This window comes from Carcharhinus amblyrhynchos, chromosome 1, assembly GCF_965287045.1.
Source record: "Carcharhinus amblyrhynchos chromosome 1, sCarAmb.v2.hapA, whole genome shotgun sequence".
In the NCBI taxonomy this organism is placed as follows: Eukaryota; Metazoa; Chordata; class Chondrichthyes; order Carcharhiniformes; family Carcharhinidae; genus Carcharhinus; species Carcharhinus amblyrhynchos.
In genome coordinates, this window is record NC_137324.1 from 10848544 (window position 1) to 10920632 (window position 72089).

Genomic DNA, 72089 nt, shown 5'->3' on the forward strand with positions numbered 1-72089 from the left:
TCTGGGATGGTGGACAAACAAGGGACAGAAGCAGGATATTTTGAGAATGCAGTAGATGAGTCACGAAGATCAGAAATGAAGAAGACCATTACAATCGAGGAAACTTTCCTCAGTTTCCTTGATAAACACACTTAACTCAGACAATGATTCTTGGTGGCAGATTTTGCTAATTGGTTTAAATTAATTTACTTCTGGCAAAGTGTAATACAAAGTGCTGCCTTCCTTTAAATAAGTGATGAACAAAAGTACCTGTATTAGCTTTGACTTTTTAATCATTTAACAAGGCAATCTGTTAATTAGCTGAGAATAGTACGCGAGCTTTCGCCTGTAATTAAGGTCGGACTGATGGAATTCTTCTGCCACCATATTCACTTATTCATCACTTCAATCTGCTGTGGGGAACGGAACTCTTCACCACTCTGGCCTCTATGGGTAGACACAGGGTGCTGTCACTTCTACAGGCTTTTGGCCACTTCAATATTTAGCCACCTAGTTACAGTTAAGGATGCAAATGTGTTTGCTTTTGATTTGACTTGCACGATGGCACAGTGGTTAGCAATGCTGCCTCAAAGCGCCAGGGTCCGGGTTCGATTCCTGGCTTGGTTCACTGTCTGTGCAGAGTCTACATGTTCTCCCTGTGTCTGCTTGGGTTTCCCCCTGGTGCTCCGGTTTCCTCCCAAGGTGGTGGAGGCAAACACGCTAGAGTCATTTAAAAGTAACTTAGACAGGCACATGACAGGGTTGGAGATGGGTGGATGTAGGAGATTGTTTTAAATCCATGTGCAGACTCATGGATTTGGGCTGGTGTCTGTGGGAGTTTGTGCATTCTCCCCGTGCTTGCATGGGTTTTCTCCGGGTGCTCTGGTTTCCTCCCACACCCCAAAGATGTGCTGTTAGGCTGATTGGCAGGAATAAATTGTCCCTAAATCAGTTCCCCTCAATCTGGATGGCCATAAAACATTAGACAGGGGTCGTGGGTGGAGAGGGGGACTGGTGGTGTTGAGATGGTGGCGCGGGCTCGTTGGGCCGAAGGGCCTGTTTCCCGGGCTGATTTTGTTCTTTGTTCTTTGTTCCTTCCATAGTCTAAAAGAACATAAGAACATAAGAACATAAGAAATAGGAGCAGGAGTAGGCCATCTAGCCCTTCGAGCCTGCCCCGCCATTCAATAAGATCATGGCTGATCTGTTGTGGCTCAGTTCCACTTTCCCGCCCTCTCCCCATAACCCTTAATCCCCTCTCTTATCAAGAACCCATCAACCCGCTTCTTAAAAATATTTAGCGAGGCAGCCTCCACCACTTCAACGGGCAGAGAATTCCAGAGATTCACCACCCTTTGAGTGAAGAAGTTCCTCCTCAACTCCGTTCTAAACCGCCTCCCCTTTATCTTGAGGCTGTGCCCCCTAGTTCTACTGTCTTTTTTGAGCGGGAAGAGTCTCTCCACCTCTATCCTATCCATCCCATTCATCATCTTATACGTCTCAATGAGATCTCCCCTCATTCTTCTAAACTCTAACGAGTACAAGCCTAGTTTATTCAGCCTCTCCTCATAGCTCAATCCCCTCAACTCCGGTATCAGCCTAGTAAACCTCCTCTGCACTCCCTCCAGGGCCAAAATATCCTTGCGCAGGTGCGGTGCCCAAAACTGCACACAGTACTCCAGCTGCGGCCTCACCAATGCCCTATACAGCTGCAGCAAGACCTCCCTACTTTTATATTCAATCCCCCTCGCTATGAAGGCCAGCATCCCATTCGCCTTCCTGACCACCTGCTGCACCTGCAAGCTGGGTTTTTGCGACTCATGCACAAGGACCCCGAGGTCCCTCTGCACCGTAGCCTGCTGCAGTTTTTCGCCACGTAAGTACTGGTTAGGTGAACTGGTCACGCTAAATTGTCTCTCAGTGTTCCTGAACAGGCAGTAGAGTGTGGCAACTAGAGGATTTTCACAGTAACTTCATTACAGTGTTAATGTAAGCCTATTTGTGACGATAAATGAATAAACTTTAAACTATTATTGTCACATGTATTAGTATGCAGTGAAAAGTATTGTTTCTTATGCACTATACAGACATAAAGAAGGAAAAGAGAGATTGCAGAATGTAATATTACGGTTGTAGCTAGGGTGTAGAGAAAGATCAACTTAATGCTTGGTAGGTCCAGTCTAATTGCAGCAGGGAAGAAACTGTCCTGAGTTGGTTTTGGTACTTGATCTCAGGCTTTTGTATTTTTTTCCCAATGGAAGAATGTAGAAGAGAGAATATCCGGAGGGATCTAATTAACACTTATGAAATACTGAGAGGCCTGAAAGAGTAGATGTGGCGAGGATGTTTCCATTAGTGGGAGAGACTAGAACTCGAGGGCGCAACTTCAGAGTGAAAAGGACACTTCTTTAAAGCTGAGATGAGAAGGAATTTCTTCAGCCAGAGGGTGGTGAATCTGTGGAACTCATTGCCACAGAGGGCTGTGGAGGCCAGGTCATTGAGTGTCTTTAAGACTGAGATAGATAGGTTTTTGATCAATAAGGGGATCAAGGGTTAGGGGGAGAAGGCAGGAGAACGGGGATGATATCAGCCATGATTGAAGGTGGAGCAGACTTGGTGGGCCGAATGGCCTAATTCTGCCCCTACATCTTATGGTCTTATGGTGAGTGGGACCCTTGATTATGCTGGCTGCTTTACCGAGACACTAGGAAGTGTAGAAAGAGTCAATGGATGGGAGGCAGGTTTGCGTGATGGACTGGGCTACATTCATGACCTTTTGTAGTTTCTTGCAAAGTGTCTTAAAAAAATCAAAATTTGTCAAATTTGTACCATCACTTCCCCAAGGGAAACCAGGGATGGGCAATAAATGCTGGCCAGCCAGGACACCCATAGAAACATAGAAACCTCGAAGATAGGAGCAGGACATGGCCATTTGGCCCTTCAAGCCTGCTCCGACATTCATTATGATCATGTCCAACTCAATAGCCTAATCCTACTTTGCCCTGATAACGTTTGATCCCATTCACTCCAATTGCTATGTCCAACTGCCTCTTGAATATATTCAGTGTTTTGGCATCAGCTACTTCTTGTGGTAATGAATTCCGCAGGCTCACCATTCTTTCAGTGAAGAAATGTCTCCTCACCTCTGTCCTGAATGGTCTACCCGAATCCTTAGACTCTGACCTCTGGTTCTGGTCTCCCCTACCATCGGGAGTATCCTCCCTGCATCTACCTTGTCTGGTCCTGTTAGAATTTTATAAGTCTCTACGAGATCCTCCCTCATTCATCTGAACTCTTATAAAAACAATCCTAACCTAGTCAATCTCTCCTCAATCAGTCCAGCCATCCCCAGAATCAGCCTGGTAAACCTTTGCTGCACTCCCTCGAGAGCAAGAACATCCTTTCTCAGCAAAGCAGACCAAAATTGCACACAATACTCTAGGTGTGGCCTCACCAAGGCCCTGTACAATTGCAACAACACCTCCCTGGTCCTGTACTCGAAACCTCTCGCAATGAAGACCAACATGCCATTTACCTTCTTTACCGCCTGCTGTACCTGTATGCTTACCTTCAGTGTCTGGTGGACAAGGACACCCAGGTTCCGCTGTATACTCCCCTCTCCCAATTTACAGCTATTCGGGTAGTAATCTACTTTCTTGTTTTTTTTGTTTTTGGGACCCATGTCCCACAAATGAATAAAAAATTGCAGATTGCTTGTCAGTTGCTTGGCCATCATCAATCTGAAGATCGCTACTCTTGGAATGAGAATAAGCAGCATATTTACTGGGTCAATTAACTCATGAGTGATGAACAGGCTTGCATTTATTAATTTCTTTTGCACCTATTCGCTAGATTTTAGTGTTTCCTGCACACGGACGCGCAAAGTCTCTCTCTGCTTCTCCACACAGTCATTTCCAATTTAAAATGTACTTTGACCTGTCTTTCAGGTGGATGACCTCAGGCTTCTCCATTTTGGAAATCCGCCTGCCAAAGTTTACCCTGCTCATTCTGAATCGATAAATGCCCCATTGCAACATTCTGCTCCCAACTCCACTACTTCCTGTGTGTTGTAAGCAAATGTTCCCATATCATTGAAACCAAGGTCCCGTCAGGAGTCAGAATCTACCCAAGCAAGGGGGAGAAAGAGAAAAGAATCCACTGAATCAGAGATATCTTTAAGAGAAAGTAAAATGTCAAGTACAAATAGAACTTTACAGGAGATTAAGCTTTTTTTTTGGCAAATTCTCTCCTCTTTGGCCTCTAACTCAATACCCCATTCACTTTTTGCCTTCTAACCGTGTCTAATGTTAGGTCATTTGGCTTCACTTTTTCATTTGCTTCGCCTCGTCTCTAATAGACTGGTTAATGTTGCGAAGAAGTGGTTCTTTCCCCTTGATCGGTGGCACTTGTGAAGCAATGCAAAAGGCTTCACAGGGGAGATATTAGTCAGAGCACACAGTTAGCAGAGGAAGGTCTGTTCCATTATCTGATGTGAAAAAGCATGGACCAAGTATTTGGTGACTAAGGACTCTTGGTTGATTGTCTCTGCACCTGGAATCCATTTGTTGGTGCATAACCGCAAGGAGTGAGCAAGAGAGAGAGAGCGAGATTGATTCTGTCTGCATCATTAAACACTGACAAAACAAGGGAGTTAGACCAAAGAGCCAAATGAAGTGGAATCAGTAATATTTCAATGGCAAAGAGAATCTAAAGCATTTAATGATGGTGCACAGAAAAGTTAAACCATTAACGGAGCGCAGAGGCACCTTGGTCAGTAGCAGATTCTAGTGAGTCAATCTTAAAATCTGTCTGATTTTCGTTCCCAATATAAAAGGGAGTCACACAATCACAGAATTGTTATGGTGTAGAAAGAGGCCATGTGGCCCATCGTGTCTGCACTGTCCCCACTGGTGAACGGAAAGATAGAAACCATGTATCGGTGCAGATTTGGTGAGTCAAAGGGCCTGTTCTTCGTCCTTTGAATACAAACCTAGTCTATACAACATGCCTTTGTCATTTAATCCCATTATCCATAACTGGAGCTATCTCTTTTGCCTGATGGATCAGCTGTTAGTCATGCTCAGTATAAAGAAACACTTGCCACGTTTTTGTGCGAAATATTCCCTTCACAATTAAAGGGAAGTCCTCTTTCACATTGGATGAATGCAGATTTCAGGGAAGTATAATGGGAAAATATTTAAAGGAAGGGATAGGAACGGTTTGATTTTATTCACTCTGTCATGGGGTGTGGGCATCACATTTTACTCCATTGCTGAGGATTTGGAGTCACATATAGGCCAAGCTAGGTGAGGGAAGCATCAGGTTCCCATGCTCCAGATGGGTTTTTACAGCAATAGACAACAGTTTCATGGTCATCATTACTGCTTTTAGTTCCAAATTTTTACCTAATTGAATTCAAACACCACAGGCTGCCGCAGTGGGATTTGAACCCATGTCTGGGGGCTCCTGGTTTACTTAGCCAGTGGCATTACCAACATGCCACGGCCTAGTTGCTTGTGTGTAAGTGACAGAAAATTAGAAGTAAGAGATTGAACCAAAAGGAAGAGGAACTTCTTTATACAGAGCGCTCTGAGAATATAGAATTCACTTTCAGCTTACCGTTTAATGTAAAAACTGGGTTACCATCAAAAGTTAGGTTGGAGAAAAGGATAAAGAAAAAAGCATAAAATAATTTAACTGGATAGTCAGAAGGTTTTTCCCAGGGTGGAAGAGTCAGTTACCAGGGGGCACAGGTTTAAGGTGCTACGGGAAGGTTTCAAGGAGATGTACAAGGCAAGTTTTTTACACATGGGGTCGTGGGTGCCTGGGACTCGCTGCTGTGGGAGGTAGTGGAAGCAGATACATAGTGATTTTCAAGGGGCATCTGGACAAATGCATGAACAGGATGGGAATGGAGGGAATTGGTCTCTGGAAGGGGAGGGGGTTTTAGTTGAGACGAGCGGTATGGTTGGTGCAAGCTTGGAGGGCTGAAGGGCCTATTTCTGTGCTGCAATTTTCTTTGTTCTTTGTTGTTCTTTGAGAATGGAGTGGATAAATGTGACCAATTCACATTTCTGGATGTATCACAGCTCGGTATGGCATCTGCACTGACCAAGACCACAATAAACTACAAAGGGTTCTGAACATAGCCCAGTCCATCATGCAAACCAATCTCCCATTCACTGACTCTGTCTACACTTCTTGCTGCCCCATTAAAGCAGCCAACGTAATCAAGAACTCCATGCACCCCAGGCATACGCTCTTCCACCTTCTTCCACTGGGGAAAAGAAGAATGGCTTCTTCTCTGTTGCCACCAGACTTTTGAATGGACCGACCATATATTAAGCTGATCTTGCACCACAACCTATCTGAAACGCTAATGTTCTGCACTTTCTCCTTTCCTTCTCCCCTATGTACTCTATGAATGGTGTGTAGAGTGCTCAATAACAATACTTTTCACAGTATCCAAACACATTTGACACTAATAAATCAAAACCAACATTCAGATATAAGGCAAATGCCAAGATGGGGTGCCTGTTTCTGCATTCTAACTAGCATGGATTTCTTCCTTACCGCCTTATCATACCTGAAAGTTTTATTCAGGATTGACTCCCTCTCCATTATGTCACTTCACATAAGGTCCTCTTTTGCCAACCCTGACAGGAATCATCATCCAAGCTGATTGGTTTAGTCAACCTTTCATAACTTCTACTCTTCAATCTGCGTAGCAATGGACCAGACGTATCACAAAGCCCGAACATAAGCACATCACTGCATTAAGCAGCATTGCCCCTGAAGACCACTATATCTAATGAATCTGTAATTTGAAGGCACTCATCATTATAAATTAATCCAGGAAAAATAATAGCATTTTATTCCACAGGGCTGTGTAGACATTATTATCTAATGTCTGCTTAATTGACTGGACCCAGTTTGGAACAGAACTTTTTTGGTGATCAGACGAAACTTTCATCCACTGTCGATTCCGGCCTCTTGCACATGGCAAGTTTTCATCACTTCGCCATATCTTCAGCATCTAGGCCCTAAGCCCTAGAATTCTCTCCCTAAAAAAATTCCTCAGGTATTTGAATGGAGCAAAAAAAATCTGTTACAAATCCACAAAAGGAGAAATCAGGATTGGTGACCAAAAGCTTTCACCGGGATGTTGCCTGGTCTTGAGGGTGTTGACTATGAGGAGAGGTTGTATGAACTGGGATTGTTTTCACTGGAAAGAGGGAGGCTGAGGTGAGACCCGATAGAGGTTTGCAAAATTATGAGGGGCATAGACAGGATGGATAGTCAGAGGCTTTTTCCCGGGGTGAAAGTATCAATTACAAAGGGGCTTGGATCAAGGTGAGAGAGGGGAAAGTTTAAGGGAGACTTCTGGATGAGTACATGGAACTTAATAGTATTGAGGGTTATAGATAAGCCTAGTAGGTAGAGATATGATCGGCGCAACTTGTGGGCCAAACGGCCTGTTTGTGCTGTAGTGTTCTATGATTGTATGATTCTACGTGCGAGGAAAGTTTTCACAGAGAGAATGGTGGGTACTGGAACGCACTGCCAGAGGAGGTGGCGGAAGCAGGCATTGAAGAGGGACCTGGAAGGATACATGAATAGGGAGGGAGTAGAGGGATACGGTCTGAGTAAGGGCAGAAGGTTTTTTTGTGGTTCATAGTTTTTATAGCATCATGATTGCTATGGGCTTGGAGGGCTGAAGGGCCTGTTCCTGTGATGTACTTTTCCTTGATCTTTGTTCTTTGTTTGGTCAACAGTGTAGTTTTTAATGAGCATCTTAACAAAGGTGAGGAAAAAAAGAGTGGAGAGGTTTAGGAAACAAATTTCGGACCTTGAGGATCTAGCAGCTGAAAGCCCAACCGCCAATAGTGGTGCAATTAAAATCAGGGATATGCAAGAGACTAGAACTGGAGGACAGCGGAGATCATTGTAGGGAGATCGTCCTAAAGAAATTGTACTGGAGAAGACAGAGGTAGCAGTGGAAGGGTACGTTTCTGAATGGAGGGCTGTGACAAGTGGCGTTCGTCAGGGATCAGTGCTGGGACCTTTACTGTTTGTAAAATATATAAATGATTTGGAGAAAAATGTAACTGGATTGATTAGTAAGTTTGCAGGTGACACAAAGGTTGGTGGATTTGCCGATAGTGATGAGGACCATCAGAGGATACAGCAGGATATAGATCAGTTGGAGAGTTGGGCGGAGAGATGGCAGATGGAGTTTAATCTGGACAAAATGCATTTTGGAAGGTACTTCACAGATAGGAAATATACAGTAAATGGCAGAAGCCTTAAGAGTATTGATAGACAAAGAAATCTGGATGTACAGGTACGCAGGCCACTGAAAGTGGCAATGCAGGTGGAGAAGATAGTCAAGAAGGCATACATATGCTAGCCTTCATTGGCCAGTGTATTGAGTTTAAAAATTGGCAAGTCATGTTGCAGCTTTATAGAACCTTAGTTAGGACAACTTGGAATAGTGTTCAATTCTGGTTGCCACACTACCAAAAGGATGTGAAGGCTTTGGAGAGGGTACAGAAAAGATTTACCTGGTATGGAGGGCATTAGCTATGAGGAGAGGTTGGAGAAACTTGGTCTGTTCTCACTGGAACGATGGAGGTTGAGGGATGACCGGATAGAAGCCTACAAGATTATGAGAAGCATGGACAGAGTGGATAGTCAGAAGATAGATGGAAGAGCCAATTAGTAGGACCATCAGAGGATACAGCAGGATATAGATCGGTTGGAGACTTGGGTGGAGAGATGGCAGATGGAGTTTAATCTGGACAAAATGCATTTTGGAAGGTATTTTACAGATAGGAAATATACAGTAAATGGCAGAAGCCTTAAGAGTATTGATAGACAAAGGTGCGAGAGGCAAGGTTTAAAGGAGATGTACGAGGCAGATTTTTTACATAGAGGGTGATGGGTGTCTAGAACTTGTTGCTGGGGGAGGTAGTGGAAGCAGATATGGTACTGACTTTTAAGGTGCGTCTTGACAAGTACATGAATAGGATGGGAATTGAAGGATATGGTCCCCAGGATGGTAGGAAGTTTTAGTTAAGTCAGAAAGCATGGTTGGTGTAGGCTTGGAGGGCTGAAGGGCCTGTTTGTGTGTTGTAATTTTCTTTGTTCTTTGTTCTAGAAGAAAGCTCTAATCCTCAAGGATTAGCTAGCACGAGGGGGCATGGCTTTAAATTAAGGGGGGGTAGTTATAGGACGGATGTCAGGGGCAGGTTCTTTACCCAGAGGGTGGTGAGGGACTGGAATGCCCTGCCTGCTGCAGTTGTAAATGCGCCTAGTTTGGGGGTGTTTAAGAGATCCGTGGATAGGTTTATGGACGAAAAGGGATTGGTTTAGATTAGTGGGTCAATGTTTTTTAATTAAAAATAAGACTGGTCGGCGCAACATTGTGGGCCGAAGGGCCTGTTCCGCGCTGTAATGTTCTATGTTCTATGTTCTATGTTCAAGCTGATAGAGACGTGATGGCCTGAATGAAAAATGTCCTGGGATGTTTTGCTGTCTTACAAATATTATGTAAATGCATGTTATTGGTCTCCTTCTGGCTGGAGACTGGTGTGGGACCAGCCAGGAGACTAATTCTTGATTGTTACCCAATGACTATTGTGTATACTTAAGGGATTGGATATAAGATGCAGCCTGGCTATGATACTGTAGCATAATTAAATATCTCACTGACAGTTTGATTTCAGTTTCACACGCGCAGTTTTTATACATTAAATTTAACCCTGATGCATGTTTGGTAGCAAAATGAATAATTGGGTGGGAGACACAACAGTATACTTAGCTCTCAGGTACTTCAGTGGCAGAAGGCTGAAAGCTTTGTGCACTGTGAAAGCATGTTGTTTATAATTGATGGTTTCAATAGTGATTAACTCCTAGAGGAAGCCCAAGTAGGTCCAAAGGTGCCAACTTTGCCCAAAGAGTTATTGCATTTCAAACATGCGAGCCTCAATTAATAATCCATGGTTCTAATGTGACAAATAACTTCTTATTACCCAACTTTTCCTTTGAAACTTGGTCTAGCTTTAACTCCACCCGCACCACTGAGAAATTGGACTACCACAACACACACCCCTCTCCCCCCAGTTGGTGGGAAAAGCATAGCTTATTGGATATTTAGATGCACATTTTATGCCTGATTCAATTTCTAGGACCAATTGTCACTCTGTCACTGTCTCTTTCTCATCTCTCTCTCTCATCCTATCTCTCAGTTGAGGTTGCTACCTGAGGATAAACTAGGCTTGTACTCGTTGGAGTTTAGAAGAATGAGGGGAGAGCTCATTGAGACATATAAGATGATGAATGGGATGGATAGGATAGAGGTGGAGAGACTCTTCCCGCTCAGAAAGGATAATAGGACTAGGGGGCACAGCCTCAAGATAAAGGGGGGGCGGTTTAGAACGGAGTTGAGGAGGAACTTCTTCACTCAAATGGTGGTGAATCTCTGGAATTCTCTGCCCATTGAAGTGGTGGAGGCTACCTCGCTAAATATTTTTAAGACGCGGGTTGATGGGTTTTTGATAAGCGAGGGGATTAAGAGTTATGGGGAGAGGGCGGGAATGTGGAACTGAGCCACGACAGATCAGCCATGATCTTATTGAATGGCGAGGCAGGCTTGAAGGGCTAGATGGCCTACTCCTGCTCCTATTTCTTATGTTCTTATGTTCTTATGTCACTCCTCCTGCGAAATTTCCTTTTCCATTTCGTACAATCTCCAAATACACAATCATTCGCCTGCTCCTCCTTCTTCTCTACTACATTGAAATGAATGCTCCTCACACTGTCTCCTGTCGTAACGTTAGCTTGCATTGGTTTGATTTGATTTATTATTGTTAACATACAGTGAAAAGTATTGTTTCTTGCGTGCTATACAGATAAAACATAACGTTCATAGAGAAGGAAAGGAGAGAGTGCAGAATGTAATATTACAGTCATAGCTAGGGTGTAGAGAAAGATCAGCTCAATGCAAGGTAGGTCCTTCCAAAAAGCCTGACAACAGCAGGGAAGAAGCTGCTCTTGTATCGGTTGGTATGCGATGTCAGACTTTTGTATCTTTTTCCTGATAGAAGAAGGAGAATTTCTGGGGTGCTTAATTATGCTGGCTGTTTTTCCGAGGCAGCAGGAAGTGTAGGCAGAGTCAATGGATGGGAGGCTGTTTTGTGTGATGGATTGGGCTACATTCATGACCTTTTGTAGTTTCTTGCGGTCTTGAGCAGAGCAGGAGCCATACCAAGCTGCGATATGAAAGAAAGCTTTCTATGGTGCATCTGTAAAAGTTGATGAGAATTGTGGCTGACATGCCAAATTTCCTTTGTCTTCTGAGAAAGTAGAGGCATTGATGGGCTTTCTTAACTATAGTGTTGGCATGGGGGGGACCAGGACAGGTTGTTGGTGATCTGGTCACCTAAAACTTTGAAGCTCTCGACCCTTTCTACTCCATCCCCATTGATGTAGACCGGGGCATGTTCTCCTTTACACTTCCTGAAGTCGATGACAATCTCCTTCGTTTTGTTGACATTGAGGGGGAGGTTATTGTTGCCGTATCGTATTGCACCTTTAATGCAAAAAAAACTCTAAGGGGGAAGATGGATGGCAAGCTAAGGAAAAAGGTTGGATGACCTCACCAACGACTTAACAACTGTAACATAACGTCCCAACCCCTAATACTCAGTGCCCTGACTGATGAATACCAGTGTGCTCAATGCCTTCTTCACCACCCTGTCTACCTGTGATGATGCTCACAACAGATTATGTGTGAGACTAGAGAGTGTGGGTCTGAGCGGCCAGAGAAAGAAAGCATTTGGCCCATCACATCTGTGCCTAAACTGGATGCTAAACTGTGGAATCTCCTCCCCAAGCCTCTCCGCCTCTCCCTTTTCCTTTAGACATTCCCTAAAACCTAACTCTTCGGGAAAGCATTTTGTCACCAGTCTTGTTAACCTGTTCATGGACTGATTGTCATTTCCTGTTTGATTTCCCTTGGGGAAAGCAGCTCGGGGCATTTCACTGCAATAAAGGGTCTTCATCACTTTTTTTTAAATTCATTCATGGTTAGCCAGCATTTATTGCCCATCTCCAGTTGCCCGAGGGCAGTTGAGAGTCAGCCACATTGCTGTGGTTCTGGAGTCACATGTAGGCCAGACCAGGTAAGGACGGCCGATTTCCTTCCCTAAAGAACATTAGTGAACATTAGTAAATGCTAATTGCTCTTGTTTGAAGTAATGACTATTGAGACATTGTTTAAAAGTTTAGGAAATGAGTTCCAGTGTACATGGGCTTCTATTGGATGAGAGATCCACTCCTAACAGTGGGATGGATAGAGCCAGGTTGCCCAAGGCAGAGGAATAACGAATAATAATTTATTAACTTTAATTTAATTTAATCTAATTTAGTAACTTTCATCACTGCATTATAGCAAGGATGTGATCACACTGGAGAGGGTACAGAGGTCATAGAATCTGTACACTGCAGAAGGAGGCCATTTGGTCCATCGAGTCTGCATTGACTCTTCGACAGAACACCAAATCCAGGCCCTTTCCCCAACCCCACACATTTACTCTGCAAATCCCCCAAACCTGCACATCTTTGGATTGTGGGAGGAAACCGGAGCACCTGGATGAAGCCCACACAGACGCAGGGGGAACGTGCAAACTCCTCACAGACAATGACCCAAGGCTACAGTTGAACCCGGGTCCTTGGTGCTGTGAGGCAGCAGTGCAAACCATTGTGCCATCGTGCTGGTCCAACTCTTGCAAAGCATCAAGAATTTTAACTATGAGGAGAGATTAGGGCCTTCTTTTGAGAAGTGGAGGTTGCGGGGTGATTTAATTGGAGCAGATAAAATTATGAGTGGCCTTGATAGAGTGGATAGGGAGGAACTATTTATGTTAACAGATGGGGTCAATAAACATGAACACAACTAGCGGAAGGATTAGTGGCAGTTTGAGGGGTTAATTTTTCACCCAGAGGATGGTGAGAGTCTGGAACTCAGCGTCTGACAGGTGTAGTGGCAGAAACCTTCACTGCAAACCCTCTCCGCCAATCCATCTATTCTTTCCTTCCTAGAAGTCCAGTCATACTACATCCACAGGACCCCCCCCATTATCCACTTTGCTTGTTACATCTTCAAAGAACTCTGAAGTTTGAAGTTTATTTAATAGTGTCACAGGTAGGCTTATATTAACAGTGCAATGAAGTTACTGTGAAAATCCCCTAGTCGCCACACTCTGCTACCTGTTCAGGAACACTGAGGGAGAATTTAGCATGGTCAATGCACCTAACCAACATGTCTTTCAGACTGTGAGAGGAAACTGGAGCAGCTGGAGGAAACTCACACAGACACAGGGCGAACATGCAGATTCCGCACATACAGTTACCCGAGCCAGATCCCTAGCCCTATGAGGCAGTACGTAGAAAATGGAACATAGAACACTATAGCACAAACAGGCCCTTTGGCCCACAAGTTGCGCCGATCACATCCATACCTACCAGGCCTATCTATAACTCTTTATCCCATTTAATCCCATGTACTCATCCAGAAGTCTCTTCAAAGACCCCAGAGAGTTCGCCTGTACCACCATCGATGGCAGCTGATTCCACTCACTCACCCATCACCCTCTGAGTGAAAAACTTACCCCTAACATCTCCTCTGTACCTGCTCCCCAGCACCTGAAATCTGTGTCCTCTCGTAGCGACCATTTCAGCCCTGGGAAATAGCCTCTGAGAATCCACCCTATCTATACCTCTCAATATTTTATAAACGTCTATCAGGTCACCTCTCAACCTTCGTCTCTCCAGGGAGAAGAGACCTAGCTCCCTCAACCTATCTTCATAAGGCATGCCTCCCAATCCAGGCAACATCCTTGTAAACCTCCTCTGCACCCTGTCAATAGCTTCCACATCCTTCTTGTAGTGAGGCGACCAGTAGTACTAACCACTGTGCCACCGTACCGCCTCAATTGGTAGACATGAAGAGTCGAGGAACTGTGGGTCCCCATCGTGTAGCAGCGTGTGTCAGTACATTGAGCAGAGGGGTAGGGAAAGCTGGAGTATCTTAAGGGTTAAAATATCATACTGAAACGAAACTGGGTCAGATCATAAAACTCGGTCCTTCCATTGCGATTGGCAGCGTTCACTCTCCTGGGAAAGTTGGCTAACTATCAGCAAAATTGTCAAAGAAGTCTTGGAGCAGTGCTGCTGCAGGAACTCTGGCAATGGGAATGTTCAAGATCAGGGCTGTAATGGGGATAACCCTCCAGCTCAATGTTGTAGACAGCCCCAAGGTATTTTAATGTTTCTGCCTGACTGGTTAAGGGAATCAAGCAATACAAATCCCAGGGGATCACTTATTGTTTGCTGTTTACATAATTGAATCCCAGCTGTTAGCCATTCCACCAATGTGGGAATCATCCTGTTTTTGCAGTGTGTTCAAACATTTCCACATGTCCGTGCTTGGACTGAGCTCGGAGAAGCCCGCTTGCAACAAGTAAGCTTTATCTGAAAAGAAGTCAAGGTAAAGTGGGCAGAACGGTGGCAGTGAGTGACACGGTGGCACCGTGGTTAGGGCTGCTGCCTCACAGTGCCAGGGACCCGGTTTCGATCCCTGGCTTGGATCACTGCCTGCAGAGCCCTCCCTGTGTCTGTGTGGGTTTTCACCGGGTGCTGCGGTTTCCTCCCGCGCTCGAAAGATGTGCAGGTTATGTGGATTGACCAAGCTAAATTGCCCCTTAGTATCCCAAGATGTGTAGGTTGGGCGGATTAGCTGGGTAAATGCATGGGACGTGGGTGGGCCTGGGTAAGATGCTCTATCAGAGAGTCAGTACAGACTTGAAGCAGGCCGAATGGCCTCCTTCTGTACACTAGGGACTCTAAAGTCACCTTCGCCCGAGGGGACCACAGTCTGCTCTCTCCTTTGATGGGGGGGGCTCACTGGAGGCAATTTAACCTGAGGATCACCTTACTCCAGGTGAGGTTGGGAAAGTAGGGCTTTTATGAATAACCTCAGCTGGTACAGGAATTGAACCCATGCTGTTGGCTTCGTTCTGCATCATGAACCAGCCATCCAGCCAACTGAGCTGAACCTGGCTTGGAATGAGCTTTCATTTATTTCGGGACTTTTGTTACCTCAGGACAGCTATGTCTGTGGAAGTGCCTCACCATTGAGAGAGCTGCCTTTTTGATGAGGCAATGAACTGTGGTCTCACTTATCTCCCCTTTTATATTGACTTCAGCAGAAAAACAGGAGAGATGAGTAATGTGCACTCAAAATTGCCCCCTCAGTTTTGGTTGCCTTGTGGCTAAGCCATTTTCCTGATGCCCCCTCCCCCCCACTTGAAAGCTACCAATCAAAGCTGCAGACTGGATGTTTGGGTATTCATTACTTTTTTTTATTCATTTGTGGGACATGAGCGTCGCTGGCTGGCCAGCATTTATTGCTCATCCCTAGTTGCCTTTGAGAAGGTGGTGGTGAGCTGCCTTCTTGAATCACTGCAGTCCACATGACCCACAGAGAGATCGGGGTGTGGATTTGTGTCAGGCCAATATTGCCGTGGAAATCCATATTTGCCCGACATGTCTCTGGTTATTGGGTGTCAGCAGATTGGGTAACAATTTCCTTCAGAGTTAGAGGGTTATGGGCTCAAGTCATGCACTGATACAGACTCTAAACTGACTGCAGTACTGAGGGGGTGCTGCACTGTTCGTCAGTGCTCTCCATCCACTGGGGCCTTATCTACCCATGAGAATAGATGTAGAATCATTGAATTATACAGTATTTACAGAAAGAGGCCACTCGGCCCATTGCGTTTGTGCTGGCCAGTAGGTGAGTCACCCAGCCAAACCTCAGATTGCCCTTTTGGGCGCATGGTGACACAATGGTTAGCACTGCTGCCTCACAGCACCTGGGACCTGGGTTCAATTCCCGGCTCAGGTCACTGTGTATGTGGAGTTTGCACATTCTCCCTGTGTCTGCATGGATTTTCTTCGGGTATTCTGGTTTCATCCCACAGTCCAAAGATGTGCAGGTTAGGTGGATTGAACAAAGAACAAAGAACAAAAACAGCCCGGGAAACAGGCCCTTCGGCCCAACGAGCCCGCGCCGCCATTTTTACATTACCAGTCCCCGCCTCCACCCATGACCCTTATCTACGGCCATGCTAAATTGCCCTTTAGTGTCAGGGGGACTAGCTTGGGTAATTGCATGGACTTAAGGGGATACGGCTTGGGTGGGATTGTGGTCAGTGCAGACTCGATGGGCCAAATGGCCTCCTTCTGTACGGTAGGGATTCTATAATTCTAGCATTTGGTCAGCAGCTCTGCAGGATTAGGCATTGAGGTGCAAATTCAGACACTTTTTAAATAATTTGGGCATTTCTCAACTGGAACTCATATCTCTCCAAACTTTCCCTTTTCATATATCTATTCAAATGTCTTTTAAATGTTGTCAATGTCCCTCCCTCAACCACTTCCTCCGGCAGCTCATTCCACAAACGTACGACCCTCTGTATAAAAAAGTTCCTCCTCAGTTTCCCATTAATCCTTTCCCCTCTTAACTTAACCTTCTGCCCTCTAGTTCTCGATTCCCCAGCCCTGGGGAAAAGGCTGAGTGCATTCACCCTGTTTCTTCCAGGATTTATCAGGGTGGTACAATTAACGCTTTCTGGTTTGACATCCTTCATCAGCCTTCGAATTTATAATGGCAAAAATCATTTTGTTGGCCTCCTATTCACGCATCGGAATGTTCTCATCCACGGGAATGTCTCAAAAATATTCCTCACACAACACAGCAATGGTTCAGAGTTGCTGCTACAAAACGTTAGTTTCATTAGCACCATCCAGCTGCAATCAGATAAACCAGCACAAAGGATCAGGGAATTTTCAATGCAAGTTCAGATTTCTGCAAATTTGCAATCCCAGTTTTTTGATTTGATTTATTATTATCACATGTATCAGTACACAGTGAAAAGTATTGTCTCTTGCACGCTATATAGACAAAGCAAACTAGACTACAGAGGGGAGAAGAGTGCAGAATGTACTGTTGCAGTCTTCAGTGAAAGATTAACTTAATATAAGGTAGATCCATCCAAAAGTCTGATGGTGGCAGGGAAGAAGTTCTTGGGTCAGTTGGTACGTGATCTTAGAGAGACAGATCATCATCATAGAAAGCAGTCTTTCTGATTGTATCACAGTTTGGCATGGCTCCTGCTCTGACCAAGACCGCAAGAAACTACCAAAGGTCATGAACGTGCATCACCCAAACCAACATCCCGTCCATTGTATCTTTTTCCCAATAGAAGAAAGTGGAAGAGAGTATGTTGGGTGACACAGTGGCACAGTGGTTAGTACTGCTGCCACATAATGCCAGGGACCTGGGTTTGATTCCCAGCTTGGATCACTGTCTGTGTGGAGTTTGCGCATTCTCCCCTTGTCTGCATGGATTTCCTCCGGGTGCTCTGGTTTCCTCCCACAGTCCAAAGATGTGTGGGTTAGGTGGATTGGCCATGCTGAATCGTCCCTTACTGTCAGGGGACCAGCCAGAGCAAATTCATGGGGTTAAGGGGATAGGGTGGGATTGCGGTCAGTGCAGACTCGATGGGCTGAATGGCTTCCTTCTGCACTGTATGGTTCCATATGCGTAGGGTCCTTGATTATGCTGACTGCTTTTCTGAGGCAGCTGGAAGTGTACACGGAATCAATGGATGGGAGGCTAATTTGGGTAATGCACATTCACGACCTTTTGTAGTTCCTTGCAGTCTTGGGCAAGGAGGAGATTTACCAGGATGCTGCCTGGTTTGGCGAGTAGGTCTTATGACTAAAGGTTGAGGGAGCTGGGGCTTTTCTGTTTAGAGCAGAGGAGAACGAGAGGCGACTTAACAGAGGCTTATAAGGTGATGAGGGGGGGTATAGATAGAGTGGATGTGCAGAGACTATTTCCTCGGGTGGATGTAGCTCTTACTAGGGGGCATAACTATAAGGTTCATGGTGGGAGATATAGGAGGGATGTCCGAGGTAGGTTCTTTACTCAGAGAGTGGTTGGGGTGTGGATGCACTGCCTGCTGTGATAGTGGAGTCGGACACTTTAGGAACTTTCATGCGGTTATTGGATAGGCACATGGAGCACACCAGAATGATAGGGAGTGGGATAGCTTGATCTTGAGTTTGGACATAGCTTGGCACAACATCAGGGGCCGAAGGGCCTGTACTGTGCTGTACTGTTCTATGTTCTATGAGCCATACCAAGCTGTGATACAGCCAGAAAGGCTGCTTTCTATAGTGATGATGTGTATGTCACTGGCAAGGCCAGCATTTGTTCCCACCTCTAATTGCCCTTGAACTGAATGGCTTACGAGGCCGTTTCAGAGGACAGTTAAAAGTCAAGCACATTGCTCTGGCTCTGGAGTCACATGTCGGCCAGACCAGGTAAGAACAGCAGATTTCCTTCCCTAAGGAACATTAGTGAACCAGATGGGTTTTTACTGCAACCAACAATGCTTTCGTGGTCATCATTGCTCAGGCCAGCTTGATGTTCAAAATTACTTTTTAATAATTTAATAATTGAATTTAAATTCCACCAGCTGCAGGGCTGGGAATTGAACTCATATCTGAATGTCTGGGCATCTGAATCACTGGTGCAATGATATTATCACGACATTTCAAGCCAGGTGAGCTGTACCTCTTTATGGCCTTTTGAGAAAGCTCTTCACGATGAGCCCAACTCCTTATGTTCACAGGTTTTGAGGACACATTTTGAGTGGCAGGCGGCACAGTGGTTAGCATTGATGCTGCACAGCACCAGGGACCCGGGTTCGAATCCCGGCTTGGTCACTCTCTGTGTGGAGTTTACACATTCTCCTCGTGTCTGTATGGGTTTCCTCCCACAATCCAAAAGACGTGTTGGTTAGGTGCGTTGGCCATGTTAAATTCTCCCTCAGTGTACCCAAACAGGAGCCAGAGTGCAGCGACTAGGGGATTTTCACAGTAACTTCATTGCAGCGTTAATGCAGGCCTATGTGTGATGATAATAATAATAAATAAATAAACTTGCATCCCTTTTATTTGCTTGTGCTCAAAGCTGAACTCTCCAACCCAGATTGGCGCATCCACAGTTTCACTGTGTGAATTTTTTCTGAGAAAGATTGCCTGCTGGAATCTGCAAACAAGCGAGGCATTTTGAAGTGAAGAACGGGCGCATGTAGGTTAATGTGAGCATGAAAATCTCATGACAGGCGCAGTGTTACATGTGGGTTTGAGGGATCTCTCAGTGTTAGATGATGCAGTTTGGGAAGTGAGCAAATGTTCGAGGGACCATCCAGAGTAGCGTGCTGCCCAGGACAAGTTATTAGCTTCACTGAGGAGTACAACAATGTTATACAGTAAGACGCCAAATGATTACTTTAAAATGTAGTCAAATAGTCATGACTCCCTCTGTAATAATTCATTAATAAAAAATGAGTTTCTGCCAAATCTCAGATGTAGATGTCTCCTGTTCGACAAGCTGCTTGTAACTGCCTTAAGACATTTAAGATGGATCTGAACATTAGAGTTACTCCTTTAGAGCTGGAAGTGCCAATTCTTGGTGTATTGTGACTAACCTCTCATGTCTTTTCTTTATTTTTTTTCAACACTGAACGTGATTTCGTTTTAAGTTGTTCATTTTTGGATGGGGCGTTACACAATGGTTGTTACGCAGCCACTGTTTGAGAGAAGATTGATAGAATTTTCCCCCATCCACCACCCCAACATTCTGATCATTAATTGTACATCAACTATCTTGTCTACAAACAGATAGCCTGGATATAATTGTATGGCTATTTGCAAGAGCTTGCTTTGGGGAAATTGGCTGCCATGTTCCCTACATAAGAACATAAGAAATAGGAGCAGGAGTAGGCCATCCAGCCCTTCGAGCCTGCCCCACCATTCAATAAGATCATGGCTGATCTGTCGCTGCTCAGTTCCACTTTCCTGCCCTCTCCCCATAACCCTTAATCCCCTCTCCTATCAAAAACCCATCAACCCGCGTCTTAAAAATATTTAGCGAGGCAGCCTCCACCACTTCAACGGGCAGAGAATTCCAGAGATTCACCACCCTTTGAGTGAAGAAGTTCCTCCTCAACTCCGTTCTAAACCTACATTATGACAGTGACTCCAATTTAAGAACAGACATTTCATTGGCTCTGTTTTTTCCCGATTTAGTTTTGCACCAGACAGGAATGTAAAATGTCCTGTTTAAGTGCAAGCATCCTTTTTTTAAAAAGCTGTCCACTCTCCATTCATCTGCAGAAACCCAGGCAGAGAAATGAATCTCACCGTGCGCGACACCATGACGTTAAGGTTTTCTTCTTCATTCATTCATGGGGCATGAATGTCACTGGCTGTCCAGCATTTATTGCCCATCCCTACTTGCCTGAGGGCAGTTGAGAGTGAACCACATTGCTGTGGCTCTGGAATCACATATAGGCCAGACCAGGTAAAGGTGGCTGATTTCCTTCCCTAAAGGACATTAGTGGAACAAATGGGGTTTTCCAACCATGGATAAGATAGTTGAGGCCAGCAACCTTACAACCTTTAAAAAGTATTTAGTAACAATATTCAAGGATTTGGGACAAGCAAAGGAAAATGGGATTAGCATGTCTTTCATGGTCGATATGGCTGGTGCAGACTCGATGGGCTGAAGGGCCTTTTCAGCACTCTATGACTCTATAATTAATTGCACAAGGAGATGTGAATGGATATGATATACTTGGGATTACAAATACCTGGCTGCAGGATGACCAGGGATGGGAACTGAACATCCAGGGGTATTCAGTATTCAGGAAGGAAAAGGTGATGGTGTTGCATTCCTGGTTAAAGAGGAAATTAATACAAATGTGAAGAAGAATATTAGCTCCAATAATGTGGAAGATGTATGGGTAGAGCAGAGAAACAGCAAGGGGCAAAAAACATTATTGGGATTGATTATAGACCCTAAAACTGTAGTGGTGACGTTGGGTATTGTATTAAACAGGAAATTAAAGACACGCAAACAAAGAACAAAGAACAAACAAAGAACAACCCAGCACGGGAAACAGGCCCTTCGGCCCAACAAGCCTGAGCCGCCATTTTAAAGCATTTTCCTACACCTACCTTGCCCCGTGTGTATGTGAATGGTATCCTTACTGTAGCCAGATTCAGGGGAGAGTAGTGTAGGGTCAATTTGGTACACCAATCAGCCTAAGAGCACATCTTTGGGGCGTGGGAGGAAACCGGAGCACCCGGAGGAAACCCGCTCAACCACAGGGAGAATGCACAAACTCCCACAGACACAGGCCCAAATCCATGTATCTGCACAGCTAGCAGTGATAGTCACTGAGCTGTTGTGGTGCCCATCTGCTGGTCCAGGTTTAAGCACACACAACGACATGAAGTACTAGGCCACTCTCGAAACATCCAAGAGCAGCCCACGCACGACCCACCGTGTGCATGCCCCTCGTTAGACAACAAGGTGGACCGACACCTGTGGATTAAAAGAGACAAAACATTAACATAGGCTATTATATTTTCAGTACTGACCCGAGGCTCTGTCCCTTTTTAATATCGTTTACTATAACCCTCCATCCCTGTTTCACTCATGTGCCTATCTAAGTAAACCTTAAACAAGTCCAGAGTGCCTGCCTCCACCACCTTACTTGGTAGTGCGTTCCATACCCCCACGACCCTCTGTGTGAAAAACCTTCCTCTCGTATCCAAATTATACTTCTCCCCCCTCACCCTTAGCTCGTGACCTCTCATGATAGTTGTCCCCAGTCTAGGGAAAAGCCTGCCACAGTTGACTCTATCTAAACCCTTCATTATTTTATACACCTCTATCAGATCCCCTCTTAATCTCTGTCTTTCTAAGGAAAAGAGCCCCAGTTTTCCCAACCTTTCCTCCTTTAACACGCGTTAAAGGAACATTTGCAATTATGGGTGTCTTTAATCTGCACATACACTGGGCAAATCAAATTAGTCACAATAGAGGTATGACAAAGGAGAAACACTCTGAAAGCTTGTGATACCAAGTAAATCTGTTGGACTTTAATCTGGTACTGTGAGACTTCTTACTATAGAGGAAGCAATGCTGAAGGGTAAATAGAATGGTTTTCTAGATCAATACTATGATGAACCAACTAGAGAATAGGCCATCTTAGACTGTGCATTGTGTAATGAGAAAGGAATAATTAGGAATCTATTTGTGCAAGGTCTCTTGGGGAAAAGTGACCATAATATGATAGGATTCTTCATCAAGATGGACATAATTGATTATGGGACTAGAGACCTGAATTTAGATACAGGAAAAGTTGCTATGAGGCCCAGGTTGGTTATGATGGTTTGGGGAATGCTACTTAAAGGGATGATGGTGGATAGGCAATGGCAAAATTCAAGGAGTGCATGGGTGAATTGCAACAATTGTTCATTCCTGTCTGAACAAAAGAACAAAGAAAATTATGGCACAGGAACAGGCCCTTCGGCCCTCCAAACCTGCACTGCCCATGCTGCCCATCGAAACAAAAACCCCTACCCTTCCGGGGATCATATCCCTCTATTCTCATCCCTCTATTCCCATTCTATTCATCTATTTGCCCAGGCGCCCCTTAAAAGTCACCATTATAGCCACTTCCACTACTCCCCCGGCAGCGAGTTCCAGGCACCCACCACCCTCTGTGGAAAAACATTTGCCACAAAACTGCCGCAAAAATGAAATGGGAAAGATGGCTAACCAGGGCTTACAAGGAATTTTAAGAGATAGTAGTAGATCCAAGGAAGAGGCATGGAAATTGATCAGAAAAAGCAACTGACCTGAGAACAAAGAAAATTACAGCACAGGAACAGGCCCTTCGGCCCTCTAAGCCTGCACTGACCTGGGGATTGGGGACAGTTTAGAATTCAGCAAAGGGGAGCAAACGGATTGATTAAGGGGGTGATTTTAAGCCTAATCTGTCTGCGGGAATGGCAGCACGAGCTCAGAACCCAGAAAGCGCGACTCAGGCCGGTAAGTGCCTGAGTTCCGATTTTCCAGGCCCCTCACCAACAGAATGGCATGAAATATGCTGCGGGATCCCAGGAAGCTCATTTTAATCTCACTCTTTTTGTGCTGCTGCGAGGAAGATGGAAAATTGGCAAACTGGGCTTACCTTGCATTAAGTTGATTTTTCTCTACACCTAGTTATGACTCTAACACTACATTCTGCACTCTCTCATTTCCTTCTCCATGAATGGTATACTTTGCATAGCGCGCAAGAAGCAATACTTTTCACCATATGTTAATACATGTGACAATAATAAATCCAATCAAACCAAATTAAATTCTGTCTCAAGACATCCAGACTGTGTATCCAAAGATCAATAGGTAAACAAAGGGATAGGGATGTTTTGTGCAATTGTATGGGGCGTTGTTGAGCTATGTCTGGAGTATTGAGTGCAGCTTTGGTGTCCTTATCTGAGGAAGGATGTCCTTGCTATAGAGAAAGTATAGCGAAGGTTTACCAGGCTGATTCCTGGGATGGCAGGTTTGTCATACGAGGAGAGGTTAAGTCAGTTAGCATTATATTTTAGGAATTAAGAAGAGTGAGAAGGGATCTCATAGAAACTTATAAAATTCTAACAGAGTTAGACAGGGTAGATTCAGCAAGAATGTTCCCAATGGTGGGGGAGTCCAGAGCTAGTGGTCATAATTTGAGGGGAAGGGGGTAAACCTTTTAGAACTGAGTTGAGGAGAATTTCTTCACCCAGAGGGCGGTGAATGTGTGGAATTCACTACCACAGAAAGTAGTTGAGGCCAAAACATTGTGTGATTTCAAGAAGAAGTTAGATATAAGTTTTGGGGCTAAAGGGTTCAAGGGTTATAGGGGGAAGGGGGGATAAGGATATCGGATTCAATGATCAGCCATGATCAAGATGAATGGTGGAGCAGGCTTGAGGGCCTATTCCTGCTTCTAGTTTCTATGTTTCAGTGCAGTGGAAGCAAAACTGAAAAACAAGGGATAGCTTACCAAGGGAGGGGGAGAGAAGGGAGCCAAAGGAAAACAATAGATAAAACGGGGTCAAGATAGAGGGGAAACTGGAATGTGAGATTCTGCTAGTTTAACTTAATGTCACTGTTAACACTACTTCAGTCCCTAAGGCACCCCCTTTGTCTTGTGTCCATGACATCTTTGTCAATATCTCCTTAGCTCTGACCTCTCCCTGACCGTCTTTTCTGCCCCACCCTCCTTTCCAACTCTATAATTCTTTGCATTTCTATCCCTGTTCAGTTCAATCGAAGGGTCACACTAGATTCAAAACATTAACTCTCGTTTCCCTCTTCACAGATACTGCCAGACCTGCTGAATATATCCAATTGTTTTCACTTCGGATTTTCAGCATTCTTGGTATTTTCCTTTTGTTTTTATGTCACCTCTTTTTGTTCATTGAATCCCAACAGTGCAGAAGAGGCCATTCAGCCCATTGAGTCTGCACTGACTCTAAAACAGAGTATCTTACCCAGGCCCTCTCCCCACTCAATTCCTGTAACACTAGATATTTCCCACGGCTAATCCATCGAACCTACACATCTTCAGACACTATGAGACAATTTAGTATAGCCAATCTATAATTCGCACATCTTTGGACAGTGGGAGGAATTCGGAGCACCTGGAAAAAACCCACACAGATATGGAGAGAATGTGCAATCTCTACACAGAGAGTCACCCAAAGTGGGAATTGAACCTGGGTGCCTGGCGCTGTGAGGCAGCAGTGCTAAGCACTGTGCCACTGTGCCGTTTGTCCCATACCTTCTATCCAACCCTTCATGACCTGAGCAGCTTCCTGCACAATGGGACCATCAAGAGGCTTGAAGAAGGCAAAGTCTTCAAGGAGACAGACCTGGTGGTGGTGGGCATCTGGTGCATTGGTGGTGGATGGGAGAGAGGAATGGGCCTAATTGAATAGCTCTGGGTGATGGCACGGGCAAGGAGAGAAGAATGGCCTCCTTCTGTGCTGCGATTGTAGGATCCAAATTAGCGGATTGTATCATGAACGAGGGAAGGAGAACATTTCTGTTTTTCATGATCAGCTGATGGAAGGTTGACGTTTTAAAAGTGAGCTGAACACTGGGGCAGCATGGTGGCACAGTGGTTAGCATTGCTGCCTCACAGCTCCAGGGACCTGGGTTCAATTTCCAGCTCGGGTCACTGCCTGTGTGGAGTTTGCATGTTCTCCCCGTGTCTGCGTGGGTGTCCTCCAGTTGCTCCGGTTTCCTCCCACCGTTCAAAGGTATGCGAGTTAGGTGCATTGGCTGTGCTAAATTGACCCTTAGTGTCCTGGGATGTGTAGGCTAGAGGGAACCAGGGGGTAAATATGTAGGTTTATGGGGACAGGGCCTGGGTGGGATTGTTGCTGGTGCAGACTCAATGGGCCAAATTCTGCGCTGTAGGAATTCTAGGATTCCTGTGTGTTCCAAAGCGAGAGAGGGGAAAATAGAGTTTCAAATAAAAGAAAATGAGTTAACAAAATCATTTAAGACCATCGTAACAAATGTTGATAAATGTGCTCCATATGTCACCAATAAAAAATGCAAAACGGCGTGTAGATCTAACGTCGACTAAAGTCATAAACAAATAAATTAAAATGAGCAGAGAGGCGGCTGTAGCTTTCCCCTTTAATGAGGAGTAGATGGTGAGATTAAAAAAAAAGAGTTACAAGGATCATTTGCTTAAAATGTCACTGTCTTTTACACAGTGTTTAAAAAGCGAGCAGATGTTGACATTGCATTGAGGGTTGTTTCTCTCTCTCTCTCTCTCTTCCTCGCTCTCTCTCTCTCTCTCTCGTTCCTTAACTGCGAGAAGAGGGAAGAATCTTATCTCTCACGGTGCTGGAGAGCCAGATGGAAAGCAATTTTTTTCTCTTCTCTCCCTGGGTTTTGAGAGTATGCGTCACATCTGTCAGGCCAGCTGTTTAATGAATATGGAAAGCAGGTAGTTCATTAATAAGCTGGAGCAGGAATTATAAAAAAAACGATGGGGATGGGGGGGTGTGGGGGGTGGTTTGTGTGGGGTGGTGGTGAAGCAGGGAGGGAGGGGGAGGCAAAGGCTTGAAATTGAGGAATCTCAGCTTGTTGTCCATTAGCCAACCCTGTCGACATGCTCTCTGTTCCACAACACCCTCCCCTTCACCATCACCTCCCAACATCACCCCCCCCCGCCCCCACAACCTTGTAATTTTCCTAACTAACATCTGGCATATTACGCCAATGAAACATGTCACTCTGTTGGTTTTAATTGACTTCTGTTGTCACTTCTGCAGCCCGTAATGGTATTAATTGACTGACAATGTAATGCTTGATGGGTCTCTGCCTGAACACCTATTATATATATATTCATATATGTTTCAACTTGGGGTGTTTTTTTTTCTCCCCAGATGACATGTTTACAGAATTACACAGCTAGAGAGACATGCCTGTATCTGGATTAAGCTATTCCTTGTATCCTACCTGGCAGGTTTCAGCTTTTTCCTTCCTATCACTCTCTCTATTTTCTCTACCTTTTTACTTTCTTTCTCCCTGGTGACCTTCTGGTCTTGCTCTTCCAGAACACCCTTCTATTTTTGCCTTTCTTTTCCTCTCTCCATTTTCCCTCTCTTTCCTCTATGTTTCTTCCTCTCCCTCGTTCTGTGCCTTGCTCATTCACTTCTTCCCCTTTCTTTCTCTCTCACTCACTCACTTTTCCAATTCACTTTCTCATTTTTCACATTATGTCTCCCTGTTTCTTCCTGCTTTGTTCATTTATTTTTGTAACGTCCCTCTTCATTTCTCTTTTTCACTAACTCCTCCCCTCTCTGTCTCATCTCGCTCTCACACTGCCCTCTTTTTCCCTTTCCTTTCTGTTTCTTAATGTTTAAAGTTTATTTATTAGCGTCATAAGTAGGCGTACATTAACATTGAAATGAAATTACTGTGAAAATCCCCTAGTCACCACACTCCGGCCCTGTTTGAGTACACTGAGGGATGATTTAGTGTGGCCATGCACCTAACCAGCATTTCTTTCAGACTGTGGGAGGAAACCCATGCCGACACGGGGAGAATGTGCAAACTCCACTCAGTGACCCAAGGCTGGAATCGAAACTGGGTCCCTGGCGCTGTGAGGCAGCAGCGCTAACCACTGCATCACTGTGCTGTCCCATTTCGTTTTCCCTTTTCCCTTTCTTCACTCTCTTGCTCTCTATTTCTCTTTCTATCTTCCTCCCATTGTTTTCAATGATGCACAGCGCATTGTGTCCATTCATATTTCGAATAACCACTTCCCGAGTTTTAGGTTTGATCCCAGGTTTGAACTCTGGTCTTAGAGTCATAAAGTTATAGAGTCAAAGAAGTTTACAGCATGGAAACAGGCCCTTTGGCCCAACTTGTCCGCATCGCCCCTTTTTAACCCCTAAGCTAGTACCAGTTGCCTGCATTTGGCCCATATCTCTTGATTTGATAAATTGTATGGTCTGCAATGATCCAGCTGATCGTACCTGGTGTTACTCAGAACACTACGTTTTGAATACCTTTTTGTCTCCACATCTGCACCTAGGAGAGAACATCTTGGGCTAATTCTTTTGTGTAAAGACATGGCTCATGAATTCTGTTCAAAACTTTCCTATTACCACATTATCCCATTTGTCTGCAAAATGATTTAACTTAGCAGTGTGCGGGATTAACCTACGTCAACTTGCTTGTTATTTTATACATTCCTGCAGGTTTGTAAGAGAGTCCATAATTTCCCAGCCTGTACTGCCACCTCACAGTGCCAGGGGCTGGGTTCGATTCCCAGCTTGGGTCACCGTCTATGTGGAGTTTGCACATTCTCCCCGTGTCTGCGTGGGTTTCCTCCGGGTGCTCTGGTTTCCTCCCACAGCCCAAAGATGTGCGGGTTAGGTTGATTGACCGTGCTAAATTGCCTCTTAGTGTCAGGGGGATTAGGAAGGCAAATATGCGGGGTTACGGGGATAGTGCCTGGGTGGGACTGTTTTCAGAGTGTGGGCTGAATGGCCTCCCTCTGTTGAGAAGGTGGGAAGATAGGTGGTGAAGAAAGCGTATGGAATGCTTTTCTTTATTGGGCAAAGTTCTGATTGAGCTATGAGGAGAGGCTGAATAAACTAGGCTTGTACTCGTTAGAGTTTAGAAGAATGAGGGGAGATCTCATTGAGACGTATAAGATGATGAATGGGATGGATAGGATAGAGGTGGAGAGACTCTTCCCGCTCAAAAAAGACAGTAGGACTAGGGGGCACAGCCTCAAGATAAAGGGGAGGCGGTTTAGAACGGAGTTGAGGAGGAACTTCTTCACTCAAAGGGTGGTGAATCTCTGGAATTCTCTGCCCGTTGAAGTGGTGGAGGCTGCCTCGCTAAATATTTTTACGAAGCGGATTGATGGGTTCTTGATAAGAGAGGGGATTAAGGGTTATGGGGAGAAAGCGGGAAAGTGGAACTGAGCCACGACAGATCAGCCATGATCTTATTGAATGGCGGGGCAGGCTCGAAGGGCCAGATGGCCTACTCCTGCTCCTATTTCTTATGTTCTTATGTTCTTATATTTCTTAATACAGGATAAGGGATGTAATGATGGAAATATATAAAATGCTGGTTAGGGCGTAGCTGGAATTTTGCGTACAGTTCTGGTCGCATTGTAACAGGAAGGGACATAATTGCTCTGGAAAGAATATAGAGGAGATTTTCAAGAATGTTGCCAGGACTTGAAAATTGCAGCTATGAGAAGACATTGTTTGGCCGAGGGCTGTTTTCATGAGAACAGCCAAGGTTGAGGGGTGATGTAATTGGTGTATACAAAATTAAACATAAGAACATAATAAGAACATAAGAAATAGGAGCAGGAGTAGGCCATCTAGCCCTTCGAGCCTGCCCCGCCATTCAATAAGATCATGGCTGATCTGAAGTGGATCAGTTCCACTTTCCCGCCCTCTCCCCATAACCCTTAATTCCCTTGTCTACCAAAAACCTATCTACCCGTGTCTTAAATATATTTAGTGAGGTAGCCTCCACCATTTCAACGGGCAGAGAATTCCAGAGATTCACCACCCTTTGAGTGAAGAAGTTCCTCCTCAACTCCGTTCTAAACTGCTCCCCCCCCTTATCTTGAGGCTGTGTCCTCTAGTCCTGCTGTCCTTTCTGAGTAGGAAGAATCTCTCTACCTCTACCCTATCCATCCCCTTCATTATCTTATACGTCTTATAAGATCCCCCCTCATCCTTCTAAACTCCAACGAGTACAGACCCAGTCTATTTAGTCTCTCTTCACAGTCCAACCCCCTCATCTCCGGTATCAGCGTAGTGAATCTCCTCTGCACTCCCTCCAAGGCCAAAATATCCTTGCGCAAGTGCGGCGACCAAAACTGCACACAGTACTCCAGCTGTGGCCTCACCAGTGCCCTGTACAGTTGCAGCAAGACCTCCCTGCTTTTATATTCTATGCCCCTCGCTATAAAGGCCAACATTCCATTCGCCTTCTTGATCACCTGCTGCACCTGCAGACTGGGTTTTTGTGACTCATGCACAAGGACCCCCAGGTCCCTCTGCACCATAGCATGCTGCAGCTTTTCACCCTTTAAATAGTAATCCCTCCTACTATTATTTCCACCAAAGTGGATAACCTCACACTTGCTAACATTATACTCCATCTGCCAGGTCCTCGCCCACTCGCTCAGCCTATCCAGATCCCTCTGCAGACTTTCTACACCCTCCGCACAATTTGCTTTTCCACTCATCTTTGTGCCATCAGCAAATTTCATCACCTTACACTCAGCCCCCTCCTCCAGGTCATCTATATAAATGGTAAATAACTGAGGCCCCAGCACCGATCCCTGCAGCACTCCACTAGTAACCAACCGCCAATCAGAATAGCACCCATTGATACCAACTCTCTGCCTCCTATTAGACAACCCATCCTCTATCCACACTAACACCTTACCCCCAACTCCATGCCCCCTAACCTTCTGAAGCAACCTTTTGTGCGGCACCTTATCAAACACCTTTTGAAAATCGAGAAACACCACATCCACTGGTTCCCCTCTGTCTACCGCACTAGTCACATCCTTATAGAATTCCAATAAATTCGTCAAACTATTCGTCAAATTCGTCAAATTATGGGGGTCTTAGATAGAATAGGCAGGAAAATCTTGTTTCCCCCAGCTGATGGGATTAATTACTAGGGGCATATTTAAGGTGATTGTTAGAAGGATTAGTAGGAACGTGAGGATAATTTTTTCACTTTGACAGTGCTGGGTGTCTGGATTTCATTACCTAATTTGGTAGATGAAGTTGAAATGCTCAATGTTCAACTCATCTGCATGGTACCTGGATAAGACCATAAGACATAGGAGCAGAATTAGGCCACTTGGCCCATCGGGTCTGCTCTGCCATTCGATTATGGCTGATATTTTTCTCATCCCCATTCTCCTGCCTTTCCCCCATAACCCCTGATTCTCTTATTAACCAAGAACCTATCTATCTCCGTCTTAAAGACACTCAATGACCTGGCCTCCACAGCCTTCTGCGGCAAAGAGTTCCACAGATTCACCATTCTCTGGCTGAAGAAATTCCTCCTCATCTTTGTTCTAAAAGATCGTCCATGTAGCCTGAGATTGTGCCCTCTGGTTATAGTTTTTCCGAGTGGAAACATTCTCTCCACATCCACTCTATCTAGGCTTCACAGTATCCTATAAGCTTCAATGAGATCCCACCCTCATCCTTCTAAACTCCAACGAATACAGACCCAGAGTCCTCAACTGTTTCTTAAACAACAAGATCTTCATTCCAGGGATCATTCTTGTGAACCTCCTCTGGACCCTTTCCAAGGTCAGCTGCATATCCTTAGATACGGGGGCCCAAAACTGCTCACTATACTCCACATGGGGTCTGACCAGAGCCTTATACAGCCTGAGAAGTACATCCCTGCTCTTGTATTCTAGCCCTCTCGACATGAATGCTAACACTGCATTTGCCTTCCTAACTGCCAACTGAACCTGCATGTTAACCTTAAGAGAATCTTCAACAGGGGTCAGAATCTGAAGTGCTGTAACTGGTGCCAAAAAGTGGGATCAAAATGAGTGGCCTAGTGTCTTTTTCCATTCTTCTGGTCAGATGGGCTGAATGGCCTATTTCTGCACCATAGCTTTTCTATGGTGACCACACTTCAGAAATACTCCATTGGCTGTAAAGTGCTTTGGAGCGGCACATTGGCACAGTGGTTAGTACTGCTGCCTCACAGCACATGGGACTCGGGTTCAATTCCCAGCTTGGGGGGGCCACCATCTGTGTGGTGCTTGTACATTCTCCCCGTGTCTGCGTGGGCTTCCTCTGGTGCACTGGTTTTCTCCCACACTCCAATGGTGTGAGAGTTAGATGGATTGGCCATGTTAAATAGCCCCTTCGTATCAGGTGGACTAGATAGGGTAAATGCATGTGGTTAGGAGAATCGGGCCTGGGCGGGATTGTGGGCAGTGCAGACTTGAAGGGCCAAATGGCCTCCTCCTGCACTTTAGGATTCTATATAAAAAAAGAGAGTTGTCCTGTAATTGTGAAAAGTGTTCCATAAATGCAGTCTTTCCAGTAGTCCACTGTGGATTATACACTGCCAACACCCCACCCTCCCCCACCACCACCCACCACCCACCTGGGTGGTATGGTAGCACGGTGGTTAGCACTGCTGCTTCACAGCTCCAGGGTCCTGGGTTCGATTCCCAGGTCGGGTCACCGTCTGTGTGGAGTTTGCACACTCTCCTCGTGTCTGTGTGGGTTTCCTCCGGGTGCTCCAGTTTCCTCCCACAGTCCAAAGATGTGCCGGTTAGGTTGATTGGCCATGCTAAGAAATTGCCCCTTAGTGTCCAGGGATGAGTGGGTATAATATGTTGGGGTAGGGACTGGGTGGGATTGTGTTCAGTGCAGACTCAATGGGCTGAAGGGCCTCTTTCTGCACTGTAGGGTTCTATGATTCCACCATTTCCATTGCCTACTAGTTGCTGACCCTAATTTGAGAATCAGGCAGCTTCGGTAGGGTTTAGGTTAGCCTTTCAGCAAGTTTTAAAGAATGTAAAAAGTGCATTTATATTGTATCTTTTACAACCTCAACATGCCGCAAAGTGCTTTAGGAGTTGAGTTTGGCCAATTAGGTATGTTTTGAAGTGGAAGTGCAGTCGCTGTTATAGGAAATGTAGGCCAGAATTTTCCAGCTCAGCCACAGTGAGGGCAGAGCTGGAAAAGCCAGCCAAAAGTCCATTGAAATTATTGGAACTGGAAGATCCGATATAGCCAAGATACCACAAACAGCAAACGTGATTATGAACAGATAGTGTAGAATCATAGAAAACCAACAGTGCAGAAGAGGCTTTTCGAGTCTCCACCACCTCCAGGCCCACTCCCCAGCCCCATCCCGGTAACACCACACATTTACCATGGCTAATCCGCCTAAACTCCATATCTTTGAACTGTGGGAGGAAACTGGAGCACCCGGAGGAAATCCACACAGACACAGGGGGAATGTGCAAACTCCACACAGACAGTGGCCCAAGGCCAGAATTGAACCCGGGTCCCTAGCACGGTGAGGCAGCAGTGCTAACCGCTGTGCCACCGTGCCGCCACTATATGTAGTTTACTGATATTGGTTGAAGAATAAATACTGGCCAGGACACCAGGGGCAATGCCTTCTTCTTTACTCAGAGGGTAGTAAGGGCGTGGAATGCCCTGCCTGCAGCAGTAGTGGACTCGCCAACTTTAAGGGCGTTCAAATGGTCCGTGGATAGGCATATGGATAACACTGGAACAGTTTAGGTTAGAGGGTCATTAGATTGGTTCCACTGGTCGGCGCAACATCGAGGGCCGAAGGGCCTGTACTGCGCTGTAATGTTCTATGTTCTATGTTGCCAAAGGATCTATTGCGTCCACTTGAGAACCATAGACTCATAGAAACATAGAAAATAGGAGCAGGAAGAGGCCTTTTTGCTCTTTAGCCTGTTTCACCATTCATTATAAGGACATAAGAAATAGGAGCAAGAGTGGGCCATCTAGCCCTTCGAGCCTGCCCCGCCACTCAGTAAGATCATGGCTGATCTGAAGTGGATCAGTTCCGCTTTCCTGCTTTCTCCCCATAACCCTTAATCCCCTTGTCTATCAAGCGTCTACGACCATGGCTGATCACGCAACTGATCCCACATTCCTCCCAATATCCTTGGCTCTCATTCACTCCCAGCGCTTTAGCGAACTTCTTGAAAACATACAATACTTAGGCCCCAGTTGCTTTCTGTGGTGGCGAATTCCACAGGCTGCTCACCTTTTGGGTGAGGAAATTTCTCCTCATCGCAGTCCTAAATGGTCTACCCTGTATCCTTAAATTATGGCACCTGCTTCTGAACAGCCCCACCAGCGTGACATCCTTCCTGCATCTACCCTGACTGGTCCCTGTCGGAATTTTACAGGTTTCTGTGAGATTCCCTTCTCATGATCACGCACAACTCGTTCTGAGAACCCACAGGGCATCAGTCCAAGGTTATTACCTAAGAGGTGGCACCCCCCCCCAACACTGTAGCACTCCCTGAGTGAAGTACCGGGAGCATCAGCCCATGTCTTTTTCTGTTTCAGTTTCTATAGTGGCAGTGCCACCTGTAATCTTCTGACTCAGAGGTAGAAGTTACTACCCTGCGGAGCCAAGTCTGAGATCTTTACCTGCTGTGAGTGAAGGATTCTTCCCGTCTTCCAAACTGGGCTAAAAAAATGTGTTTATTATATTAACCGTGCCCACAAGAGGGAGCTGAAACTTTACACATAAGTAGGCACAGGGTAAGTAAGCATCGTTGTGCCAGGAGCCTCTGTCTCTGTCTCAGCATTTTGGTAATGGTTAAATACACGTCCCTATCTCTAGCTCATGTTTTCCTTCTCTACTCCCCAGAGCCGCAGGATTGTTACTGCCAGAGGGAGGCCATTCAGCCCATCATGCCTACACTGGTGGGGTGATGGGAGGCTGGAATTGAAGTGGTAGTGGACCTTAGTGCCATCAGCTTTGGCTCGACTGCGAGATCCCTCTGGTGGGAAGGGCTGAAAAATGCCACTCTTTGTTCAGCTTAGGTTATTTATTAGAGTCTCAAGTATGTTAACACTGCAATGAAGTTACAGTGAAAATCCCCTAGTCGCCATACTCCGGCTCATGTTTGGGCACACTAAGAGAGAGCTCACCCTAACCAGCACGTCTTTCAGATTGTGGGAGGAAATCGGAGCACCTGGAGGAAACCCACGCAGACACGGGGAGAACGTGCAAACTCCGCATAGACACTGACCCAAGCTGGGAATGGAACTCAGGTTCCTGGCACTGTGAGGCAGCAGTTAACCACTCTGCCACTGTGCCGCTCTAATGTGTTAAAGGCACAATATAATTCCAACTTGTTCTTGTTGTGGGTGCAGGTTCTCAGTGAGAATGATGGATTGTGGAGCTATCCTCCACTTCCTATGATCAGCAGAGTTTCCTGGACCAGTGAATAAATCCAATTGTTGTTTTCTTACACTGGGCACAGTGACTTTTCCTGCTGTTTGGGTATCGAATTGATTCTGTCTTTCTTGGCAAACTGTGAATCAGTGTCCGTTACACCTCAGATTAACTTTTCCCATTTCCTTCTCAATGGGATTACACCTACCTCTAGACTTTCTTCAGCTAAAGAGCTAAAGTTTCTGCAGATTTGTCTTAAAGCTCAGACTCCTGCAAATCATTGTACACAGCTTCCAGCTGCACAAGAAATAGGAGCAGGAATTGACCATGTGGCCTGTGAAGTCATCCCCACTTATTCAACATAATCATGGCTAAGCTTAGACTCCAAATCCATTTTCCCACCCTTTTCCCATATCCCTTATGGGACAGCACATTGGCACAGTGGCTAGCGCCAGGGACCAAGGTTCGATTCCTGGCTTGGATCACTATCTGTGTGGAGTTTGCACATTCTCTCCGTGTCTGCATGGGTTTCCTCCGAGTGCTCTGGTTTCCTCCCACGGCCTGAATGACGTGCTGTTTAGGTTCCTTGGTCTTGCTAAATTCTCCCTCAGTGTACCCGAACAGGCGTGGTGATTGGGAGATTTTCACAGTAATTTCATTGCAGTGTTAACATAAGCCTACTTGTGACTAACAATAAGTAAACTTAAACTTTAATTCCTTCTGCGATTAAAAAAATCTTCCTTGCCAGCAGCCCGAATACCTTCCCAGTTGCTTGTCTTCTAGAACGGGACATAGCATGAGCTACGGAGTGAGATCAGATCACTGTATATTACACTCACTGAGCATCAACTGTGGCTCACTCACAGGAAGTGCCAAAAGTCAAAGGGAGAAATAAAGAGACACAAGATGTGACTGGAGGAGGTGTGAATGGCAGCATAGCAGCCACCCGATTGCAAATTGAAGGGAGCAAGAAAACAACGAGGGAAAACAAAATCTATTTCCTCATCGGGAACACAGAAATATAATTTAAAATTAGCTTTAGGACATTCAGGAATCACATCTCAGTGGTATTTCATGGGTGAATCCCCCACAATCGATATCCTGGGGAGTAATCCTTGAACAGAAACTGAACTGGGCTGACTATACAATGTGCAGGTCAGAGGCTAGGAATCCTACAGTGGCTGACTCATCTCCCAGAGTCTGTCCATCAGGTACAAGGAACAAATCAGGAGTGTGACGGAATACTCTCCACTTGCCTGGATGAGTGCACCTCCAACAGCACTCAAGGACTTTGACGCCATCCAGGACAAAGTAGCTCGCTTGACTGCTACCCCTTCTCCAAACCTTCAGATCCCCTACCACTGATGAACAGTGGCAGCCATGTGTACCATCTACAAAATGCAATGCAGCAACTCACCAACGCTCTACAGGCAACATTTACTAAATCCACGACCATTGCCACCGAGAAGGGAAAGAACAGCAGATTCCCGGGAACGTTATGACCTGGAGGTTCCCCTCCAAATCACTCACCACCCCGAGTTAGAAATATATCGTCATTCCTGCACTGTCACTGGATCAAAATGCTGGAATTCCCTCCCTTATAGAACTGTAGGTGTACCTACATCTCAGGGACTGTTGCAGCTCAAGAAGGCAGCTCACCACCACCCTCTCAAGGGCAACTAGGAATGGACAATAAACAATACCCTAGCCAACGACACCCCCATCACATAACTGAAAAAAAAGGAGTTTTGGAACTGACTCCCCCAAAAGGCAGTGGAAGCAGTGGCCGGAATTCTATTGTCCCACCTGTCATGGGAATCGGAGCAGGTGAGGGGTGGGCCATGGAAAGGTCCATTGGTCTTGGGTGGGATTTTATGATTTGGAGACGAGAGAGACCGTACAGTCCCGCCCACAACATTTTTAAGGCAGGGATAGGTAGATGCTTTTTTTTAATTCATTCGTGAAACATGAATAAATTAAATCGGGCGGCACGGTAGCACAGTGGTTAGCGCTGCTGCTTCACAGCTCCAGGGACCTGGGTTCGATTCCCGGCTCGGGTCACTGTCTGTGTGGAGTTTGCACATTTTCCTCGTGTCTGCGTGGGTTTCCTCCCACAGTCCAAAGATGTGCAGGGGTTAGGTTGATTGGCCATGTTAAAATTGCCCCTTAGTGTCCCAGGATGCGTAGGTTAGAGGGATTAGTGAGTAAAATATATAAGGATATGGGGGTAGGGCCTGGGTGGGATTGTGGTCAGTGCAGACTCGATGGGCCGAAGGGCCTCTTTCTGCACTGTAGGCTGCTATAATTCTACGATTCTATGAAACATGGGCGTTGTGAGCTGGCCAGCATTTATTGTCCTTTCCTAGTTGCCCTTGGAGGGCAGTTGAGAGTCAACCTGGTTCTGGAATCCCATGTCGCCAGAATGGTAAGGAATGCGGATTTCCCTCCCTAAAGGGCATTAATGAACCAGATTGAGTTTTTCCGAGAATCGACAATGGTTTCCTGGGCAGCAGTAGATTTTTAATTCCAGATTTTTTTTTTAGATTGAATTCGAATTCCATCATCTGCTGTGATGGGATTCGAACACAGGTCCCCAGAGCATCAGCTGAGTTTCCTGGATTAATAGTCTAGCAGCAGTGCCACTAGGCCACCTCCTCCCCTTGATAAAGATGGGAATGGAAGATAGGCAGGAATGTGGGGTTGAAGTTGCAATTAGACCAAGCAGGATCTGGCTAGGAGGGCTGAGCGGCCTACCCTTGCTCCTAGATCTTACGTTGGCTTGTTCCTTCTTTCTCTTTCCCCATGACAGGGTAGCCAACAGCCCTCAAAAAGGAGCTGACGGTGAGATTCCCTCAGCTGCCCATCAGCAGTTCAGTTCTCAGCTTCTGTGTCTGTGTGTGTGTGTTTTTCTTCTCGAACTGTAATCTGTTACTACTTTCAAAGTTTAATTAGAATTTACTTACGCCTCACACGACACGTTAGGTTTGGAGTTGTAACTGTGACTGGTGAGACTGTGTGTTTGATCATCAGAGCTTGGCTCTTCAGGCATCAGATGCTCCATTTAGAGTTGCGAAAATGGAAGTGTGTTACCTCGTTAGCAGCTCCGACCAGCTGCTGAATTACATTAGCACTTGGTGATTGATTAGATAGAGGGGGGGGTGGAAAGAAAAAGCAAGAGTGAAGTGGCAAGCGTCAGGATGTTGCTGGCAGAGGGGTGGGTACTGAGAGAGAAGGAGGGATGGAAAGGAGCAGTTACCGTAACAGACAAAGCAAACGTCTCGGCTGCTGAATGCACTGTCAGGCTTCGCTGGCTCCTTATTCTGGCAAGGCTGCCCTGTCTGATAGGCACCCCCTCCGCCCGCCACCTTAAACACGCTCCCCACCAGCGCACACAGTGCTATATCACCTAGGCGGCACGGTGGCACAGTGGTTAGCACTGTTGCCTCACAACGCCAGGGACCTGGGTTCGGTTGCCGGCTTGGGTCACTGTCTGTGTGGAGTCTGCATGTTTGCCCCGTGTCTGCGTGGGCTTCTCCCACATGCTCCGGTTTCCTCCCACAGTCTGCAGGATGTGCTCTGCCGGCTTGGGTCACTGCCTGTGTAGAGCATAGAGCATAGAACATTACAGCGCAGAACAGGCCCTTCGGCCCACGATGTTGCGCCGACCAGTTAAAAAAAAACAATGACCCACTAATCTAAACCAATCCCTTTTCGTCCATAAACCTATCCACGGATCTCTTAAACGCCCCCAAACTAGGCGTATTTACAACCGCAGCAGGCAGGGCATTCCAATCCCTCACCACCCTCTGGGTAAAGAACCTACCCCTGACATCCGTCCTATAACTACCCCCCTTAATTTAAAGCCATGCCCCCTCGTGCTAGCTTTCTCCATCAGAGGAAAAAGGCTATCACTATCCACCCTATCTAAACCTCTAATCATCTTATATGTTTCAATAAGATCCCCAGAGTCTGCATGTTCTTCTCGTATCTGCGAGGGTTTCTTCCACATGCTCCAGTTTCCTCCCACAGCCTGAAGGATGTGCTCTGCCAGCTTGGGTCACTGTCTGTGTAGAGTCTGCATGTTCTCCACGTATCTGTGTGGGTTTCCTCCGCACGCTCCGATTTCCTCCCACAGACATGCTCCAGATAGACAGTTACCCGAGGCCGGAATTGAACCTGGGATGCTGGCACTGTGAGGCAGCAATGCTCACCATTGTGCCACTGTGCCACCCTAACTGGGACTCTGCCCACCTATTCTGGCACAGATAAGGAAGATCTCTATCTGCAGGACTTGAAGGGCATTGGGATGTGGTGGGGGGTTTGTTGCTTGAGGGCCAGTTTTCAGGGATCATGTAGTCGAATTTCTGATGGCTTAGGTTTGTGCAAAGGGAACATGTCTATAAATACAACCATATTTGTTTTTTAAAGTTTATTTATTAGTGTCACAAGTAGGCTTATATTAACACTGCAATGAATTAACTGTGAAAATCCCCTAGTCACCACACTCTGGTGCTTGTTTGGGTACACTGAGAATTTAGCATGGCCAATGTACCTAACCAGCACATCTTTCGGACTATGAGAGGAAACCGGAGCAGTCAGAGGAAACCCACGCAGACACGGCAAGAATGTGCAGATTTCACACAGACAATTACCCGAGCCAGGAATCGAACCCGGGTCCCTGATGCTGTGAGGCAGCAGTACTAACCACTGTGCTACCATGCCAAGATTAATTAGGGAGGGACAAGACATCACATCCCAAGGGCAAGTATTTTATTAAAATACCCCACTGTGGCAAAGGGAACTCGGGTCCTCTCTCATAGAACATAGAACACTACAGCACAAGTTGCGCTGATCATATCCCTACCTACCAGGCCTATCTATAACCTTTGATCCCATTAAATCCCATGTACTCATCCAGAAGCCTCTTAAAAGACCCCAACGAGTTCGCCTCCACCACCACCGACGGCAGCCGATTCCACTCACTCACCACTCTCTGAGTGAAAAACTTATCCCTAACATCTCCTCTGTACCTGCTCCCCAGCACCTTAAACCTGTGTCCTCTCGTAGCGACCATTTCAGCCCTGGGAAATAGCCTCTGAGAATCCACCCTATCTATACCTCTCAACATCTTATAAACCTCTATCAGGTCTCTGATAGAGTAGTGCAAACCTCTCTGCAACCTTACCTCCCATACAGGGGCTAAAGGGATCAAGGGATAGGGAGTTTGGGGGTAGGGGAATGAGGATATTGAATTCGGTGATCAGCCATGATCAAAGAGAATGGTAGAACAGGCTTGAAGGGCCAAATGGCCTACTCCTGCTTTTAGCTTCTATGTTTCTATGGGCAAAGGTTTAAAGGAGATGTGCAAGGCAGATTTTTTACACGGAGGGTGCTGGGTGCCTGGAACTCGTTGCCAGGGGAGGTAGTGGAAGCGGATACGGTTGTGACTTTTAAGGGGCGTCTTGACAAGTACATGAATAGGATGGGAATAGAGGGATATGGTCCCTGGAAGGGTAGGGGGTTTTAGTTCAGTTGGGCAGCATGGTCAGTGCAGGCTTGGAGGGCCAAAGGGCCTGTTCCTGTGCTGTAATTTTCTTTGTTTTTTGTTTTATGACTTTGTTCTCAGGGAGGACATGCCTGGGCCAAGGTTGGCCACTCCAAAGGCTGAAGCCAAAATATCAGCAAGCACAGACCTACTGAGGTAAATGAAAGTTTTGCATTGATATAGCACCTTTCAAGACCTCAAGACCCTGAGCAAATGACAGCCAATGAGGTAGATTTTAGTCACTGTTGGTTGAGAGGCAAATATAGGCCGAGAGATTTTCAGGAAAAGCTTGACGTTGACTCCCTCTGAAGCGTTTGTCAGTGAAGGGGTTAACACCAGTGCTGGAAGATTGTTTCCACTTACAAGCCTGTTATTCACACAACATCTGGCAAAGTAATTTTTCATAGATTTGTAGTAATTCATTGCTATAAAACAAAACTGAAGGCATGCAGAGAAGCAGCAAACCAACGCTGCCCAGGTCCGTACACCGCAAAGCAATTATTAAAGTAAATAGCATGGTGTACTATTCGGGTCAACTCTCTGAATTGGCCTCCCAGCAGAGGGACTTGCGATTTCCTAATACGCATTCCCAGTGGTGAGGCTACGCACCCGCAGAGTGCCTGCAGAGTGCTGCCAGCTCAATAAAGCTTCAGAACTAATGCCGTCACACACCACTCAGGATGCCAGTTTGATTAAAACTTTTAGCTTCAGCGACTATGCATGAGATACCATACAAGGAGTAACCTTGCCTGTGTTTCTATCACACTTTTTATAACCTTTGAGGACTTCCCACAGCACTTTCCAGCCCATGAAGTGTTCTTGGAGCGTCCTCACTCCTGCGGTCTGAGACACGTAGCAGCCAATTTGAGTACAGTAAGCTCCCCATAACAGCAATGAGATCCTATAAAAGCAAATTGGTGCGAATGCTGGAATCTGAAACCAAACCGTTCGGCCCATCGAGCCTGCTTTGACAAAGGGTCATCTGGACTTGAAATGTCAGCTGTTTTCTCTCATTACAAATGCTGCCAGACCTGCTGAGATTTTCCAGCATTTTCCCTTTTGGTTTCAGATTCTGCAGTAACTTTCTTTAGGAGGTGGGGAAACCTGATGAAGGAGCAGTATTTCTAAAGCTCGTGATTTCAAATAAAGCTGTTGGACTTTAAACTGGCATCATGAGGCTCCTTACTGTCTCCACCCCCGTCCAACGCCGGCATCTCCACATCATGGCCTTTATATGGATTTGGGTTTTCCCTGGTCCACTCTGAGCTTTGGGTGAAAGCAAATTACTGCGGATGCTGGAATCTGAAACCGAAAGAGAAAATGCTGGTTTGGCAGCATCTATAAGGAGATAACAGAGCTGATGCTTCGAGTCCAGATGACCCTCTGTCAAAGCAGCACTAAATTCAGCACTAAAGGGATTCTATGATTCTAAGGCCTTGGCCTATGTTGGGTTGACTGCACGGTTAGTGCAGTCCTGCAGCAATTGCTCTCAGTTCAGCTCATCTTAACACTGAACCACCACTTCACTGCTGACTATTCATTGATTCCCCTAAGGAAGGGCCTGGATTCAGGTTTTGAGGAGCAGAGTTAAGTTTTTAATGATCCTTTTTCCCAGCCAAAGTCAGACGTGTAAACTTTGGGTGAGCTTGTCTGCTAATCTTCTTCTCTCGCACTGACCCAGGCCTTTTGTCCATTCCCAATTTATATCGCTTCACCATTGATCATCATGTCTTCAGCTGTCGAGGCTCAAACTTGAGGAATTCTGTTCTTAATCTCTTCAGCGCGCTCTCTCCTCCAAAACTCTCATTTAAACCTTCCTGTTTTGCCAAGCTATTAATTCCCTGCCTTCACATGTCCTTACGTAACTTGGTGTCAAATTTTGTTTGATAATGTTCCTGTAAAGCGCTTAAGGGATATCCTAAAAGTTAAAGGTGCTATATAAATGTAAGCTACGTCAGTTTGACTCCTCATGTCACCATCTTGAAGAAGAATAGTGAAGTTACCCCTTACTTATCCCCTACAATCTGGGTTGCATGGTGGCACGGCAGTTAGCACTGTTGCCTCACAGCGCCAGGGACCTGGGTTTGATTCCCGGCTCGGGTCACTGTCTGTGTGGAGTTTGCATGTTCTCCCCATGTCTGCATGGGTTTCCTTCAGGTGCTCTGGTTTCCTCCCACAGTCCAAAGATAGAAACATAGAAAAACTATAGCACAATACAGGCCCTTTGACCCACAAGGTCAGACCTTAGAGATTAGATGTGTGGGTTAGGGTGATTGACCATGCTAAGTCGCCCCTTAGTGTCAGGGATATTAGCAAGGTAAATAAACGGGGTTACAGGGATAGGGCCTGGATGGGATTGTTGTTGGTGAAGGCTTGATGGCCAAGTAACCTTCTTCTGCACTGTAGGATTCTATAATTCAATCACAGGATCACAGAATTGTTACAGTACAGAAGTAGACTGTTTGGTGCAACAAGTCTTCACCAACTCTCCAAGCATTATAACTTAATTCCATTTTCCTGCCTTTGCCCCATAACCAAAAAAGACAGAATTATCTGGTCACATCTGGCCATTTTCAGATTGTTGTTTTAAATGTCATCTAAGCTTCTCTCGTTTTAGTCCAGCGGTCTCCAAACTCTGATCCGGATGCGGCCTGCTGTGGGCTGGATGTAGCCCACGGACCATAGTTTGGAGACCCCCGTTCTAGTCATCAGGACAAACAGAAGAACGCCAAATTTCAAATGATCACAAAAACTTATACGACAAGAGATAAGGCTCCCGACAGGTTGGCAAGCTGACTCTGGCAGAGGCAAGGCCATAGAGTAAGCAGTGGGGGAATTAAAAAAAGGGACGTAAAGCTTGAACAAGGCTGTGGAGAACAGGTCACACTGCATGTGCATATATGCCACCTACAACAAGTATAAACGAACCTCATTACAACCTTGGCTGTTTATCTTAAGTGCACCGCTGCTTCACAGTGCCAGGGACATGGGTTTGATTCCCAGTTTGGGCCACTGTTGGTGTGGAGTTTACACATTCTCCCCGTGACTGAGTGGGTTTCCTCTGAGTTCTTCAGTTTCCTCCCACAGTCCGAAAAACATGCTGGTGAGGTGCATTGACCCAGATAGGCGATGGACTATGGTGACTAGGGGATTTTCACAGTAACTTCATTGCAGCGTTAACGTAAGCCTTACTTGAGACTAATTCATGAACTTTAACCTTAAATCAGTTATTTGTGTCGCTATTAGCACACTTAGGATTGTTCAGCAGGTGCAGGCCACTCTTGAAATCACATTTAACATTAGGCTTTTGTTTTGCTTTCCAACTTGTTTGCATGGTGACATTGCTGTTGTAGCTCGGGAGATTGTTATTCATGAGGAGATGGGGGATTAATGGCGGAAAAGGCTGTGTGCAGACACCAGCACTAGACTAGAGATGAACAGGGTAGAAAAGTGACATGCTCCAAAATTAGCCTCCTAATCTAAATTAAACGACGGCCTAGTAGTATTATTGCTTGACTATTAATCGAGAAAATCTATTAATATTCTGTGGACCTGGGTTCGAATCCCGCCATGACAGACGGTGGAATTTGAATCCAGTAACAATAATCTAGAATTAAGAATGCTCTGATGACCATGAAACCATTGTGATTGTCAGGAAAGAAAAAACGCCTGGTTTATTAAGTTCCTTTAGGAAAGGAAATCTGCCCTCCTTACCTGGTCTGGCCTACATGTGGCTTCAGAGACACAGCAATGTGGTTGACTCTCAACTGTCGGGCAACTAGGGATGGGCAATAAATGCTGGCCAGCCAGAGATGCCCATGTCCTGTGAATGAATTTTAAAAAAAGCACAGTGACTATACTGGTATCTATCTAGAAATGTGAAAAACACTATGTTCAGCATCATTCAAAAAACCCCAGATACTGAAGCAGTTCATGTCCAAATGCAGCAAGACCTGGACCATATCTAGAATTGGGCTGATAAGTAGCAAGTAATATTTGCTCCTGACAATTGCCAGGCAATGCCCATCTCCGACAAGGGATTAGCTTGGACATTCAATGACATTGCAATCATTGAATCCCCCAGTATCAACATCCTAAGGGTTGCCATTAACTAGAAACTGAACTTGACTAGCCATATAAATACTATGGCTACAAGAACAGGTCAAAGGCTAGGAATTCGGCAGTGAGTAACTCATATCCTGATTTTGCAAAGCCTGTCTACCACCTACTTAGAACATAGAACCCTACAGTGCATAGAAACAGGCCCTTCGGTCCATCGAGTCTGCACCAACTACAATCCCACCCAGGTCCTACCCCCATATCCCTACACATTTACCCACTAATCCCTCTAACCTACACATCCCAGGACACTAAGGGGCAATTTTAGCATGGCCAATCAACCTAACCCGCACATCTTTGGACTGTGGGAGAAAACTGGAGCACCCAGAAGAAACCCACGCAGACACAAGGAGAATGTGCAAACTCCACACAGACAGTGACCTGAGTCAGGAATCGAACCCAGGTCCCTGGAGCTGTGAAGCAGCAGTGCTAACCACTGTGCTACCGTGCCGCCCTTGGCACAGTTCAGGACTGTGATGAAATACTCCCCATTTGTGGCTCCAACAACACTCAAGAAGCTTGATCTTATCCAGGACAAAGCAGCTCGCTTAATTGGCACCCATCTACCACCTTAAGCATTCACTCTCTCTGTCACTAATGCATAGCAGTAGCAATGCCCTCTTTCTGCAAGAAGCACTGCAGCCTCTTTACATAGTACCTTCCAAATCCATGACCTCCGCCACCTAGAAAGACAAGGGTGGCAGACACATGGGACCTCCAGGTTCCCCTCCAAGCCACTCACCATCCTTACTTGGAAATAGATCACTGAGTCAAAATCCTGGTACTTCCACTCTAACAGCACTGTGGTTGTACCCACACCTTATGGACTGTAGTAGCTCAAGTAGGTAGCTAGCCACAACCTTCTACAGGACATTTACGATGGGCAATAAAATGCTGGCCTTGCCAGTGATGCAATTATGTCATGAAAGAACAGTGAGAATAAAGAAAAGTAGGGTCATCTGATTCAAGAAAGATGCAAAGAACAAAGAACAAAGAACAACACAGCACGGGAAACAGGCCCTTCGGCCCAACGAGCCCGCGCCGCCGTCCCACTGTCTCAGTGACCTATTCATGATTTTAGTCTACGCCTAATGTGCGAGGATCAGGGAGGTCCAATATAGCATTAGGCTATCTTCCAATTATTGGCTGACAACTTCTGTAGAGTGGCAATCGCTGTTGATAGTTGATCAGAGAGTTGTGGGGATAGTCAGGATGTGGTTGGGGGTTCCAGTGGTGGGGGGAAGGGGAGCTGCTGTCAGGTATGCAACAAATGCTGTCTTTGCTGACTCATCTCATGGAGAGAATAAATTAAAAAGAATTCTACCTGGAGAGTCAGAAACATCTGGAGTGTCTGTTTAAATGGATGGTTCCCGGTGGAGTGTAATTGCCAATTGAGAGTTTAAACGTCTGGGGCAGTTCCCAGGAAGTCCTTGTGTGTAGTCTTCCCAAAGCCCTGAAGTGCATCCCCAGAGATACGAAATCAGGACACACTTTACCACACCAGAGGGTGAACCAAATCTCCCTTACAGAGCTGTGGTGGACAGTGGAGTTCGACTAAGATTGATAAGCATTTATTTATTTATTAGTGTCACAAGTAGGCTTACATTAACACTGCAATGAAGTTACTCTGAAAATCTCCTAGTGGCCACAATCTGGCACCTGTTCGGGTACACTGAGGGAGAATTTAGCAAGGCCAATTCACCGAACCAGCATGTTTTTCTTACTGTGGGAGGAAAACAGAGCAGCTGGAAGAAACGCACACAGAAAATGTGCACGATCACCCCAAGCCGGGAATCTAACCCGGCTATCTAATCTTTATAAGACCCTTGTCAGACCCCACTTGGAGTACTGTGCGCAGTTCTGGTCACCTCACTACAAGAAGGAAGTGGAAGCTATTGAAAGGGTGCAAAGGAGATTTACAAGGATGTTGCCTGGATTGGGAGGCATGCCTTATGAGGATAGGCTGAGGGAGCTAGGTCTCTTCTCCCTGGAGAGACGAAGGATGAGAGGGGACCTGATAGAGGTTTATAAAACATTGAGAGGTATAGATAGGGTGGATTCTCAGAGGCTATTTCCCAGGGCTGAAATGGTCGCTATGAGAGGACACAGGTTTAAGGTGCTGGGGAGTAGGTACAGAGGAGATGTCAGGGGTAAGTCTTTCACTCAGAGGGTGAGTGGAATCGGCTGCCATGGGTGGTGGTGGAGCTGAACTCGTTGGGGTCTTTTAACAGACTTCTGGATGAGTACGTGGGATTTAATGGGATTGAGGGTTATAGATAGGCCTGGTAGGTAGGGATATGATCGATGCAACTTGTGGGCCAAAAGGCCTGTTTGTGCTGTAGTGTTCTACGTTCTAACCTGGGTCTCTGGCACTGTGAGGCAGCAGCGCTAACCACTGTGCCAAATTGCCTTGACCAGGGTACTGACAGAGATACAGCTAAGGCAGATCTCCATGGTCTAAATGAATGCCAAGGGACTGAATGGCACACTCCTCATCCGAATGTTTTCCTGTGAGAGTCTGGCATGGGCAAACATCCCAAAGTGTATGAAAAACCTTCAAAACACGGGCCTGGAAATTAAAAAGAACAAGCAAGGAGTCACATTGACGAGAAAACAACCTGATCTGTTGCTATTAAGACGATGGTGCGGAATAAAGAAACAACACGGTTTGGCAGGGGTGTAAACACCAGCAGCCCCTGGCAAGGGCAGGATTCATTTAACAAGGCCACAAGGCAGCAAACACAACAAGAACATTCCTTCTGTTTTCGCTTCTCTGAAAGATCACAGGTGGTTGGCTCACTATCAAAAACACATTAACCTGACAGAAATTGCCTGTGTTCAGAGATCGAGGTCTCTCTGTCTCCACAGCAGGTGGGGGACTCTCTCAATCCTCGCAGCCCCGCAAGAATACTCCAAGGGCTCCCTGGCACGGTTCCTTGATAATTTGTTCAATTATTTTCCAACACCAGCCCACTAATTAACATCTGAAGCTTCTGATAACCCTCTGCAGGGAGCAGCGTGTTCTCTTTGTTTGTAGGCAATCCAGGTACTCCCAGGAGAGGAGGGGGTGGGGAGTGGGGTAGCAGGGAGGTACTGAGAAGCACAAAGAGTGACAGGTGGACACACTGTTCTCACAGGCCTCTTCCGTAGGCCTGGAAGCAGTTAGGCAGCCTGTTTGCTCTTGCATTTGTTTCCATCTCCTCACTCAATATTTCACTTGGTAGAATTAAAAGCAGATTATTAAAAGAATAGCAAATATTATTTTAAAAATTAGTGCCAAGTCTTTAACGTTTGACCACTTAGATCATAATAGAATCAAAGAACAGAGAAAACCATAGCCCTCCAAACCTGCGTTGACTATGCTGCCCGACTGAACTAAATCCCCTTAACCTTCCGGGGACCATAGCTCTCTCTATTCCCATCCTATTCATGTATTTGTTCCGAAGCCCCTTATAAGTTACTATCGTATCTGCTTCCACTACCTCCCTCGGCAGCGAGTTCCAGGCACCCAACACCTTCTGTGTAAAGAACCTGCCTCATACATCTCCTTTAAACCTTGCCCCTCGCACCTTAAACCTATTCCCCCTAGTAATTGGCTCTTCCACCGTGGGAAAAAGCTTCTGACTATCCACTCTGTCCATGCCTCTCATAATCTTGTGGACTTCTATCAGGTCGCTCCTCAACTTCCGTCGTTCCAGTTTCTCCAATCTCTCCTTACAGCTAATGCCCTCTATACCAGGCAACATCCTGGTAAATCTGTATCCTCTCCAAAGCATCCACATCCTTCTGGTAATGTGGTGACCAGAATTGAACACTGTATTCCAGCCTAACTAAGATCCTATAAAACTGAAACAATTTTGCCAATTTTTAAATTCAGTGCCCCGACCGATGAAGGTAAGCATGCTGTATGCCTTCTTGACTAACTCCTCCACCTACATTGCCATTTTCAATGAACTGTGTACCTGTACACCCAGATCACGCTGCCTGTCAATACTCTTAAGGATTCTGCCATTTAATGTATATTTCCCATCTGTATTAGATCTTCCAATATTCATTACCTCACATTTGCCTGAATTAAACTCCATCTGCCATCTCTCCGCCCAAGTCTCCAATCGATCCATATCTTGCCATATCCTCTGACAGTCCTCATCAATATTCGCAATTCCACCAATCTTTGTGTTGTCCACAAACTTACTAATCAAACCAGTTACATTTTCCTTTAAATCATTTATATATATTACAAACAGCAAAGGTCCCAGCACTGATCCCTGAGGAACGATACTAGTCTCAGCCCTCTATTCAGAAATGTACCCTTCCACCGCTACCCTCTGTCTTCTATGACCGAACCAGTTATGTACCCATCTTGCTAGCTCATTTCAGATTCCATATGACTTCACCTTCTGTACCATAAGTTTTGTGGAGTGCAGAAGAGGCCACTTGGCCCATCAAGTCTATATCAACTCTCTGACAGAGAGTCAGATCCAAGCTTTCTCCCCAGTCCTATTCCCATAATCCCATACATTTGCCATGCCTAATCCATCTAACCCTCACATCTTGGGGCACTAAGGAGTGATTTAGCATGGCCAATCCACCTAAGCTGCACATCATCGGACTGTGGGAGGAAATCGGGGCACCCAGAGGAAACCCAGGCAGACACAGGGAGAACGTGTAAGCTCCACACGGACAGTCACCCAAGGCGAGAATTTAACTTGGGTCCCTGGTACCGTGAGGCAGCGGTGCCAACCACTGTGCCACCATGCTGCCCAAGGAGATGTAGAGGAGGAAACTTGTAAAGCAATTACAGAGAAATGATAGAGTAATTATAATGGAGATCATTAATTATTTGAGTATAATTTGAGATAGTCGCAGTGTAAAGGATAGAGAGGGGCAATCAAGTGTGTGTTTAGGAGAATTTTCTGCAGTATCGTGTTTCCAATCCAACAGGAAGGGAAACAATGTTCAATGTAGTTCTTCGAATGAAGTGAATCAGTTGAATCAAGTGTTGGAGGGGAACCATTTCAGGGAGGGTTATCATTGTATTGTAAGGTTCGTGTTGGCTATGGAAAAGGACAAGGAATAACTCAGTATAAGAATCATTAGCTGAGGCAAAGTCAATTTCAATGAGGTTAAAATGAAACTAACCAGGTAAGCTGGAATCAAAACTTGGCAGGAAAATCTCTCATGGAACAAACCAAAATAGTGATAATTCGGGCATGGTTAAGGTATGTTCCATGAAGGGGAAAGGTAGAGCAATCCAGAATTCTTTAGCTGACGAACGGAATAGAGATTAAGGTCAGGCAGAGAAAGTGTACTTCAAACAGAGATGAGGAGGAATTTCTTCAGTGGTGAATCTGTGGAACTCTTTGTTGCAGAAGGTTGTGGAGGCCAAGTCACTGAGTGTCCTTAAGACAGAAATTGATAGGTTCTTGATTAATAAGGGGATTGGAGGTTATGGGGAGAACATAGAACATAGAACATTACAGCGCAGAACAGGCCCTTCGGCCCACGATGTTGTGCCGACCAGTTAAAAAACAATGACCCACTAACCTAAACCAATCCCTTTTCGTCCCGTTTCGAAAAGGCAGGAGAATGGGGATGAGAAAAAGAATCAGCCATGATTGGATGGCAGAGCAGACTCGATGGGCCGAATGGTCTAATTCTGCTCCTTTGTCTAATCGTCTTATGATAGATTTTTGGTGACAAACACATGGGAGAACCAGTTTGAATATAAAAGTTTCAGAGGAGAAATTAAGCAATTAAGAGAAGCAAAGAGGGAGCATGTAAAGGGATTGGCTTAAAAGGGAATCCCAAAGTCTTCTATATGCATTTTATTCGTAAAAGGTGAAAGAAGGGGGAATCGGGCCGATTAGGTACCAAAAAGGACATTTATGCATGGAGGCCAGGGCCATGACTGAGGTATTAAATGGAAACTTCACATTTACCTTTACCATGGAAGAAGATATTATCCAGGCCATGGTGAAAGGGGAAGCAATTCAAGCACTTGAAGGATTTAAAATTGAATAGTGTCATCTCCGAACTATGTGAGAGATTGTGTGTTTTAAACATAAAGAGAAAGATATGGTTTGCATGAGTCTATGCAAGAAAACAACAAGCGTTTCAGTGCAGGAGCTGTTGCCTGTACAGAGTAGAAAATGAAACTAAGACAGGAGCCTGTGAAACACGCCACTGTGACATCACCATCAAATCACGTGTCTGGCTCTTAAAGAAATTGTACAACCACTTAAATATGTAACACATAAGCTGTCTGTACTTAAAGTTGACAAGGCACCAGGACCAAATGAGATTCATCCAAGGATATTGGAGGAATTAAGAGTGGAAGTTGAAATTTTGAAATCTTCTTTAGACTCGGGAGAGATTCCAGAGCATTGGAGAATTACAAATATTGTACCTTTGTTCAAAAAAGGGAAATATAAAGATAAGCCAAACAATTAAAGGCGAGTCAGTTTAAATTGAAAGGAAGGTAAAATTTAGAAATAATAACTTGGGCCAAAATTAATAGTCAATTGGGCAAATATGAGGCAATTGTGGGAAATCAGTATGGATTTGTTCAATGCAGAATGTGGTTTACTGATTTGCTTGTCTTTCTTATGAGGTAATAGAGAGGATGACTGAGGGTAATGCTGTTGATATGGTGCACATGGACTTCCAAAAGACATTTGGTGAAGTATTGCGAAACATGGATGATACGAAACATCTCACAAACCAGCCTCCCATCCATTGACTCTGTCTACACTTCCCACTGCCTCAGCAAAGCAGCCAGCATAATTAAGGACCCCACGCACCCCAGACGTTCTCTCTTCCTTCGGAAAAAAGATACAAAAGTCTGAGACCACGTACCAACCCATTCTAGAACTGCTTCTTCCCTGCTGCCATCAGAATGGACCTATCTCACATTAAGTTGATCTTTCTCTACACCCTAGCTATGACTGTAACATCACATTCTGTACTCTCTCCTTCCCTTTTCTACAAACGGTATGCTTTGTCTGTATAGCACACAAGAAACAATACTTTTCACTGTGTATTAATACATGCGGCAATAATAAATCAGATCAAATCAAACAGACTTCTGAGCAAAGTCAGAGCGCATGAGATAAAAGGGACAATAGCAACATGGGTGAGGCAGTAACTCACTGAAAGGACACAGGGAGTGGTGGTGAATGGTTGTTTTTCGAACTGGAGGAAGTTTTGCCTTGGCGTTCCCCAGGGTTTGTGTTGTTGTGACATTATCTCTTCCCGATATATGTGAATGGTCCAGACCTTTGTGCAGAGGACACAATTTCAAAATTCATGGATGGTACGAAACTTGAAGTATTGTGAATTATGAAGAGGATAGAACTTCAAAAGGAGATAGGTATGTTGGTGGGTGATTGGCAGATGAATTTCAATGCGGAGAAATGTGAATTGATTAATTTCGTAGGAAGGATGCAGAGACATAATGGGCAGGATCTTACGGCTGGTCTCACCCCGAAACCGGAAAATCCTTCTCAAGGTCAATGGACCATTCCATGGCCTGCCCCTCATCTGCTCTAATTCCAGTGACGGCAGAACAGTAAAACTCTGGCCAATGAATCTGGAACACACTGCCTGGGAAGACATTGGAGGCGAGAAACCTGACAACCTCTAAAATATATTTGAATCAGCACTTGAATTATCATAACATTCGAGGACGTGGAAAATGGGATTAGCGAGACTTTAGTGGTAGTTACTGTCAGTACAGACTCGATGGGTCTAAGGGCCTTTTCTGAACTGTACGACTTTATGACTCCATGACTGGATGAGTACAGCTCCAAAAACACTAAAGAAGCTCAGCAATCCAGGAGAAAACAACCCTCTTGATTGGCACCCAGTCCACCAGTTCAACATTCACCCCCTCCACCACCGATGCACAGTGGCATCAACATGTACCGCGACTGGAACTCACCAAGGCACCTTCCATACTGGTGACTTGTACCAGCCGGTAGGTCAAGGACAGCAGGCACATGGAACTCCACCACCTGCAAGTTCCCCTCCAAGCCACTCACCATCCTGACATGACAGCTCCTTCACTGTCACTGGGTCAAAATACTGGAACTCCCTCCCTCACAGCGCTGCGGATGTACCTCAAACACATGGACCACAGTGATTCAAGAAAACGGTTCACCACCACCTTCTCGAGGGCGATTAGGAATGGGCAATAAAATACCCAGTGACAGCCACATACTGTGAAAGATCTTTTTAAAAAAGGACTGCATATTGATCCCTGGACTGAGGGAGTTGTCCTACGAGGAGAAATTGAGAAGATTGGCTGGATTACTCTCTGGGATTTCACAAAGTGAAAGGTGATCTCATTGAAACATACAAGATTCTAAAGGTGCATGAGAGGATTGACTCTGAGAAATCATTTCCCCTTGGGTGCGAAGGGTGGGGCTATCCACAACATAGGGGCACAATCTCAGGATAAGAGCTTAATTATTTAAGACTGGTTTGAGGAGAATCTTTTCCACCCACAGGGGTGTGAACCTTTAAAATCGTTTACCTCAGAGAGTTGGTGCTGGTTGTATCGAAGCCTTAAGGGTTGTAGAGTCATAGAGACTTCCGACGTGGAAAAGGTCCTTTGGCCCAACTTGTCCATGCTGCGCCTTTTTTTTTAAAGCCCTAAACTAATCCCAATTGCCCACATTTGGCCCATAACTCTCTCTATCCATCTTACCCATGTAACTACCTAAATGCTTTTTAAAAGACAAAATTGTACCCGCCTCTACCACTACCTCTGGCAGCTTGTCCCAGACACTCATCACCCCTTGTGTGAAAAATTGCCCCTCTGGACCCTTTTGTACCTCTCCCCTCTCACCTTAAACCTATGCCTTCTAGTTTTAGACTCCCCTACCTTTGGGAAAAGATATTGACTATCTAGCTGATCTGTGCCCATCATTATTTCATAGATGTCTATAAGTTCACCCCTCAGCCTTCCACGCTCCAGAGAAAAAAGTCCCAGTTTATTCAACCTCTCCTTCTAACTCAAACCATCAAATCCCAGTAGCATTCTAGTAAATCTGTTCTGCACTCTTTTTAATTTAATGATATCCTTTCTATAATAGGGTGACCAGATAAGTCTAAATTTATTTGTTAGTGTCACAAATAGTCTTACATTAACACTGCAATGAAGTTACTGTGAAAATCCCCTAGTCACCACACTCCAGTGCCTGTTTGGGTACACTGAGGGAGAATTTAGCATGGCCAACGCATCTAACCAGGACTGTGGGAGTAAACCAGAGCGTCTGAAGAAAACCCACACAGACACAAGGAGAATGTGCAGACTCCACACAGGCAGTGACCCAAGCCAGGAATCGAACCTAGGTCCTTGGCGCTGTGAGGCAACAGTGCTAACCACTGGGTCACCCTGCGATATGGGGATAGGGTGAGGAAATTGGTGTAAACTTAAGTTCAATCATGACCTCATTGAATGGTGGAGCAAGCCCCAAAGAGCTGTACAGCCTAAAACTGCTCTCAAATGTTCTGTTCAGATGGCAGTGCACCATGCCAACTCAGTAAATACACCAGCATTTTGCCAACAGCTTGTGGAGGGATGCCTCTTTGTTCTGAGCCTTTTTTCAATAAATTCCCCACCTCCCCACCTCCCCTCAACAATGGATAGTCCCTGTGATCTCAGGACGTCTTCTAAATTAATTCCAGAATATTTCGCGCCCAACCGCTAAGTGATAATTTGCACATGCCTTGTGTTGTTTGTGTTTTTTTTGTCATTTGTCGCTCTCGCTTTCTTTGTATGAATTATCGCTTCAGCTGAGCGGAGACGATGCTCAGCTCGTGGGGAGTACAGGCAGCCATTAACCCCTTCACGTTGCCTCACGGGATATGGCCTCGGTCGCAGTGGGAGACAGGGGACAGCGGAGGAGGAGCTTGCATTCGGATAGCACCTTGCGCGGGGCATCCCAAATCACAGTGAGTTCACTGACTCCAAATCCTGGAGACCCCTCCCTGCGGGTATACCTGTACCACATGGTTTAAGAAGGCTGCTCACTGCCACCTTCTCAAGGGGTAATTCGAGATGGACAATACTGATGGTGGCGCTCTGATGAAGGTTCAGGAGGGTCATCGAGACACAAAACGGCGGCTCTACTCTCTCTCCACAGATGCTGTCGGACCTGTTCAGATTTTCCAGCATTTTCTGTTGTTAAATACAAAATACTGGCCTGCCCACACCCTTGAAAGAGCAGACAAAAGCTACTTTGAAACTGTCGCCACCATTTCAATTATAGGGCGGCACGGTAGCACGGTGGTTAGCACTGCTGCTTCACAGCTTCAGGGTCCTGTGTTCGATTCCCGGCTTGGATCACTGTCTGTGTGGAGTTTGCGCATTCTCCTCGTGTCTGCGTGGGTTGCCTCCGGGTGCTCTGGTTTCCTCCCACAGTCCAAAGCTGTGCGGGTTAGGTTGATTGGCCGTGCTAAAGTTGCCCCTTAGTGCTAAGATGTGTAGATTAGTGGGTAAATTTGTAGGGATATGGGGGTAGGGCCTGGGTGGGACTGTGGTCAGTGCAGACTCAAGGGGCAGAATGGCCTCTTTCTATACTGCATGATTTCTATGATTTTTCTACTTCTACAGTGCAGAAGGAGGTCATTCAACCCATCGAGTCAGCACCAACCACAATCCCACCCAGACCCTATCCCTGTAACCCCACATATTTACCCTGGTGATTCCCCCTGACGCTAAGGGACAATTAAGCGTGGCCAATCCACCAAACCTACACATCTTTGGAGTGTGGGAGGGAACCGGAGCACCCGGAGAGAGCCCACACAGAGAGGGGGAGATGCTACACAAGACAGTGACCTGAGGCCGGAATCGAACCCGGGTCCCTGACACTGTGAGGCAATGTAAGCAATGTGGTGGTAAATGTGTGCACAGAAAGATTTCACAAATTAAAAACTGGCCTAACGATTAGATGGCCTGTTTTTAATCTTGAGAAACATTGACCTGGACACTGGGAGGACTTCCTCTGCTCATCTTCGATGCACGGGAATGGGATTTCTTTAGGCCCGAGAGGGCCTTGGTTTAATGACTCATTTAAAAGACAGTGCCTCCGACTGTGCAGCACTCCCTCAGTCCTGCTCTGAAAGACAGTGCCTCCGACTGTGCAGCACTCCCTCGGTCCTCCTCTGAAAGACAGTGCCTCCGACTGTGCAGCACTCCCTCGGTCCTGCTCTGAAAGACAGTGCCTCCGACTGTGCAGCACTCCCTCAGTCCTACTCTGAAAGACAGTGTCTCCGACTGTGCAACACTCCCTCGGTCCTGCTCTGAAAGACAGTGCCTCTGACTGTGCAGCACTCCCTCGGTCCTGCTGTGAAAGACAGTGCCTCCGACTGTGCAGCACTCCCTCAGTCCTCCTCTGAAAGACAGTGCCTCCGACTATGCAGCACTCCCTCAGTCCTGCTCTGAAAGACAGTGCCTCCGACTGTGCAACACTCCCTCGGTCCTGCTCTGAAAGACAGTGCCTCCGACTGTGCAGCACTCCCTCGGTCCTGCTCTGAAAGACAGTGCCTCCGACTGTGCAACACTCCCTCGGTCCTGCTCTGAAAGACAGTGCCTCCGACTGTGCAGCACTCCCTCGGTCCTGCTCTGAAAGACAGTGCCTCCGACTGTGCAGCACTCCTTCGGTCCTGCTCTGAAAGACAGTGCCTCCGACTGTGCAGCACTCCCTCGGTCCTGCTCTGAAAGACAGTGCCTCCGACTGTGCAGCACTCCCTCGGTCCTGCTCTGAAAGACAGTGCCTCCGACTGTGCAGCACTCCCTCGGTCCTGCTCTGAAAGACAGTGCCTCCGACTGTGCAGCACTCCCTCGGTCCTGCTCTGAAAGACAGTGCCTCCGACTGTGCAGCACTCCCTCGGTCCTCCTCTGAAAGACAGTGCCTCCGACTGTGCAGCACTCCCTCGGTCCTGCTCTGAAAGACAGTGCCTCCGACTGTGCAGCACTCCCTCGGTCCTCCTCTGAAAGACAGTGTCTCTGACTGTGCAACACTCCCTCAGTCCTGCTCTGAAAGATAGTGCCTCCGACTGTGCAGCACTCCCTCGGTCCTGCTCTGAAAGACAGTGCCTCCAACTGTGCAGCACTCCCTCAGTCCTGCTCTGAAAGACAGTGTCTCTGACTGTGCAACACTCCCTCAGTCCTGCTCTGAAAGATAGTGCCTCTGACTGTGCAGCACTCCCTCGGTCCTGCTGTGAAAGACAGTGCCTCCGACTGTGCAGCACTCCCTCGGTCCTCCTCTGAAAGACAGTGCCTCCGACTATGCAGCACTCCCTCAGTCCTGCTCTGAAAGACAGTGCCTCCGACTGTGCAGCACTCCCTCAGTCCTGCTCTGAAAGACAGTGCCTCCGACTGTGCAGCACTCCCTCAGTCCTGCTCTGAAAGACAGTGCCTCCGACTGTGCAGCACTCCCTCGGTCCTGCTCTGAAAGACAGTGCCTCCGACTGTGCAGCACTCCTTCGGTCCTGCTCTGAAAGACAGTGCCTCCGACTGTGCAGCACTCCCTCAGTCCTCCTGTGAAAGACAGTGCCTCCGACTATGCAGCACTCCCTCAGTCCTGCTCTGAAAGACAGTGCCTCCGACTATGCAGCACTCCCTCAGTCCTGCTCTGAAAGACAGTGCCTCCGACTATGCAGCACTCCCTCAGTCCTGCTCTGAAAAACAGTGCCTCCGACTGTGCAGCACTCCCTCGGTCCTGCTCTGAAAAACAGTGCCTCCGACTGTGCAGCACTCCCTCGGTCCTGCTCTGAAAGACAGTGTCTCCGACTGTGCAGCACTCCCTCAGTCCTGCTCTGAAAGACAGTGCCTCCAACTGTACAGCACTCCCTCGGTCCTGCTCCGAAAGACAGTGTCTCCGACTGTGCAACACTCCCTCGGTCCTGCTCTGAAAGACAGTGTCTCTGACTGTGCAGCACTCCCTCAGTCCTGCTCTGAAAGACAGTGCCTCCGACTGTGCAACACTCCCTCGGTCCTGCTCTGAAAGACAGTGTCTCCGACTGAGTTTAGAAGAATGAGGGGAGATCTCATTGAGACGTATAAGATGATGAATGGGATGGATAGGATAGAGGTGGAGAGACTCTTCCCGCTCAAAAAAGGCAGTAGGACTAGGGGGCACAGCCTCAAGATAAAGGGGAGGCGGTTTAGAACGGAGTTGAGGAGGAACTTCTTCACTCAAAGGGTGGTGAATCTCTGGAATTCTCTGCCCGTTGAAGTGGTGGAGGCTGCCTCGCTAAATATTTTTAAGAAGCGGGTTGATGGGTTTTTGATAAGAGAGGGGATTAAGGGTTATGGGGAGAGGGCGGGAAAGTGGAACTGAGCCACGACAGATCAGCCATGATCTTATTGAATGGCGGGGCAGGCTCGAAGGGCTAGATGGCCTACTCCTGCTCCTATTTCTTATGTTCTTATGTTCTTATGTTCTTATGACTGTGCAGCACTCCCTCAGTCCTGCTCTGAAATGACAGCTTGGATTGTGTCCTGAAATTGCCAGAGTCGGTTTCGAACCTCCAATCGTCTGGTTCTGCCACATACCCCAAACCACAGTGAAGAGCCCATTGTCGGGAAATCTGGAAGATTTTAATTAAATACTTTGTTGTGTTGGATTATCACTCCATGGACCTCACTCCTCAGAAATTTCTTACCAGTAAATAAAAAAAGTTCACTAAAAATGATAGCATGTCTAACCATGCAGACCATGAAATATACAGAGATGATAGAACAGAAACATAGAAACTAGAAGCCTGAGTAGGCCATTCAGCCCTTCAAGCCTGCTTCACTATTCATTCTGATCATTACTGCTCATCGAATTTAATATTCTAATCCCCCCTTCCCCCCGTATCTCGTGATTCCTTTAGCTCCAGAGTTATACGTCCAGCTGCTTCTTGAAATTAGACAGTGTTTTGGCTCAACTACTTCCAGTGGTAGTGAATCCCACACATTCACCACTCTCTGGGTGAAGAAATTTCTCCTCACCTCAGTTCTAAAAGGTTTACCCCTTATCCTCAAACAATGATCTGTATTTCTGGACTCCCCCCCCACCACTGGGAACATTCTTTCTGAATCTACCCTGTCTAACCCTGTTTGAATTTTATGGCCAGGATTTTCCGACCCTGCTTCCGCGAGGATTGTAAAATGCTGCCCAATGCCGACGGAGAATTCTGTTCTGTGAGCCTCACTCGCCCTGATTCCAGGGCAGGCACATCGGGGAAAATTCCGGCCTGTAAGATTCTATGAGATTTCCTCTCGTTCTTCTAAACTCCAGTGAATATAAACCTAACTATTTTAATCTCTCTTCATATGACAGACCTGCAACATCCCTATCCCTAGAATCAAATCCTCTCTCTACAAAGGCTAAAATACCATTTGCCTTCTTTACTGCTTGCTGTACCTACTTTCAGCAACTGATGCACGAGGACAACAAGGTCACGCTGAGCATCCACCTCTCTCAATTTATGCCCATTCAAGTAATAATCGGCCTCCCTATTATTGCTACCAAAATGGATAGCTTCACATTTATCCACATTATACTGCATTTGCTATGCATACATCCACACACTCAACCTGTCCCAATCATGCTGAAGCAATCTCTGCATCCTCCTCACAGCTCACCCTCCCACCCAACTTTATATCGTCTGCAAACTTGGAGCTAATACATTCAGTTCCCTCTTCCAAATCATGAATATATAATGTGAATAGTTGGGGTCCTGCGACAGGTCCCTGAAGAACTCTACTAGTTACTGACTGCCAATCAGAGAAAGACAATTTATGCCAACTCTTTGTTTCCTATCTGCTAACCAGCTTTCTCGAGACATTACCTGCAATCTCATGTGCTTTAATATTACAAAGTACTCTGTTATGTGAGACCTTGTTGAATGCCCTCTGTAAGTCTAAATAAACCATATCCACTGGTTCTCCTCAGTCAACTCTACTGGTTACATCCTCAAAAAAGTCCAGTAGATTTGTCAAGCATGATTTCTCTTTTGTAAACCCATGCAGACTTTGTCTGATTATACCACTGCCTTCCAAATGCTGAGTTCTGAAATCCTTAATAATGGACATTAGCAACTTCCCCACTACCGGCATTAGGCTCACTGGTCTATAGTTCTGTTCTTTTTCTATCTCCCTTTTTGAATAGTGTGCTTATATTAGATACTCTCCAATCTGTAGGAACCATTCCAGAGTCCACAGAATTTTGGAAAATAACCACCAATGGATCCAGTATTTCCAGGTCCTCTTCCTGAAGTCTCTGGGGTGAAGATTATCAGGCGCTGGAGATTTATCCACCTTCAATCCCATCAATCTCACCAAAACCATTTCTCTATTACAGCTGATTTCCTTCAGCTCCTCACTGAAAATTGTTTCTCTCAGAACTTTTGGTACATTACTCTTGTCTTCCTTGGTGAAGACTAAAGTGAAATACAAATTTAATTCCTCAGCCACTTCTTTATTCCCTGTGATGAACTTTCCCATTTCTGACTGTAAGGGCTTATATTCAATTTTGTCAATCTTTTTCTTTTTACATACCTATAGGATCTTTTATAGTTTTTATGTTCTGCGCTAGCTTACTTTCATACTCTACTTTTCCCTTCTTAATCGATCCCTTGGCCCTCCTTAGAATAGAGCCTACATTTTGAGTCAGAATGACTCTTCGTCAGAGTTAAGACAATTGGATGAGAGTTATATTGTTGTTGGAAGGGTGTTGTAGGGGGCTGGATAGAGGGCCAGTGACAGGTGGAGCCAAGGGAGAAATTGGCAAAGATGCCACAGACAAAAAGACATTGAGTTCAACAACTTCAGGTAACAAACTCTCTCCTCCATCTTCACCCCATTTCCATTAATTTTTTTTCTTAATTCATGTATAATTTATTTAATTTAATTATGTTTTGTTATTTCTCTCAAGGATTCAGTTTTCAATTTAGCCCTCTTTTTAAAATCCTGCTTTCCACTTTTCCATCTTTTTTCCTTACCACTGGTAGCATGTAGCATGTTGGCACAGTGGTTAGCACTGCTGCCTCACAGTGCCAGGGGCTGGGTTCAATTCCGGCCTCGGGTGACTGTCTGTGTGGAGTTTGCACATTCTCCCTGTGTCTGCATGGGTTTCCACCGGATGCTCCGCTTTCCTCCCATAGTCCAAAGATTGTGAATTATGTTGAATGACCAGGGTAAATTGCTCCTTAGTGTCAGAGCAAGGTAAAAACGTGGGGTTAAGGGGATAGGGCCTGAGTGGGATTGTTGTCGGTTCAGACTCGGTGGGCTAAATTGCCTCCTTCTGCACTGTAGGGATTTTATGGTCTTTCACTGTCTCCCCCCACCCCACTAGGACCATTTGTTACTTGTTCCAGGTTGTCCTTTGTCACATTGTTTACCTTTGTTCTGCCATTTGCACATTCTGATCTCCCATTGTGCCACTATCAGCTTCCTCATTAGCCATGATCACCACCATTCACATTGCATTTGCCTCCTTGTCCATGACATCTTTGTCAATCTCTCCCTAGCCTCCACTGGCCCTCTATCCAACGATGGTTAGATTCTCTCTTATTGAAGTTGTCATTGCTTGGCATTTTTGGGATGTGAATGTTACTGCCATTTGTCAGCCTCGGCCTGGGTATTATCCAGGTCTTGCTGCATTTGTACATGAACTGCTTCAGTATCTGAGGAGTTGCGAATAATACTGAGATTATATGATTATCAGCAAACTTCCCTACTTCTGACCTTATGATGAAAAGAAAATCATTGGTGAAATAGCTGAAGATGTTTCTTCTTAGGACACTACACTGAGAGAATCCTATGGTTATCGCTGAACTAAGATGATTATTCCTCAACAATCATAACTCATCTTCTTTTGTGCTTTGTGTCTGGCTCCAATTAGCAGAGAACATTCCCCTGATTCCCATTGATGCCAGGTTTGCTCAGGCTGCTTGATGCCACAATTATTTACGCTCTATATCAATGACTTGGATGAGGAGAGTGTACTATCACCAAGTTTGCTGATGACACAAAGGGAAGTGGGAAGGTAAGTGATGGGGATGACACAAAAAGTCTCTAGAGATATATGGACAGGTTAGTCACAGGAGAGCAAAAAACAGCAGATGGAATATAATACACAAAATGTAAGGTTTTGCACTTTGGTAGGAAGAATAAAGGAGTTAAATATTATTTAAATGGAGAAAGACTGCAGAAAGCTGAGGAACTTTCATGCATCAATCACAAAAGAACATAAGAAATAGGAGCAGGAGTAGGCCATCTAGCCCTTCGAGCCTGCCCCGCCATTCAATAAGATCATGGCTGATCTGAAGTGGATCAGTTCCACTTACCCGCTCTCTCCCCATAACCCTTAATTCCCTTGTCTATCAGAAATCTATCTACCCGGGACTTAAATATATTCAACGAGGTAGCCTCCACCACTTCAATGGGCAGAGAATTCCAGAGATTCACCACCCTCTGAGAGAAGAAGTTCCTCCTCAACTTTATTCTAAACTGCACCCCCCACCCCTCCTTATTTTGAGGCTGTGCCCTCTAGTTCAGCATGCAAGTTCAGTAGGTAATAGGGAAGGCAAATGGAATGCCAGCCTTTATTTCAAAGGGAATTGGGTATAAAAATAGGGAAGTCTTGCTGAAATTAAACAAGACACTAGTTCGACCACGCCTAGAATATCATGGACAGTTTTGGTCTCCTTATCAAAGGAAAGATATATTGGTATGGGAATCAGTGTAGAGAAGGTTCATTAGGTTGATCCCGGGTAGGGAGGAATTTTCTTATGAGGTGAGGATGAGTAGGTTGGGCCTGTACTCAGTGGTGTTTAGAAGAATGAGCAGCCACCTTATTGAGACATATTGGATTCTCAAGGGGCTTGCCAGAGTAGTTGCTGAGAAAATGCTTCCTCTTGTGGGAGACTCTAGAATAAGAGGGTATAATCTCAGAATAAAAAGTTGCCCATTTGTGATACAGATGAAGAGGAATTTCTTCTCTCAGAGGGTATTGTATCTGTGGAATTCTTTACCGCAGAGGGCTGTAACGGTTGGGTTGTTAAGTATGTTCAAGGCTGAGATAGACAGACTTTTAATCAGTAAGGGAATCAAGAGTTGTGGGGATAAGGCAGGAGAGAGGAGTGAAGCATTATATCAGATCATCCATTATCTTTGATTGATTATTGTCACATGTATTTTTATACAGTGAAAAGTATTGTTTCTTGAGTACTATACAGATAAAGCAAACCATACATAGATAAGGAAAGGACAGAGTGCAGAATTTAGTGTTAAGTCATAGCTAGGGTGTAGAGAAAGATCAACTTAATGCAAGGTAGGTCCATTCAGGAGTCTGACAACAGCAGGAAGAAGCTGTTCGTGAGTTGGTTAGTATGGGTCTTTGGTATCTTTTTTCCAATGGAAGAAGGATGGAAGAGAGAACGTCTGGGGTGTGTGGGTCCCTAATTATGCTAGCTGCTTTACCAGGGCAGTGGGAAGAATCAATGGATAGGAGGCTGCTTTGCGTGATGGATTGGTTACATTCACAATCTTTTGTAGTTTCTTGTGGTCTTTGGCCGAGCAGGAGTCATACCAAGCTGTGATACAACCAGAAAGAATGTTTTCTATGGTGCATCTGTAAAAGTTGGTGAAAGTCGTAGCTGACACGCCAAATTTCCTTAGTCTTCTGAGGCAATCAAGGTATCAGTGGGCATTCTTAACTGTAGTAATTATGGATCTCATTGAAAGGTGGAGCAGAATTGATTGGCTAAATGGCTAACTTCTGTTCCTCTATCTTATGGTCTTATGCCACACTCGGTCAAATGCTGCCTTGATGTCAAAGACAGTGATTTTCATCTCACTGTGGAGTCCAGCTCTTTTGGCCATGTTTGAACCAAAGTTGTAATGATGTCAAGAACTGAGTGCCACTGATAGAACCCAACTGAGTGTCAGTGTTGTCGATGACCCTGCCCATCATTTTACTGATGACAGAGAGTAGATTGATGGGGCAGTAATTGGCCTGGTTGGACTTGTCCTGTTTCTTGTGTACAGGACATACCTGTGCAATTTAACACGTTGCCGGGTAGATGCCAGTATTGAAACTGTACTGGAACAGCTTGGCTAGGGGAGTGGCAAGTTTTGGAGCACTAGACTTCAGTACTTTAGATGGGATATTATCAGCAGTTTCTTGATATCTTGGGGGGGGTGCATTGAATTGGCTGAGGACTGGCATCTGCAATGTTGGGGACCTCTGGAGTAGGCCGAGATAGATTACCTTGTCGACATTTTTGGATGAAGATTGTTAATGTTTTAGCTTTATCTTTTTGCACTGATGTGCTGGACTCCCCATCATTGAGGACGTAGACTTTTGTGGATCCTCCTTCTCTACCTCCAGTGAGTTGTTTAATTGTCCATCACCATTAATAACTGGATGTGGCAGAACTGCAGAAATTAGATCTGAGCTGTTTTTTTATCCTGGGACTGCTTAGTTCCGTCTACCATAAGAACAGAAAACCATAAGAAATAGGAACAGAAGGATGCCATTTGACCCCTTGAGCCTGCTCCGCTATTCGATAAGATCAAGGCTGGTCACATGCTGTTGGCAAGCTGTGTTAAAGCTTTGGCTGGTCATTTTTAGATAGGCCTGGCTTTGTTCTTGGCAATGCCCCCCCCCCCGCACTTTTCATTGAACCCAGACTCTTCCCTCAGTTTGATGGTAATAATAGAGTGGGTGATGCAGGGATGTGGGTGTCGCTAGCAAGGCCAGCATTTATTGCCCGTCCCTAATTGCTCTTGAACCGAGAGGCACGCGAGGCCATTTCAGAGGTCAGTTCAGAGTCAACCACATTGCTGTGAATCTGGAGTCACAAGTAAGCCAGACCATGTCGGAATGGCCGATTTCCCGAAATCTAATAGGTACTCACAAAAATCGGTGACAGTTGTCATAGTCCGAGATTTAAGTTCCAGATTTATGCATTGAACGCAAATTCCACCAAGCCAAGACCATGAACTTTGAACCCATGACCCCAGAGAATTAACCTCGGCATTTGGACTTCAAGCCCAATTGCCACCATGGCATTACCACAATGATGCCATTACCCCTTGTACATGCCAGCAACAAGACGGCTTAGAAGAACTATCCGTTGAGAGAGATGGTACTCTGGATAAATCCGTTTCTCATTGCAATTTTACTCAGCCCTTTGCTCCTGTTGGGGGTTACCAGCATCCCAACATTGTGCTAAACTTTCATGGAATTAAAGACTCAGCTCCGAAAGTTCTCAGAAGAATAAAAACTGTTTTTTTAAAAAATTGAGTTTATTTTTAATTTTCTTGAAGTCGTTTTGTTAAATATGAGATGGAATTTATAGAATCCTACAGTGCAGAAGGAGGCCATTCGGCCCATGAGTCTGCATCGTCTACAATCCCCTCCGGGCCCTATTCCCGTAATCCCATGAATTTACTCTAGCTAATCCCCCTGAACCTAAGGGGCAATTTAGCATGGCCAATGCACCTAACCTGCACATTTTTGGACTGTGAAGAAACTGGAGTACCCGGAGGAAACCCACGCAGACACGGGGAGAATGTGCAAATTCCACACAGACATTGACCCAAGCCGGGAATCGAACCCGGGTCCCTGGGTGCTGTGAGGCAGCAGTGCGAACCACTGTGCCACCGTGCTCGCCCTGAGGATGCTGATGGACAGGAGCTGGATGCTGACTTCCGTTCTGCAGGAGGCTGCCACTGGAAGCACGAAAGAATGGTTGCTGGCACTAAGGGAGGACAGGGCAGGTTGGAGCAACGTGCACGAGGCAGTGAGCGAGTCTGGAAGCAATCCTGTGGGGCGGGCAAGAAAAAGCCTGTGAGTCTCTCACTTGGCAGGGTAGTTGAAGTAACGGCAGGTGGGGGCATGGAGGGGGGCACCTGGCAGCCGTTTGACCGTTCCCCAGGCTCAATGCGATGGCCTTGGATCGGGAAGAGGGGAGGTTTAGGGTCAGGCTGCAAAAATGCTTCCTTCCAACCTGACTTCACCGTGCCAGTGAAGGGGTTAAGATCCAACGCCTTAAGCTTTGCTCCCATCTGAACTCTCATGTTGCGATTAACGCCGTGACAGTTTTGCAGGCAGAGAGAGTAATTAACCTTTCTTGATTAAAGCAATTATTTCAAGCATATTATTCTTCGATCTAAACAACACCGAGAGAGAGAGAGAGGCAGAGACAGAGAGCCAGGCTGGTGGTGATTGGGTCGACAGAGCCATGAGATTGTGCAGTCAGCTTTTGACAGCCGTAACCCCATTAGCAGTTTTCACAGCTTCGGAGTTTTGCTGACAAAACAATCCCACAATTCCCTAGGTGCTCGAAGAGGCCAAATCAGTGCAGACAGATCTTCAGTCTGCCTCAGAAAAGGCTGCCTTTTCACTCAGCTTCTCGCAACCTGGCGCAAAGGGAATTGAATTCGACCTTCTTTCAGCTGTTCAACAGGAATATTTTTAGACCGGTGTTAAGGAACTGGTAGGGTTCTTTTTTTAAATGGAGCATTACATAGCATTTCACATAGCAGACTATTCAGCCCGTCTCGGTTGGTGTGTACGCTGCCCATGGGCTTCCTGATACCGTTTTTAAGTTTAGTTATTAGGGTCGCAAGTCGGCTTACATTAACACTGCATTGAAGTTACTGTGAAAGTCCCTCAGTTGCCACGCTCCGGTGCCTGTTTGGGTACTCCACACCGACAGTGACCCAAGCCCGGGAATTGAACTCGGGTCCCTGGCGCTGTGAGGCGGCGGTGCTAACCACTGTTGCTGTTTGCGTGAGCTTGCTGCGCGCAAATTGGCTGCCACGTTTCCTACATTATAACAGCAACAATAAGCCATTGCCAGCCAAGTCCATTGGGGCATCTGAAGTTTGTGCAGGAGCTGTCCATTTGTCCTACTAGATGCATAACTGTTGGGCAGTGGTTAGCACTGTTGCCTCACAGTGCCGGGATCCTGGGTTTGATTCCCAGCTTGGGTCACTGTCTGTGTGGAGTCCGCACCTTCTCCCTATGTCTGCGTAGGTTTCCTCCAGGTGCTCTGGTTTCCTCCCACGGTCTGAAAGACTTGCTGGTTAGGTGCATTGGCCATGCTAAATTCTCCGTCAGTGTACCCGAATAGGCGCCGGAGTGTGGTGATTAGGGGATTATCACAGTAACTTCATTGCAGTGTTAATGTAAGCCAATTTGTGACACTAATAAATAAATAAACCTTTTATGCATTCCACATATGGCAAATTTTCCTTTTACAAGCACTCCAATTTCCCACATAAGGGGGCCACTCGGTTCATTGTTCTTGTGCTAGCTCTTTGGAAGATCATCTCCCACTTGTCTGCTCTTTCTCCAATGTTCTATAAATTTCCCCCTTTTCAAGTAATTTCCTGTTCCCTCGTAAAAGATTGGATCTGCTTCCAATGTCCCAGTCTGGCCCTCCCCCAGTTGCTCACCTCAGTTCCTCTTCAACCTATCCACGCTATTCATCTCAACCAAATTTTTTTTTTAACATTCAAAGGATTATCAGGGGATACTTAAGGGGAAATGAAAAATGTTGAAGTGGAAAATATTCAAGAATTTGTGGGAAAAGAGCACTGAGGTGGATCTACCATGGGAACAGAAATGATACATCCAGTAACATCCTTAATAAAAGCAAATTGCTGCGGATACAGGAATCTGAAACTAAAAGAGAAAATGCTGAAAAATCTCAGCAGGTCTGGCAGCATCTGTAAGGAGAGAAAAGAGCTGACGTTTCAAGTCCCGATGACCCTTTGTCAAAGCGAAAAGGCAGAGAAAGTGGAAGATATTTATACTGCAGGGTGAGGGAATGAAAGATGAGTCATAGTCACAGAAACCAGGAGGAAAGACTGCTAATGGCTGTCCACAGAGAGAATAAAGGGTGTGAATGACCAGAGAAGCTGTAAGCTGTGACAGATGAAGATGTGGGGTGGAGGGGAGGGGGCGTGGGACGGTGCAGAGGGACCTCGGGGTCCTTGTGCATGAGTCGCAAAAACCCAGCTTGCAGGTGCAGCAGGTGGTCAGGAAGGCGAATGGGATGCTGGCCTTCATAGCGAGGGGGATTGAATATAAAAGTAGGGAGGTCTTGCTGCGGCTGTATAGGGCATTGGTGAGGCCGCAGCTGGAGTACTGTGTGCAGTTTTGGGCGCCGCACCTGCGCAAAGATATTTTGGCCTTGGAGGGAGTGCAGAGGAGGTTTACTAGGCTGATACCGGAGTTAAGGGGGTTGAGCTATGAGGAGAGGCTGAATAAACTAGGCTTGTACTCGTTAGAGTTTAGAAGAATGAGGGGAGATCTCATTGAGACGTATAAGATGATGAATGGGATGGATAGGATAGAGGTGGAGAGACTCTTCCCGCTCAGAAAGGACAGTAGGACTAGGGGGCATAGCCTCAAGATAAAGGGGGGGCGGTTTAGAACGGAGTTGAGGAGGAACTTCTTCACTCAAAGGGTGGTCAATCTCTGGAATTCTCTGCCCGTTGAAGTGGTGGAGGCTACCTCGCTAAATATTTTTAAGACGCGGGTTGATGGGTTTTTGATAAGAGAGGGGATTAAGGGTTATGGGGAGAGGGCGGGAAAGTGGAACTGAGCCACGACAGATTAGCCATGATCTTATTGAATGGCAGGGCAGGCTCGAAGGGCTAGATGGCCTACTCCTGCTCCTATTTCTTATGTTCTTATGACAGAGGTAGAATGTAGAAAAGGGGAAGCGGGGGGGGTAGAAAAGTTAAGGTTAGGGAATGACGTAGGAGGAAGGAAAGATTGGGGAGGGAAATGAAAAAAGACAATAAAGAAATAAAAGGTAAAGGACAGTAAACAAAAGACAATAGAATGAAAACAAAGGGGGTTGAGGTGGGATATGGCGAATCATCTGAAGCTATTGAATTCGATGTTGAGACCGGAAGGTTGTAAACTGCTAAGCCGAAAGATAAGATGCTGTTCCTTCAGTTGGTGCTGAGCTTCACTGGGACATTGCAGCAAGCCAAGGACAGACATATGGCCATGGAAGTAGGATCGTATGTTATTGTGCTTCTCCAGTAGCTTCCTTCTGTGGCTCCGCATATCAGAGGTCCGTGGCTAGGATTTTCGCCCAGTCAAGGTGACTCAGTGCACATTTAAAATTGGTGGGTAGGACCCCGCTGTGGAACTTCAATTCCCATTTTTCTGGTAGGGGACAGGGAACAGGGCATGACTTACACAGAGGAGGAACTCAATCTCAGCAGGGTGATTGGATTTGACTGCTGGGTATGGACACCATCAATTTCACGGAGGAAGCATTAATGTCTCTGAAGGACTGGTGAAGGGAAGATTTATGATCTGTTTAAGTCCCATGATCTGAACAGATTTAAATCCCCAGCCCTTTAAATTTAATAAAGCTGTTTCAGGCACCTGTTGCTGCAATGCATTGATTGGCAGGTGAAGCATAGAAAAACTACTAGCCATCCAATTTTGCAATTTCAATAGACGCTAAGCCTAAATTGTTTTGATTTGCCAAGGCTGTTATTAATGTTGAGGCCAATATAGATAAAAGCAAAATGCTGCAGATGCTGGAAATCTGAAACAAATTCAGAAACTGCTGGAGAAGCTCAGTAGGTCTGGCAGTACCTGGCGAGAGAAATAAAATTAATAATTTGAGTGCAATAAAACTTTTCTTTTTCTTCAATATGAATATTTGGCTGAGTTTTAAAAATTCCAGAACTACTTATCTCAACAGGCTGTGTGTTTACATTTTGGTTGAGTTTGAAGGGTTTATTCTATTATATTCCCAGGATGAAGGAGTTCCCTAATAGAAAGGGTTGCTTTGGGTGGGCCTATACCCATTGGAGTTTAAAAGAATGAGAGTGAATCTGAGGAAATCTCTTCCCCAGAGAGATGGAGACAGGGTCATTATATATTTTTAAGGCTGAGTTCTTCATTGACGAAGGAGTCAAAGGGTATAAGGGAGTAGGAAGGAAAGTGGAACAGAGGCCAAAATCAGAGCAGTCATGAACTATTGAATGGCGGAACAGATAGATCAAAGGGCTGACTCCGACTCTGAAACTCATCTCCAAACTCTGTGGTCTGGGCCTCAGCACTTCCCTCTGTAACTGGATCCTGAACTTCCTAACTCACAGACCAAAATCAGTAAGGATAGACAACAAGACCTCCTCCATGATCATTCTCAATACCAGTGCCCCACAAGGCTGCATTCTTAGCCTCCTATTATGCTCATTATACACCTATGACTGTGTGGCCAAATTCCCCTCCAATTTGATTTCCAAGTTTGCTGATGACACCATGGTAGTGGGTCGGATCTCAAACAATGATGAGACAGAGTACAGGAATGAGATAGAGAATCTGGTGAACTAGTACAGCAACAATAATCTCTCCCTCAATGTCAACGAAACAAAGCAGGCTGTCATTGGCTTCAGGAAGTGTAAAGGAAAATATGCTTCAGTCTACATCAAAGGAATGAAACAGGAAGGGTTGAAAGTTTCAAGTTTTTAGGTATTCAGATCATCAACAACCTGTTCTAGTCCCCCCATGCCGACACTATAGATAAGAAAGCCCACCAATGCCTCTACTTTCTCAGAAGATGAAGGAAATTTGGCATGTCGGCTATGACTCTCACCAACTTCTACAGATGTACCATAGAAAGCATTCTTTCTGGTTGCATAACAGCTTGGTATGGGTCCTGCTCTGCCCAAGACCACAAAGAATTACAAAATCGTGAATGTAGCCCAATCCATCACGCAAACCAGCCTCCCACCCATTGACTCTGTCTACACTTCCCACTGTCTTGGCAAAGCAGCCAGCATAATTAAGGACTCCACATACCCTGGACATTCTCTCTTCCACCTTCTTCCATCAGGATAAAGATACAAAAGTCTGAAGTCACGTACCAAGCGACTCGAGAACAACTTCTTCGCTGTTGCTGTCAGATATTTGAATGGACTTACCTTGCATTAAGTTGATCTTTCTCTATCCCCTAGCTATGACCGTAACGCTACATTCTGAACTCTCTTGTTTTGTTCTCTATGAACAGTATGCTTTGTCTGTAAAGTGCAAGAAATAATACTTTTCACAGTATGTTAATACACGTGACAATAATAAATCAAATCAAATCCTCATGTGCATGTTGATTTTTGTATGTTATGGAAGGATTAACTGGCTTTGATGTGATAAGTGAAACTGATTTTTAAATTATTTTTCAACAGATTTACTACTTGAGGAAATTAAAATTCTTTGGATGGATTTTATGAGTGAGAGTTATTTCATTTCAAAGTGTGGTTGTACAGAAGTTTCATATGATTATTTTCAGTTTAATTTTTTATATATATCACCATTACAGATGTGGTTCTTAAGTTCTGCCCATTGTGGATACTGGGTAAGGAGGCTATGGAGGATACCTGAGGAGGCATGGAGGGGGCATGAGGGATATGAGTGGGAAACCAGCAGACATGGTGATAAGAGAGGGCTTGTGTGGGCAATAGGAGATATGAGGGGGAGCACAGGTATATGCAGGGGGTGGCATGGTGACACAATGGTTAGCTCTGCTTCCTCACAGCACCAGGGATCAATTCCTGCCTTGGGTGACTGTGTGGAGTTTTCACATTTGCCCCATATCTGCGTGGGTTTCCTCCTGATGTTCTGGTTTCCTCCCACAATTCAAAGATGTGTGGGTTAATTGGATTCAGTCCGAGTCAAAAATCACAGAACAAAAATAAAAGCATCAACCTAGATTTTGAGTTTCCAGTTCCAGAGTGGGACGTGAACACAAAACCTTCTGATTCAGATTTCCATGGAGGAGGCAGGAAGATTTAGTCTGGAAACTTTCTGACTTGACAGACTCATCTCCTTCAAAAGGTTCCCCTCTTGCCCACTATAATTCACATCCGTAAAGGTGGGGACATGATTGAGTGAAATGCTCTGTCACTGGATGCAAGTTGGAGGTGGCTACAGAAATATGGAAGATAGGAGAAGGAGGAGGCCATTCAGCCTGCGATGGAAGCAGGCAAGTGTTGGAGCTGGCTGGTTGGAAGGCCTACTTCAGTCCTCCGTGACTTCAGCCCACTTGCAATAAAGGCTGTTGGGCCCTCTGGCCTTCATTTCCCCCCACACTCTCCCCCAAACACCCTCCTTTACACAGGCCATATCATAGAATCATAGAATCCCTGCAGTAAAATCAAGCCTGCAATGACAACAATCTCAACCAGGCCCTATCCCGTAAACCCCACATGTTTACCCTTCTAAAGCCCTAACACTAAAGGGCAATTTAGCATGGCCAATACTCCTAATCTGCACAACTTTGAACTGATCCAAAACAGCCTCTCTGTGATGACCTCAACAACGCTCATGAGGATGGCCTCTTGGAGTATGAGCTTCCTGATTGAGGTAGTGATTGCCCACCTAATCAGGGAGTCTCAGCTGTATATATATTGAGGAGTGTCAGGGCTACTGACACATCGGATTCTGACTTTGTATCTGAAGTGCACCTGGGAGTGGAGATAAGTTTGTAAATGAAGGAAATCTGGTGAGGAGACACCAGCCTCTGAGGACTTATTTCACCCTCCCACTATGCAGCACTCCCTTGTTACTGCTAGTTTCAGCCTTGACTTTCCAGTGTCTCCTCATGTCTGCGTGGGTTTCCTCCGAGTGCCCCAGTTTCCTCCCACAGTCCAAAGATGTTCAGGTTAGGTTGATTGGCCATGCTGAGAAATTGCCCCTTAGTGTCCAGGAATGTGTAGGTTAGAGGGATTAGTGGGTACAATATGTAGGGATATGGAGGTAGGGCCTGAGTGGGTTTGTGTTCAGTGTAGACTCAATGGGTCAAAGGACCTCTTTCTGAACTGTAGGATTCTATTATCTATGATCTAAGACTTTCGTCATAAAGAAATAGTGTAGATGTGCCCGATGACTAAGCCATATGAAT